This window comes from Schistocerca cancellata, chromosome 6 (assembly GCF_023864275.1).
Source record: "Schistocerca cancellata isolate TAMUIC-IGC-003103 chromosome 6, iqSchCanc2.1, whole genome shotgun sequence".
NCBI classification, from domain to species: Eukaryota; Metazoa; Arthropoda; class Insecta; order Orthoptera; family Acrididae; genus Schistocerca; species Schistocerca cancellata.
In genome coordinates this window covers 297,381,932-297,454,020 of record NC_064631.1, presented here as the reverse complement: position 1 = coordinate 297,454,020, position 72,089 = coordinate 297,381,932, and positions in this window count along the sequence as shown.

Below are 72,089 nucleotides of genomic sequence, written 5' to 3'. Positions count from 1 at the left end.
TGTCATCGATAATCCAGCTGCGAGGCGGATTATGGAATGCGCTCCAAAGAAAATTAGAAAAATATTGCCTATATTTAGGGTTCCTGACGATCGCACAATGTCGTTCGTTGAGGTAATACCAAAAATCGGGTACTGTCTTTTCGCCATTACCGAAGAGGTAGTGAACAGCGTGGCCGCTGATCCACGTCACAGAGTTCGTTTTTGCTCTGGGGAAATAAGTCTCATCGGGGAAAAGTAGTGATCGGGTAGTTATCCTGTCGGGAGTCGTGCGTGTGAGAAAAGCCAATATCTGACGCACCAAATACCAAACGTCCTTTGCCGACCCGCATTCGAAACGATGTTCATCCGTGTCAATCACTTGGCATGTGGCACACAAGGGTGAATCAGCTAGGTGGATGTGATGTAGGCGGGACTGGCACAACTGTTTCCCATTAACAGTTACGTACCATGCAGATTGCACGTCAGTATCAAGGGCGGTGGCATTCACTGCCTGCCACACAGTGCGCCACTTAGTAGTGGGGTGTTTGCTTTCAATCACATTCGGCGTCCTGTTCATTTGCATGGCAGCATATATCGCCCTCGTCATCATCAAGCGTGTGGGTAGTAGTGCGGTGCGGATGTAGCTTAATTCAAGGAAGAACTGGCTAATGTAGAAGAAAGGTGCTGGGATGTCCGATATCATCACAGGGGGTGCGAGTGAGATTGGTCGTAAGGCCTCCAATAAGAGACTTGTGAGGCACGTCGGACTTCGTCGCCACAGTTGCAGGTGACAGCTGACGAACAGGGCCTTCGCTCTGTTCTGAACATGACAAAGGCCTAAACCCCCTCTGCTCCTCGGGAGGGTTAGGGACTCGTAACGAATCTTAAATAACATGCCCGTATTAACAAAGGATCCCAAAACCGCCAACATGCGGTGAGCCAGGGTAGGTGGTACGGGGAGTATCTGTGCAAAATGGGGGATACGTGACGCCAAATAGACGTTAGCATATCGTGTCCGTTGCAGGAGGTCTAGATGTCGCCTGTAGTTAATGGCTGTTGAACGCTTCATATCAGATGTGAAATCAATGCCAAGACAGCGGATTGTGTCACTGATTCTTAGCGGTGCGACACTCTCGTCGGGTAGGCCTCTGCCTATAGACAGGGCGTGTGATTTGTGGAGACTGAGATGGCTCCCCGATGCCGCGCCGTAGGCCGCCACCCACGCCAGTGCTGCACGAACTTCGTCATTATTGCGAAGAAGGAGTACCAGATCATCCGCATAGGCAGTGCAGCAAAAAGTGTGTCCACCAAGGGATATTCCAGTCAGGCGTTGTCGGAGGCCGCAGAGGAGTGGTTCCAAGACGAGGGCGTACAATATCGCCGAAAGAGGGCAGCCTTGTCGCACCGATCGCTGGATCTGTACCGGCGGCGTAAGACGGCCATTATATAACACCTTGGACGTCGCGCCGCGGAGGAGACGCATCAGCACATTAACTATGACGTCCGGATACCCCATGTGTCGCAGTACCTCCATCAAAAATGTGTGGTCGACTCTGTCAAAGGCCTGGCTAAAGTCGAGTGAGGCCAAAACTCCTGGCAGTTGGCGAGCTTTGGCTAGCGCGATCATATCTCTATATCGGCACAATGCAGTGCGAATATTATGGTCACCACCTAACGATGCCTGGTCCTGCGACACAACACATCGTACAGATCGCTTTAGGCGTGCCGCCAGAAGCCGGGTGAAAATCTTCAAGTCACTGTTGAGTAAGGTCAAGGGCCGATAGTCACTGATCCTGGATCCGCCTCGTGGTTTGTGTATAGGCACAATCAGTCCTTCTAGGAAGGCCCCAGGTATCTGCGTCGTGGGAGACATAAGATCGCGGCAAATATCAGTCCATGCTGGTGCCAGCAATTGTCGATACGTCCGGTAAAATTCCAGAGGAAGGCCATCAGGTCCCGGGGACTTATGAGCAGCCCCAGCCTGTATTGCTTCAATGATTTCCTCTTCCGTTACATCTGCTGTCAAATCCGCCGCCGCTGTCGGAGAGATCGAGCCATAAGTGAGTTGAGAGACTTCGTCGATCACCTCTGGGGGATGTCGACGTTCCGAGTATAGCCTAGTGTAGTGAGCATGAAGGGCGTTTCCTATGTCGCGCTGGGTATCAAGCCGTCGTCCGTCTTCCGTCGTGATAGCTTGGAGCAGTGTCCTGCGTCGGCGTCGTCGTTCTGCAATGACGTGGTACATAGACGGTTCCTCCTGGGCCACTCTGTCTTGAGTGCGCGCTCTGACGATCGCACCCTCAAGGTGGCAACGTGTTAATCTGATGATCTGTGCCTTGGCACGGTTCACCGTCACCTGCCGTGCAGATGAGTACGGCAGTGTTGTACATTCCCTTAAGATGCTGTAGTAAAAGTCCATGGTATGTCTCTTCCATACTGCAACATCTCGGCCGTAGCCTATCAAGGTCTTCCGGAGGGCTGGTTTGGCGCAGAGTAACCACCACGACAGTGTAGACCGGTAGGTACCACGCCGGCGGCTACATGAGTCCCACGTGTTCTCTATAAGGCGGCGGCATTCCTGAGAAGCGAGGTGGGCGACGTTCAACTTCCAAAGACCACGGCTGTGCCATACCTTCTGGCGGCCGAGGGTAATAGCGCAGATGTAGGCCTCGTGGTCAGAAAAAGCTGTGGGCCAAACTTCGGCAGCTCTTGTCCCCACAGCTATGGAGCGCGAGATGTAAATCCGGTCGATGCGGCTGGAGGAATGGCTGGTGTAGTGAGTAAATCCGGGCCGATCGCCACAAACATGTTCCCACGAGTCAACCAATTGAAGATTATTTATAATTGTCGTAAGTGCTGCGCAGGGAGAATGGTGTGGTAACTGATCCTTAGGTGCTTGGCTACAGTTAAAGTCCCCTCCCATTATCAAGGCGTCCTGACGGCCCATAAAGAGGGGCGTGATTGTATGAGCGAAAAAGGTGGATCGTTCGCGACGCCGACCTGATCCTGACGGTGCATAGATGTTAATAAGTTTGACTCCTTGGATAGTAAGAGCCATGCCTCTGGCGTCAGGGAGATACTCTACGTCTTCTGCGGATATACCTTCGCGGAGGAGGATCGCCACACCACTGCCATTGGCAGACGCATGTGAGACCCAAGTCTTGTAGCCATAGGGTCCCTTGAATTCTGTGACATACACCGCTTGAAGGAGCGCAATGTCGATGTCTGCTGCGTTGAGCAGGTCCTGTAGCATCTTTAGTTTATGTCGGGCACGTATGTTGTTGATATCGTCGCTAGACGGTACGTTTGGTCAGCCAGGTCGGCAACTGGGTTGTGTAGGAGGCCAGGTGTGGGCGGCAGGGGCGGCCCCACAGAGGCTGACGATACAGCCATAGTCAGTGTTGTTGGTCGGTGCCGGGTACAGCCGCGGGAGCATCTCTGCCTCCGGCATCCTCCTGTTGCTGTGGCTCATCCTCGACATCATCCGCCCAAGAATCAGATGCAGCAATTGGTAACTGTTGATGAGTGCTGTCAGTAGAGCGCTCGCGCGCATGTTCAGTAGCAGAAGTGATGTTGTCAGACTGAGGCTCAGAAATTGTATCCACCGTAGTATCGTGACGGGAAGGGTGAGTTGTGGTGGTAGAGTCCTGATTGTCGTCCGAGGCCGATTGTTCGTCCGGGTCACACATCCGAAGCAGGCAATCATCGGATGGCGTATGGCGCCGTTTCTTGCGTTTGCGAGGGGACCGTTGTTTCCGGACATGTTGTTCTGTGTCAGAGTGCGGGCGACAATCATCTGATGCGGTCTCCATTGGTAGGAAGGCAGAGGTCGGGACAATTTCAGTTTCTACTTCCATCTTCTCTTTAGGCTCGTCTTGGTGGCACAATTGATCACTGTCTTGAGGCAAGGCTGCCGATGACGTCGTAGAGGGGGATATGCTGTCCGCCACACTGTCATCGACCACAGACTGCAATAAGGTGTTACGATCCTGGGCAGGAACAGCTGTTGCGGTTGCAGCCGCTGCATACGTGATGGGGAGTGAAGTAGGCGTCGCCGGGGATGGAACTTCACCAACCGGTGTCTGAAGCAGTCGGCGTTGAATGCAGGCCGATCGGACATGTCCTTCCTGGCCATAGCCGGCGCAAGTACGCGGTTGTCCGTCGTACATGACAATGGCTCTGCAGCCGCCAGTTACTAAATAGGATGGCACATGCTTCGTCAGTTCAATCTTAATTTGTCGCACTCCATTTAAGACGGGATACGTTTCAAACGTTTGCCATTTTTCAGCCAAGTGGCTTAGCACGTTGCCGTATGGTTTGAAAGCTGTCATCACAACATCTGGCGGGACTTCGAATGGCAGCTCGAAGACCCTCAGAGTGCGAAGGCCTAATCCAGCGTGGTCGATCGTGACAGTTCCTACGTGACCATCAGAATGCTTGAATTTAAGTCCATGAGCGTGTCGGCACACAACATCAGTGCACGCCTTGTCATTGATCATTTTTATGTAGACGACACTTTGTGTTATAGAAAAGTGGATCCCAATGATGTCTTGAGGTGCAATATGTAGTTCTTCCCGGATGAAACGTTCAATGTCAAGTGCTCGAGGTCTTGCATAGTCCGCTTGAAATGTGATCTTAATGGTGGACTTGCGATACGAGTGCGCCATGGCACTACCGAGACACGGACGCGTGACACTCGCCGCAGCGGAAGGTAAACTGTAAACACTCGCGCGCGCGGTGCGCTAACAGGGGGACACAGGCACGACGACCTTGCCCCACCGCTGCTAACAGCGGACTGACACTTCGGCCGGCAGGACATGTGATTAAAGTGTATAAGAGAGGGGAATTTTCTACAGACAAAAGAAATTACGTTGCAGGTGCACAAAATTATAAATTTTAAAGGTGGTATTACCTCATTGCGAAGAACACTTAAGAACTGTGCCGCGAGTTTTAATTAGTGCAATGCCTTGTTTCTTGCCGCGCCCAGTCAGCCGCGTTGTCATATTTGTGTCTCGTGGAGAGAAACGTGGCCAATGAGACGCGACAAAGTTTTACGTTAAAAACAGAACAAAAGGAGCCGCTATATTCTATGGCGTGAAACATCGTATCTGGTAGGCTTTCTTCCTCACAGAGTATGTGGTATTTATTATAATAAAATGACAAGAAACGACATATCAGTAGGTAAAGACTTCGTATAGTTGATGGTTTTATTGTTACAACTTATGTGCTACAAAAGTATACCGTTTCAATACTGCGGAACAATGACGATCGATCAAAAGCACGCAGTTTTGGTTGGGCTTGCAAATTAAACATAAAATAGTGACATTTTCAGATCAGTCGTTACGCAGTGTATACTATATACGGACTAATGACTCCTACGTGGAAGCTGTAGCGTAGTTAATAGCGTTATGAGCAGCTGCGTCCTGCAATAAAAGGTAGCTGTTTCGCGTCCACCTCCTTAGAAACACTTTTTTTCACGATTTATTTGCTAAAAGATTCTGGATCTTTCTTATTCATTTAATAGAAGTGTTATCTCAAAAGTCTGTATTATTTACAATAAACACGTTATTTGCTGCAATTCTTGTTGCAAAGGTCAATGACTGTAATGTTTCCCCAGTGGCCAGAAATCTTAACTTGACTGCCAGTCTATGCTAGAAGATAAACACACACATTTTAATATTGTGAGACTGTGTGTAAAATATATATACCTATCTCTTGGTTTTGTGGGCTGCCTCATGTTTATATCTTGCTGGTAAAAACGTTCACTTATGGGGAGCAGTTTCGAAAAAAATCTCTTCTCGAATGAAATCACGAAACGAATCTCCATCTTGAAACCTATCTCATGAAGTACGTTATTTCAGAGTGTAACAAAATTTATTCTGAAAATGCCTGTTGGTTGCTGACAAATCTCAACTTTTTGGAGATTTTTTTTATTTCCACATTCACAACATGTTTCACGCCCACCCCATCGTCTGGCGACCTGTAAGCAATTATAATTTGCGATTACATATTCTTCCCATAATAGAAATGAAAGTACACACAATTGAAAGGTTCACGAACGTCCAAAAGTAATAAAAAATGTAAGGTTTCAAAATAGGCATAACCTAAAACTCACTCCATCCAAATCCTACACTACAAAATATAGGATTGAAATATGTACATACAAAAGATGGAAGAAAATTTTTAATGTACCATTAGTGGTATCACTGCTTCAAGCGCACAGCTTTCACAAAGTGTTCTTAAAATACGAAAATCTGAGAAAGACAATTTTTTACTTCAACGAAACATGGAAAAACCAGAATCATACGAGGAAAGCGGTTGTAAAATGAGTAATGATTCAGGTGGCACAATAATTATGTTTCATGCTGGTTCTGTTTCCGGATTCATTCCAGAAAGCAAATTAATATTCTGGTCAAAAAAAGAGCAAATTAGAGAAGTATCATACTGAAACGAACTCAAAGGCATTCAAATTATCGTTTAGGAAACAGTTTAACCCTTTCTTGCCCGCAAACTCAGATATTGTTACGGACAATGCTAATTATCACTTATTGTCAGTTATTGACAAAGCATCCCCAACAAGTATAAAAACTGTTATCTCTTGCGTCATTGAAATCATTTCCACGCGGTCAATGTCCAGATGCTAATCCTTCCTTTCGCTCCTTCCACTTTCCTTCAACTGTCTTTTCCTCCGACCTTAACAATGGCATTTTCTCACCAGGTATCCTACAATAGAAAATATACATGTACAATACTTACATAAATAATATTTATATTATAAATTCACGTATTTCAGATAACACAGGAAATATTACTTTAAGAAAAAAGAGAAAAAAGAGTAAGCAAAGATGTCATGAAAAATTCCGTCTCAACTTCAGCCCCAGATGACTTACGGTAATCCTCTTACACGTACGAGAGCAATTCGCTGACACTTCGATTCTGCAAGCTCCGAGCAACGTCAATAACTGTTTAAACACTGAAGCAATTCAACGAATCAGCCACAATTCCATTGTATTGCCTTTTGAATCAGATGCGGAATCTCTCACTGGTTATCCGCTCTCTCCCGCTGTCAATGATCCTCTGGCAAGAGGTGGCTCTTCAAAAAACTTCTCTCATTATTAGTTCCAACTTAATGATAACGGAAGAACACGTGACGTTATCGAAAAGCCTCCGACTGTTAAGCTAGCTACCTGTAAGTAGGAAAGCTAGCTAGGTTCGGGCCGCAACAATCAGCAATGTGAAAATGTGGATGGGTCCCTCCTACGGCTCGCTTTATGAGGATTATGAAAAATCAACCCACTAGATCGAGGTTGGCATGCAGAGCGAAAGTGAAACCCATTGCCCTTGGGGCCTACGAAAACATGGCCAAATTCGTCCTCAACTGGACTTGTGCGGGATCACCTCGGACGTCAGTTCAGTACCAGTGTCAATATCTGTAAGATAGGGGACCATTTAGAACAATTATGAGCCAAGTTGTCACAGAGGAGGGTACAAGCATTGCATTGTATCTCACCTAACTAGTGCGTGCATTTAGGCCCAATGGGGCGAAACATCTAATTGACAAGAGACCAGCAAAGTGCTAACTGCTGGTTTTGTTTTTCGTTGAACTGGATCTTGTGATCACTAAATTAAAGCCATGGCGTTTCAACTAACGCAGTTTGGTTTCACTTTTTCTTATCCTTCTAGAATCTTAACTTTGTCAATGAGAGTAGACTGTGAAAGTCTTACAGGTATGTATCGTATCGCCAATGTTATTTAACCCGTACGTTGTCAATCAGTAAACGAAACCGAAAAACATTTGGAAAGGGACCTGAAGTTCGGAGAGAAAAAAGAAAAACTTTAATCTTTGCAAGTGACATTGTGTTTCTCTCAGAGATGGCAAAGAACTTGAAAGATTAATAGAACGGAAGGAATATTATCTTGAAAAGAAGTTATTTGACGGACGTCAACAAAAGTAAAACAAGGATAAAGGAATGTAGTCGAAATGAATCAGCTGATGCCGACAGAATTAGGTTAGGAAATGAGGTACTAAAAGCAGTCGTGCTTTGCTGTTTATTCTGCAAAATAACTGACATGGCAGATGTAAAGAAGATATGATACGGTAAACAGGCAATAGCAAGAAAAAATTTTCTGGAGAACACTCGTATATTAACTTGTATTATAGAGGTAATTGTTAGAAAGTATTCTTTAAAACAATTTGTCTGGGGTGTTCTCTTGTTTGGGCCTGACAGCTGGACAGTAAACAGTTCACAGAATAGGAGGATGGTTTGAAAAGTCTGGTAAAAAAACCAAGAAAAATCTTTGTTACGTAAACAACTCACCTTACTCCTAGATATAGTCTCCATGGAGGCAGTGGCGGATACACATGGGGGGGGGGGGGGCGCGTGCCCCCCCCCCCCACCCGCCCACCTGCGGGGCCACCCGTATTGCCATCCGCGTTGCGCCAACCAGTTAGCTCGCACGCCTACGTAGCACGCACTACCGCGTCATCGTATTTTATACGTCTCTGTCTGGCACATGGATGGCTAACATATACCTACGAGAAAAGTTGCGGCCATTCTAGTCATCTCGATACGTTATTCTGTCTAGCATTTGTTCGAGAAAAGTCGCAAATATTCTACTGTTTTCTTGTATAGAGAACCTTCGATACGCAGCGTTATAAATACGGACTATTCGCCGAAATGGAAGCTAGTTTACATTCAGAAGCAGACATATTAAGACTGAAAAATGAATAAATAAAAATTCCTAGTTGTAGTAAGTGCAAGTGTGAGAGTGCATGAGAAAGAGTGACCAGTTGCTTGTGAAGTATCAATAACAGCAATTCGTAGTAATTTCTCAGTAAAATATTTTTACGAGACTCGCAACAATATTTTTACTAATAACGTAACAATACTATTGATGCTTATATCACCGGTTAAACTTTTCATGTGACTTGATTATTTTTCATTACGGCAATAGTAAAGGTTTCTCAAAATATCTTTAGCGCCCGCTCCTTGAGCTTTTTCTGTATCCGCCATTTCGTGGAGGGATAGACACTTGGTCGAGCGATCCTCCAGCTTTTTCATTCCATCGGAAAAATAGGTTTAATTCTGCAAAATACGTACTCGTTGACAGCAACTGTCACTTGCTCATTTGATGAAAATCTCTTCCCAGCAAAAAAACAGTTTCGAGTTAGGGAACAGGAAGAAATCACTTGAGCCTAAGTCTGGTGAACAGAGTGAACGAGGAACCTACCAAAGCCCAATTCATGCACCTTCGCCATCGTTATCGCTGATGCGTGGAATGGTGCATTATCCTAGTGAAAGAGCACTTTTTTGGGTGCCAACCTTGTTCTTTTTTCTGCCAGCATGGATCCAACAATGAAGCATAAGAGGGCCCAGTTATGGTTCAGCCATTTTCCAAGTGATGTGCGAGTATTATTCTTTGAGAATCCCAAAAAAACAGTGGCCATCACCTTAACAGCTGACAAAATGCTATTTGCTTCCTCTGGTGCACTTTCAGTAGCTTTTGTCTATTTTTTTCGCTGCCGATTTGACCCTGGTGTGTGGTGATGGACCTAGATTTCTTCGAAAGTCAGAAGAAGACTTGCGGATTGCGATTGAACATAGCCATTATGTTGAAATGTTGTGCCGGATGCGCTTTCAGTCGACTGTGAGTAATCGCTGCACCAACATCGCACACGACTTCTTCAAAGCCGGTTTTCCGTGCAGGATATTGTGCACTTACTCAGTGAGATGACTACAATCTCAGCAACCTCACGAATTTTTATTCGACGGTCTTGCACTGCCATATCACGAAGTTTGTCAATGGTTTCCTTTGTGGTGATACCAATTGGACGGCCGGAGCTCTCTTCGTTTTCGGTGCTTTCCGAGCACGTTTAAATTCTTTAATCCAAAAGGAAATGGTCTCCATTAATCGTGCAGGTTCCGTGTTAATTTCATCCAGTTCTGTTTTCATTTGTGTAGCAGTCCAACCCTTCATATGGAAAGGTTTTAATAACAGCAAGGAACTCGGTTTTGTCCATTGCAGTCGACACACTGGCTAATTCAGACGGCTGTAACAATGATCTGTATACAAAATTGTTAAGGCTTTCGTGGCCACTTGTTGACAAACTGCCTATTAGATGAACGTCGGCCGAAGAACCCGAGACAGAAGCCAATAGGCAGTTTGTCAATGATCTGTATGCTGTACATTGTTGAAATTGATACGATTCTTAGAATAATCAAGCTTGCCAACCATGAAGGCGCAACAAAAATTTTCCGACCTTTCATGGAAATTTACCAGTCTTATCAGACCACCTTCGTAGATGTTTTTGAAACATGGCCCCACAGGAGAATGCTGAAGATTTGATGGACAGATAGAATAACTAATGAGAAGATACTGAATCGAAGTGAGAAAAAATGAAATGTTAGGTGCAACTTGGATAATAGTCGGGATTGGTTGATAGGATACATCCTGAAGCATCAAAGAGTCGTCAGTTTATTAATGGAAGTGTGTGTGTGGGGGGGGGGGAGGCAGCCTAAAATATTGGAGGGAGAACACTAAAATAGTGGAGGGAACACTAATATTTATGTCGGTTGTAGCCGTTACACAGATATGAAGAGGCCTGCTCCAATAGAACAGCGTGGAGAGTTCCATGGACCGGCCTTCGGACTGAGGACTGAAACAACACAAATACAGTGTGGTTTGATAATTCTAGTAAATTTCCATGAAGGAATGGAACACTTTTGTTGCGCCTCTGTAAGCTTGATTATTCCAACATTCATTTACAGAATTTCAACAACGCACTGCGTACAGTTCATTGTTGACAGCCGTCTGAATTCGTCAGTGTGTCGACTTCGACTGAATATAGAGAAATGTGCTGTTATTACGCATTTTCATTTGAAGGGTTGGACTGCTGTACAAATAAAAACAGAACTGAACGAAGTTCACGCGGACTCTGCAGCATCATAGCATTTACTTTTGGATTAATGAATTTAAATGCGGTCCGACAAGCACCGAAGACGAAGCGCGATCCGGCCGTACACCTGAGGCCACCACAAAGAAAACCGTTGACAGAATCCGTGATATGGTAATGCAAGACCGCTGTATAAAAATTCGAGAGATTGCTGAGACTGTAGGCATCTCAATAGAGAAGTTTACGGAGAACTGACTATAAAGAATCTCTGTGCGAGGTTGGTGCAGCAATTACTCACAGTCGACCAAAAGCGCATCCAGCTCAACACCTCAGCAAAATGGCAATGTTTAATGGCAAGCTGCAAGTTTTTTCGCGCTGATTTGTGACTGTTGATGATACCTGTCTTCATACGTATACACCTGAGTCAATGCTGCAGTCAAAACAATTGACAAAACCTGATGAAACTGCACCAAAGAAGGAAAAGACCATTTTGTCAGTTGGCAAGGTGTTGGCCAGGTTTGTTGGGATTCCCAAGGAATGATGCTGATAGATTACTTGGAAAAAGGCAGAACCGTAACTGGTTCCTATTATACTTCAACGTCAGATCGTTTGAAACTCGGTTTGGTTCAAGAAGACAATGGTTGGCACGTAAATTAATGCTTCTTTACCACGAAAATGCACCATCGACCACACCAGCTATAAAAATGGCAAAATTGCGTTAACTGCGCTTTGAATCGGTTTCTTAGCCACCATACTTACCAGTCATAGCCCCAAGGCAAGAATTCCTGTTCCCTAACTTGAAACTTTGGCTTGCTGGTAAGAAATTTTCATCAATTGAGTAAGTGATTCCTGTCGTCAACGAGTATATTGCAGAGCTTGACAGAACTATTTTTCCGATGGTATGAAAAGCTGGAGTATCGCTGGACCAAGTGTATAGCCCTCGACAGAGGCTCAATCGAGAAATAAGAAGAGTTTTTTTACGAAACAAACTTTTTTCCTTGCTTCCTTTTACTGGACTTATCAAACCACCCACATATTCAATTTGTTGAACTAGGTCTCACACTCGGTGCACGCCATGATGATTTCTTTGAGAAGTCCACAGCCAATTCCTTCGGCATTCTTCTCAAAGTGAGACCTCGATGTTCGCAAGAGTTGAAACATTTCATTCTGTCATTGCCTCCTGCCTGCAATAAATAAGTTATTTTTATTACGCTTTTAAGTGCGCTATGTTCTACTGCAAATAATGCGCGGCCTTACCCCAGAGCGAACGAATGTGACGACTCTTATGGAAGTATGCTGTTTCCAGCAAACACGAAGACTGCCGCCTTATTTATGTCCGCGTGGCGGTAGTTCCCTCCAATTGAAGTATTGCCGCACAGTTTTGTAGAGTACTCCTGCAGCGCACTCTGGTAGCCGGTGAATGGACTGCAACAGTGCCGGATTTAGTACTCGCGCAGCGCCCAGCCGTCTCCGGGTCGGCAACTTGTTTACGTAGTGAGGGCACTACGTCACCGCGGGACGCGTTTACGACCTCCAGAGCGCCGGCGACACAGGACACGGCGGCATCAGTTGTGCCGCTGTGGTACTGGCGCAGGGCAGTGGGGAGAGAGATTGGCGAAAAGGTGTGTATCACATGGTGCGCCAGCCAATAGCGTCATACCGTCGATTCTACATAATCGTCGTTACAGAAACAGTGCCTCACTAAAACTAATAACCGGCCGAATACTGTCCTTCACATGTACAAATCCCTGATCCCCTGCTATGCAAACGTTACGTGGATATCCGCCCCTCCTAAGTTCTATAAGATCCTCCATATCCTAGAACACCATGATCTACGCCCCGCTTTCCGTATCTGCTTACTTCCCCCACAAGGATCGTTTTTCAACTCATCTAATTCCCACCTCTCCTCACTCACATTGAACACCTCCGAATAATCTACACCATCCGTAAACTCTAGCGATACTATTGTGTCCGTTTCCTTTCTAATCCTAGTGCGCTGCCACTCCTCTACCTACACATCCCACCAACCTTCCACCTACCCACGCTCCATGTCCTCTTCCAAAGAAATTCCAACAGTCTTCCTCTGCCGGACCACGAACACTGCCCAGACATATACTCATCCCACAAACTCTGAATCCACCCCACCATATCTCCCCCCCCCCCCCCTGCAAGGGCTCCCTCATCCTCCTCTCCCCATGCTACACCTCCTCCTCTTCTCCTTTCTTGTGCCCCCCCCCCCCACCCCCCAGCAGTGTTATAACTTGTGTACTATGAAAAGTATGAAAAGTATACCGTTTCAATGCTACGGCACAATGATTATCTATCAAAAGCGCATCTTCCTGGTACAGTTTTCATATTAAACAATGATATTTGTAGATACAGTCTTTTAGACAGTGTATGCCACATCAGGAGGCCCGGCACTTACAAAGTGTGTGAGAAATGTAATGAGACAGATAACACTGAGAGCGATCTGGCAACATTGTGTTATTCTACTTGTGCAGACCGGTGTGTTCATCCATTTCAGATTCTCAGTTCGAGTTTCAGCTCCGTACAGCCAACAAGTGATTTTTGAGAGCGCCATCAGTGCAGATTTTTGTTGCGCGTTACGAAAATAAACAACGGAATCTAGAACAACGTTATCCAATCATATTTTGTGCTAAATTTGGGGAATCCGTGAGTTGCCCTTTGAAAAGTTTAAACAGGCCTATATTGAGCATTCTTTATCAGGAGCACAAATTTTTTGCCGGCGCTAATCGTTTACGGGAGACCGGGAACACGTTGAAGGTGAATCTCGCTCACGAATATCTTCAACTTCAAAAATCGACGAAAAAATCGAACGTGTGAGTGCTCTTGTGAGATCAGACCGACGTTTAATAATAAAGATGACGGATGACCTGTTAAATTTAAACTTTCACCGTACATCAAATTCTGACCTAATATTTGTACTGTACATGCGAAAGGTTTGTGCCACAATGCTGCCGAAAAACCTCACAACCGAGCAGGAGGACAATCGAAGAAACGTGTGCGTTAATATTCTTGAGAGAAATGCCAATGACCAGGAAAAGTTAAGTCACGAGATCTCAGGTGATGAATCCTGGATTTTTAAGTACAATCCTGATACAAAGCGGCAAACTAAGGAATGGCACACTGAGACATCTCCTCGACCGAAGAAAGCTCGAATGAGCGAATCAAAGATCAAAATAATGCTGATTTGCATTTTTCACTGTAGGGGTATCGTGCCTAAAGAATTTGTTCCTCCAGAACAAAGTGTCAACCAAGTGTTTTGCAAAGTTGTCCTTGAAGCGATCAGGAAAAGCATGAATCGAGTGGGACTGGGCATTGCAGACAAGTGGATACTGCATCGTGACAACGCCCCATGTCACACACATCACAGAATTTTGGACCTCAGGAGGCATTACTATTGTTCCAAAGCCCCATACCCTCCTGTTTACCTGATCTGAGTCCCTGTGATTTTTTCTTTTCCCGAAACTGAAAAATATATTAAAAGGACTTCATTTTGGGTCCCTGAAGAACATTCAAAAGAATACGACCGACATGTTACAGGTCCTTCGAGTTGGAGCATTTCAGCGCTGCTACCAGGACTGGGAACAACGACGCCGCCGGTGTTTAGCTACCGAAGGGAATTATTTTCACGGGGACAATATTGTTCAGTGAAAAAATTAAAAACTTTGGTAGATAAGACAATCAGGCTCATCACTTTTCTCACACACCTCGTATGTCGAAACTGTACAGCAACTGACAGCGTCATGAGTTGTGTAGACAAAGGTGGCAGGAACCCGTCCACTTCCTTCCAAAATTTTTCCATTATTTATTGTCCAAGAGATTCTGGGTCCTTTTTATTAATTTAGTAAAAGTATTATCTTAAACGTTGATGTCGTTTATTATAAATAATGTATTTTCTGCAATTCCTGTTGCAAAGGCCAACGATTGAAATGTTTCCCTAGTGGCCAGAAATGTTAACGTGACTGCCAGAGTATGTCAGATAGCAAACACAAGTTACACACTGGAAGTTTTTGTTATTATGAAACTGTATGTAAAATACATATATCTTTGGAAATTGGAAATCTACATAAGGTCTTATGGGACCAAACTGCTGAGGTCATCGGTCCTTAACCTTACACACTACTTAATCTAACTTCCACTAAGGACAACACACACACACACACACACACACACACACACACACACACACACACACACACACACGCCCGAGGGAGTACTCGAACCTCCGACGAGGGGATTCATTTATCTATCTCGGGATTTATGGAGTGGCTCATGTTTGTATTTTGCCGGTAAATATCTTTTTCAATGGTGTGAGCAGTTTCGGGAAAAGTTTCTCCGCCGTTCGAATAAAACTACGAAACAACTCTCGATATTGAAATCTGTGTGAAGAAGTCCGTTATCTTAAATTTGAAATTTGTGGTAAGTTCCTATGGGACCAAACTGCTGAGGTCATCAGTCCCTAGGCTTACACACTACTTAATCCAACTTAAACTAACCTACGCTAAGGACAACACACGCACCCATTCCCGAGGGAGGACTCGAACCTTCGACGGGGGAAGCCGCCCGAACTGTGGCAAGGCGCCAAAGACCGCGCGGTTACCCAGCGCGGCAGTCAGTTATTTAAGTGTGTTGGCAGTCACAGTAACATCGACAGTATAGATGAATATTATGCATGCGCAAACTGACATTAGACACTATAGCTTAACTATATTCAATTTAAAGCGAAAATGGTATGAAATGCTATCGAGTTAAGGAATAACTTCTACTTGTATATAACTCAGATCGATGTACAGCATTATGAAATGTTCTTCTACAACAAATTTGCAGTTCAACCCATGAGGAAGCCAGAATTATCTTCGCGATTTTCTCCGCTCTTCTTCGACAATCGCTAACAGAACTGACGCAGCTACTTTAACCGCGTCGACTTTCGAGAAGAAACTGTGTAGTTTGCGATCGAAATAAAGGCAACAATGGCCGCTGGAGAATGCTGATAGTGTAAACCATGTTAACCAATTCGTCCCATGTGCTGACGGCGCTGTCTCCTGTGAGGTCGGATGTCCCGTTCACGTCCACGTCAACGTTAGCTACCTCGTCCCGTGGGACGAGGGATTGATACTTGTTACGTATCTGTCCGTGCTGGAAAGCACTTTTGATTTGAGCACCGCTTGGTGGAAATGGACAGGGTTTCACAAGACGATGTCTTCATTGAGAAAGAAATCGTTTCTCACCTTAAAGTAGCTTGTTTAAGGTGGGGAGTTCTTTTTGAGATAGCTGCCAGCCATTGCATCAGTCATCGATCATCTGCAGGCCTTCCTGCGCTTGGCTACATTCTTCTGGAGTTGCAATCTGCTTTACTGCCTAATTACTACATTCCTCTTAGTGCACTAGAATCCACGGAGGTGTGCATACTGCTGAAACTCACAGTCCCTCCGTGCTGCTGTATGTTACACGGAAATGAAAGGCAATTCTCGTAAAGCCGTGCGTTGCGTGAAAGCGCATACGATGTTATAAACTAGAGTTGTGGCGATTCGTGAATGAGACGTTCATTTGAACGACTCTAAATAAAGAATCGTAAGAATCGAATCGTGATACTGACGAATCGTCGTTCAAAAGAATCGTAAGAACGATTGTATGTTTCCGAGTCGTGACGATTCCAAGTTCCAACGATTCATCTATTCTTCGTACGCTATGCTTCGAAGGCAACTTCCGAATCATGCCGAGTCGCGCCGAATGATTACGGCCGCCAGATGGCAGTCAAGTGGAGGACGCGTGTCAACAAAGGAAGCTCGAAACGAACAAACGAAGTTCGTGGGCCGTAATATTACGCGTGAAAACCAAGCTGACACTTGGCAGTGTCGTCTTCTCATGTAAATAGTTGTGCCAGTGGCAAGTTCTCAGACAAATTAAAAGCAAAATACCTATGCTTCGTATTTAGACGAAATGAAAGTTAAGCTAAATTTGCCTTGTGGAAGGGCTGTCAGCTGCGTTATGAATTGCAAGAGTGATGTGGACTTGGAAAGACATCTTAGCACAGAAAAACATAGGATGATATGAGCCAAATCACGTCTGCCTCACTGCTAGATTTTGTTACTATAAAACAGACGTCCGTAGTTAGATACGTTCAAGCCACACAACCAAACTGGCATACCACGTAATTTTGCACCACTTTTCGCACAAATCGACTCCTCTTTCCTGGCATACTGAAATAAAACAATAGATGCAATCAAATCAAACGTGACGTATAAATCGAGAATCACACTTGTAACGTCATTTGCATGTTTACTCATAAATAAACTATTTATGGCATATATTATCATGACACAGTTCTATTCTAACCCCATTGACAATTTCAGACATGTCCTGCCATCTGTGAGTAAGATGTAGAACTTTTTGCATTCCGTAAGAATCGTGCCATCGCAGACTAGAATGAATCGTGAACGAATCGTAGGAATCGATTCGCAATGTGAGATTGAATCGTAGGAATCGAATCGGAAAAAAGAATCGTGTTGCCCAACTCTATTATAAACGAATGCTGCCGACAGCTGCCGAAGCGTTCAGTCACGTGTTCATTGGTGCAGTGAGGACGCCTGCAGCTGTACACTCCACAGCTCCCGCGGCGCGATGCAATGTGATTTCAAGAGGAGAGAACTTGGTACAAAAACACGTGTTTTTTTTAACAATGTGTGTCAGGTTTTTGTAATGTGCAGCTACCCACGGAGGTCCACTGTGGGCGGGAATTACCGTATGGCAACAAAACTTGGTACATATTCTAATAAGATAGTGCAGAACCGATTTACGCTGGGTAAACGTTACTACCAGTTTTGGCCACCAGGTGCAGAGTTGACGCTGTGAATACAGGAAAGACATCTAGAAATTGTCTCGAATGGAAAACAGCCCACAGTTGCACTAAATTATGTTTATTTTAAACCTTGACCATGGTTTCAGCTATAATAATATAGCCTTCTTCAGAAGTCATACACACTAATAAATGAAAAATGTTTTATGCCAGCGGCTGCATCAAGACCAATAAAATAACTTCAACAGACCTAAGCCGCTGGCATAAGTCATTTTTTTTATTTATTAGTGTGTATGACTTCTGAAGAAGGCGATATTACTATAGCTGAAACCATGGCCAAGGTTTAAAACAAACTTAATTTAGTGCAACTGTGGGCTGCTTTTCATTCGAGACAATTTCGTAACGGTTGCTGTTGTCGCTGCCATGATGAAAACAATGACATATAGAAATGTTTATGTAATGAATAAGGTAAGGGACGTGGGCAGAAAAGGTCAAACAAGTGAGAAAGGCATAATGTTGATTTTATTATCAAGCCACGATTCAGCAATTTGTTCAGTATGGACAGCGGAAAAGCCGACGAGATGCTGCATCCGTGAGCAAAAGTTGCTCGCAGTATATTCGGTGGAATCTGAGCAACGTGTTCCCGTATCCTTCAGATTCCTGGTAAAAGGGTTCTTTTAGATATCACAAGAGCCAAATGCCACATAGATTCATACCAGGTGATGTTATAGGCCATGCATCTGGAAAGACTCTGGTGATAGCACGATCGTGAAAGTTTGCACAGAGCAGATCTTCTACTTGGTGAGCGACAGGAGGTATTGCCCCATCTAGCTTGAAAACAGTGGTTTCCACACCGCTGCCCTCTTCAAGGCTGGACTAGCATGCTGTATAAGGAGTGCTCGATAACGAGCAGACCTCACAGGCCCTCTGGGTGCATTCTCTTCAAAGAACAACGAATCAAGAAAAAAACTGCTTCTGAATCCCCACTATAGTCACATACGGCGATTACAGTGGCCGTTCGTGCACAACACGTGGGTTAACAGCAGCCTCAGTTCGACAGTTCTGTGTATTCACTGCACCCTGTAGTGTAAAATGTGCGACGTCACTCCACAGAATACTGACCAGCCACACGTCATCAACATCGACCCTTGCCAGAAACCGAAGAGCAAATTTAGAACGTTGCTGCGAATCACCAGGTTTCAGTTGCCGCACCGTCTGGATCTTGCACGGGTACAGTGTAATATACACCGCAAAGCTTGTCGCGCTTGTGACCTTGGGATGGACAGTTCTCGTGACACAGCACGAACTCTAGCACTACCCGGGCCACATGCTGCTTGGTCGGTTACAACAACACAGCAACATTTTCAATAACTTCGACCGGGATAGGACGCCTTCCTATTACTAGTGCCACACCAAGCTCACGCGTGTTTTACAATTTCATTGTCATCTTCTTTTGAATCATTTAATGACGCCGGACCTCTCTTCAGAGCTTCGAGTCGGCGATACTCTCTCAGTGCAGCGTTGTAGTTGCTCTCGTTCGCTTAGTGTCATTAGCAGCGCACGGTCTCTCTTCTCGATAGCCATACTGTTAATTGAAGTTATGGTTTACCAAATGACTGCATGGATGTGATACCGTCATACAAACAGCGTACAGCGCCAGATTTGCACCTGGTGGCCAAACCTGGAACTAATTTGTTTCTGCCTAAATCGGTTCGGCGTAAACGCATTAGTCCGCAGCTCGTGGTCGTGCGGTAGCGTTCTCGCTTCCCACGCCCGGGTTCCCGGGTTCGATTCCCGGCGGGGTCAGGGATTTTCTCTGCCTCGTGATGACTGGGTGTTGTGTGACGTCCTTAGGTTAGTTAGGTTTAAGTAGTTGTAAGTTCTAGGGGACTGATGAGCATAGATGTTGAGTCCCATAGTGCTCAGAGCCATTTGAACCAGTAACGCATTAGCATAACTATCACGTTTCGCTACCATACAATAATTACAGACCTCCGTGAGAAGCTGTACTTTAATTATAACCACCCTGTAGTCAAGCCGCGCCTTTTGACATCAGAACTAAAGATTATCACAACTGGGTCAAACGTGATACACTGATGAGTCAAAAGACAATGAACCACCAACGCGAGACTGAATGTCGCCTGATGGTGTTAAAGCCACGTGACGCGGTAAGGATAACTTACAAGCTGAGCAAAGACCAATGTGCCACAAATGGGGCAATCCACTGACAAGCGACTTTGGCAAAGAGCACATTCTTACGCTCTAGCACCTGGGAACGGGCATCTCGTAAGCGGTGAAGTTGGTCTGCTGTTCGCATGATACGGTGTATTGAAAAAGTCTCTCCGCAGTGCCGTACGATTGTTAGCCGCGCGTGACGTATGCCACAGTAAATATACCGAAATGAAACTCAGTGAAATACAAGTTATTAATTCATTGAATATTCATTTTTACTTACAAATTTTCACATTAAATGTTGAAAGGGTCCCCCCTGTTGTTGAATACACAATTCAATTCGTCTAATCATACTTCCAAACACTGAAACCGTACTTCGAAATTTGTTAATCAAATCTCACACAGTATCGCGATGTGGGAGTGTTGTCCCCGGAAAAAACTGAATTAAATGTTTGACGAACTGAAACTGTGTACTTACCGCCAGCTTTGAACACTTGTTCGACTAGAAACACACGTTCTTCAATGGTTAGCATTTTAACAGAGGAACTAAACTTAAACGTTCACTTCAACATGTAACGACACACACCAACGATACTACTGACGCTGGCTGAGATAAACAGTGGAATGTTGGGAGAGTCCACTTCAAGGGAAGTAAACAAGGCAGGCGAACAATCATACGGCACGCGCAGCTAACAATCATACGGCACTGCGGAGAGACTTTTTGAACACCCCGTACTATCGTGAGCATCTAGGGAAAAATATTGAAGGACGGTGAAATCACGTGTAGGCGACAAGGTGATGGACGTCCACGCCCCATCACAGACTGTGGAGGTCTGAGGTTCCATCGCTGTGCAAAGTAGGATAGGTGGCGATGTGGTGCAGGCACAGCTGTTTCGGGGAACACCATTTGGCACTCATTGCTGAACATGTAGCTCCGCAGTAGATGACACCTACGTGTTCTCATGTTGACCCAGCGACATCGTCAATTACGAGTGCGGTGTGCACAGAAACTGGGCCATGCATCAGTGGAAGTGTGTCATCTGGTCGAATGAATCACCAGGAATGCCGTCATCCAAGTCAACAGCTGCTCAATACTCGATCCACATCACAGACGCTGATAGGCTGGGGCAGTATAATGCTATGGGCGACTATCACCTGCGCTGCCATGGGACTTGGACCAGCAATCGAAGGCCCCTTGACAGATGTGGACTATGTAAATATTACTGTGAATCATCTGCATCCCTTCATACATGATGTCTTCCCTGGCGATGTCGGTATCTTATAGCAAGGCAACTGTCTGTGTCACAAGGCTATAATGGTGGTAAAATGGTTCGAATCCTTGCTGCGCAAATCACATTCGTCAGCGGTCCATGCTTCCCAGTCACGGCACCTCTCCAAACACAGCTGTTTGTGTTCTGGTACATACGAGCGGCGTTTGAAAAGTCGGTGCAAAAATAAAAACTACTTACGTGTTTGGGGTAAACCTTTTTTATTTTTCGACACAGTCTCCTTTTAGACTGATACACCTCGTGTCCAACGCTGTTCTAATTTCTTGATCTCTTCCGAATAATAGGAGTTGTCCATGTCTGCAAAATAGCTATTAGTTGCTGCAATCACCTCCTCATTTGAATAAAATCTTCGTCCCGCCAGCCATTTCTTCAAATTGGGGAACAAATAGTAGCCGAGGGAGCCTCGTCTGGAGAATTGGGGGGATGTGAAACGAGTTGGAATCCTATTTCCATTAATTTTGCGACCACAACAGCTGAGGTGTGTGCTGGTGCATTGTCGTGATGGAAAAGGACTTTTTTGCGGTCCAATCGCCGGCGTTATTTTTGCAGATCGGTTTGCAAACTGTCCAATAACGATGAATAATATGCACCTATAATAGTCTTACCCTTTTTTTCCATGTAGTCGATGACGATTATCCCTTGCGGATCCCAAATGACAATTGCCATAAACTTTCCTGCCGAAGGAATGGTCTTCGCCTCTTTTGGTGGAGATTCTCCCTTGGTAACCCATTGTTTAGATTGTTCTTTGGCCTCAGTAGTAATGTATCCATGTTTCATCCACAACGACGAAACGACGCTTAAAGTCCCGCGGATTCTTCCTGAACAGCTGCAAACCATTCTTGCAACACTTCACACGATTCCATTTTTGGTCAAGCGCGAGCAATCGCGAAACCCATCTTGCGGATAGCTTTCTCATGTCCAAATTTTTATGCAAAATATTATGTACTCGTTCATTCGAGATACCCACAGAACTAGCAATCTCACGCACCTTAACTCTTCTGTCAATCATTACCATATCATGTATTTTATCAATGATTTATGGAGTCGTAACCTCCACCTCGCGTCCAGAACGTTCAGCATCACTTGTGCCCATATGGCCACTCCGAAAATTTTGAAACCACTTATAAACTGTTCTAATCGAAGGTGCACAGTTGCTGTCATGTTTATCAAGCTTCTCTTTAGTCTCCTGAGGCGTTTTGCCTTTCACAAAGTAATGTTTAATCACCACACGAAATTCTTTTTTGTCCATATTTTGACAATTACTGGACTTCTTTGATTCACACGAATGCCAAACACAAATAAATAGACCAATATGGCTGAAACTTGGTGTGCGTTCTTTCCAAAGATGCTACTAACTAAACATGACCTCGATACGCGCCAGTGGTGCCATCTCTCGGTCTTGGCACGGACTTTTCAAACGCCCCTCGTAGGATAGTAATTCCCTAGTCCGGCTGCTGCTTGTCTCTGGCCAATGGCGCCGGGTGTCACAAAATGTTGCAGGGAGTCCATTACTTGTTCTCGGATGCTAGGCGCTGATTGAAGAGCTTACGATGTGTTTTGTTCATTATGACAATCCTTCTTTGTTATTGTCATATATAGTCGACAGCAATCTTGATGACGAGTTTGCGTGCCCTCACGCTCCCATGCAGTCCAACATCGGGCCACTGTTACATCCGAATGTCTCACAAATTCGGACATCGGACGATTTTCCCACACTGAGGCCACTTTCAAACTCCGATAACGCTATCCCACATGAGTAGGCATGTCCGTCTTCTTCACAGTAGTTTGGTTTGACTTGATTCCTTTATTAACACTCTGCCGTCCGACGACACTACAGTGGTGTCGTGCGCTTAGCATCCCTCAGTGGCCGGCGACACCACAGTGATGTCACGAGCATAGTATCGCACAGTGGCCGGCGACAGCACTTTCGTATCTTTTGCTTTCTGTTGGTGTTTTGTTTAGGTAACAATAAGTTACTGTTGTGGATTGGCAAGAGAGCCAACCCACTAAGAGAGGAAGCCAAAGGCACGCGTTTTAGCTCACGCAGGCTGGCGTGAGGTCTGGAACAGGTCAAGGAAATTAGACTAGCAAAAAAAAAAAAAGGACGTAGCTGTGGAATACTTAACTTTAATCCATAAATGGTGAACATCGCTCTTGACGGTACATGTTTTACAGCATCAATAGTAACTGGTAATGGCGCCTTGCTAGGTCGTAGCAAATGACGTAGCTGAAGGCTATGCTAACTATCGTCTCGGCAAATGAGAGCGTAATTTGTCAGTGAACCATCGCTAGCAAAGTCGGCTGTACAACTGGGGCGAGTGCTAGGAAGTTTCTCTAGACCTGCCGTGTGGCGGCGCTCGGTCTGCAATCACTGATAGTGGCGACACGCGGGTCCGACGTATACTAACGGACCGCGGCCGATTTAAAGGCTACCACCTAGCAAGTGTGGTGTCTGGCGGTGACACCACAGTTACACTCGTCAACAAGTTTTTTGTTTTTATAAGTACTTGCGCCCTTTCATCATGGCAGACGAAAGGGACGATTCGATTAATTACTATGCATGCGCGGAGTAAAACTTGGAGGTTACCACTACATCGCGTACGTGTCATCATGATCCGGTTGACAGACTTTCCGGTCACATAAAGCAATACCAACTAATAGGCCTACGTATTTCCGAAACGAATAAACGAAAACGAAGAAACTGCCATGTATGTTCCAAAAACAAAAAAAGAACAACAAACTTAATGTGCAAGTCTTGTGGAGTTGCGTTACATCTTGGAGACTGTTTTGCTGCATATGATATGAAAGAGAAATACTAAATACCAAAGACAATGCAAATAAACAAATTTATGAAATAAAATTTATGAAACAAACAAATTTTGTATTTATTTACGTATGTATACCCTCGAAATTTCAAGAAAGTGAGGGAACAGGGTTGAGAACTTATGAGAACTAACTTTGAGATTAGTAAAACGTTACAATTTATAATCTCCTCATAATGTCAATAACGGCCGGCGCCAAGGGAATAAATGTGTACGAGACGTGCGGACGGCAAAGTATTAATAGATGAAACAATGTACACAGTGTGGATAATGTCATTCAAAAAATTGCCACATTAAGAGCTTAAAATTAATTTCATTCGATTAAATTAATATTAGTGCTGCAAAATTGCTGAACTGGTCGCTAAATGAGATGTCACACGTTAAAAAGCAATGACTTAATTTGACGCGTTTCGGGAGATATACAACATCAGATAGTCATGACTATCTAGGTATTCAGACGCGTAAATACACGTTATTACTGACAGAGGTATACACCTGCATCAGTTGCAACGTGTCTTTATGCATCTGAATACCTGGATTATTGTGACTTTCTCGTGCTGGGTATCTCCCGAAACGCGTCAAATAAAGTTATTGTTTCGTAACTAGTGGTATTTCATTTAGAGTCCAATTCAGCAATTTTGCAGCATTCACATTAATTTACAGTATGGTTGCATTCTTCCTGCGTGGCTTTATGTAACAATTACTACTCACGCAATATAATTGACAATGAATTTTCTTTTAATCTCTAACTACATTTACTTTTTAATCTCATGTAATTACCATTTCCACATATATGTTATAGTATAGAACGTCTTAAATGTAGTAACTTTTCCTAATTCAGATACTCCGATAGCATATAAAAATTTTTATTTTGTAAATATTTTTTTAATTTTATTTGAAAGAGCAATTCCGATCCCTTTTACACGTTGTGGCAATTTATTATACACTCAAGAGCCAAAGAAAGTGGCATACCTACCTAATACCGCGTAGGGCCCCCGCGGGCACGCAGAAATGCCGCAACACGACGTGGCATGGACTCTACCAATTAGTGCTGGAGGGAACTGATACCATGAATCCTGCAGGGCTATCCATAAATCCGAAAGTGTACGAAGGGACGGAGATTTCTTCTGAACAGCAAATCGCAAGGCATCCCAGATCCGCTCAATAATATTAATGCCTGAGGAGTTTGGTGGTCAGCGTAAGTGTTTAAACTCAGAAGAGTGTTTGTAGAGCCACTCTGTAGTAATTCTGGACATGTGGGGTGTCGTATTGTCCTGCTGGAATTGCCCAAGTCCGCTGGAATGCACAATGGACACGAGTGGATGCAAGTGATCAGACAGGATGCTTACGTACGTGTCACCTATCAGAGTCGTATCTATAAGTATCATGGGTCCCATATCACTCCAACTGCGCACGCCCAAAACCATTACAGAGCCTCCACCAGCTTGAACAGTTCCCATCCACTCGATACAATTTGAAACGAAACTCGTCCGACCAGCCAACATATTTCCAGTCATAAACAGTTCAATGTCGGTGTTGACGGACACTGGTGAGGCGTAAAACTTTGTGTCGTGCAGTCATCAAGGGGCACACGGGTGGGCCTTCGTCTCCGAAAGCCCACATCGGTAATGTTTCGTTGATGGCCCAGTACTGAAATCTGCAGCAATTTGCGGAAGGCTTGCACTTCTGTCACGTTGAACGATTCTCTTCAGTCATAGATGGTCCCGTTCTTGTGGGATCTTTTCCCGGCCGCAGCGATGTTGTGATTTGATGTTTTACCGGATTCCTGATATTCACGGTACACTCGTGAAATCGTCGTACAGGAAATCCCCATTTCATCGCTACCTCAGAAATGGTGTGTCCCATAGCTGGTGCGCCGACTAAAACACCTCTTTCAAACCCACTTAAATCTTGATAACCTACTCTTGATAACCTACCGTTGTAGCAGCTGTAACCGATCTAACAACTGCACCAGACACTTGTCTTATAAAGGCGTTGTCGACAGCAGTGCCATATTCTGCCTGTTTAGATATCTCTGTATTTGAAAACGCATGCCTATACCAGTTTCTGTGGCGCTTCAGTGTATAATTTGATGGCATTATGCAATAAACTCTGCTGAGTTTTAACTATATTTTTGCGGTCCAGTTGTAAAATATAGTTGTTTATAGTTTATAATCATGAATTACACAGTTTTTAACATGGTAGTGAATATTTGTTTTACGTTCATAAGACCTCAAAAATATGTTGAAAGGAAGACTTTCGATTTTCAGGATCTTAAAAATTTTAAGGCAGTGAGCCGGGCTGCCACTCTTGTTTATTAGAAGTACAGCTCTTTTCTGAAGTCTAAATATGGCTTGGGCATTTTTCCTATTCACTTCCGAAAAAAAAATCCATAACTAACGAGAGAATGAATATAAGCATAATGTACTGATCCGAAATATGAAACATTGCATACTCATGTAGGAGTTCTAAGGGCAACGTATGCTGTAGGTGTTCTGTTACTATTCTTACATGTTCGTCCCACGTTAAGTGACAGTCAACATGCATTCCAAAGGCTTTTGTGATTTTCGCACATGGTATTCATTATTGTTTATTTTAAGGTGATTATAATCTGGTTATTGGATTTCCGGACTGCTGTCGGTAAAAACGAAACCCTTATAGGATTATTTTGTTGTCGTCTTGAGTGTCTGCCTATTAAGACCCCTTTTACCCAGGAATGGACAGAGGTATCGAGCTGTAGTTTATGTCAAACACTGCGGTGTACTGTCCCTTGTCGGTGTAAAAAGAAATAAAGCTTCCGAATCACTGCAATCAAAAGATACGTCCGTTTATATATTATAGTTTCTTACTCGCAACGTCACTCATCAAAAGCTACAGATGAACTGTCTATATAAAGAATTAAGTTTGTACAGAACGCTCAGGGTGCGAGATCACTTGCACTTGCTCGTGTTTTTTTTTTTTTTTCATTTTTGTTTATTTATTCATTTATTTGACACGTTAATAGTGTTCATTTTCTTTGTATTACGTGTTCAAATGGTTCAAATGGCTCTGAGCCCTATGGGACTTAACATCTGAGGTCATCAGTCCCCTAGAACTTAGAACTACTTAAACCTAACTAACCTAAGGACATCACACACATTCATGCTCGAGGCAGGATTCGAACCTGCGACCGTAGCGCCTAGAACCGCTCGGCCACCCCGGCCGGCTATTACATGTAGCGCCGGCTATTACATGTGATGGCCCAACAGCTGTCCAGACTAAATAAGTTGAGCCGTGGCTGGCTCGCGTCATGCCTTGTTTTTTTATCATTGGTTGCAGTCAAGTGGTGTCTTATGTCTTCTTCATTTACCGCCATAACGTTGCTGCCTTCTCTCTGTGAGTGGCAGCAGGAGTGTGTATCAATACTAGTACTGCTGTACTATCTTTGGCCGGCCTGAGTGGCCGAGCGGTTCTAGGCGCTACAGTCTGGAACCGCGCGACCGTTACGGTCGCAGGTTCGAATCCTGCCTCGGGCATGGATGTGTGTGATGTCCTTAGGTTAGTTAGGTTTAAGTAGTTCTAAGTTCTAGGGGACTGATGACCTCAGAAGTTATGTCCCATAGTGCTCAGAGCCATTTTTTTTTGTACTATCTTTGGTGTGGCGGATATATTTTCCGGGTGTGCTGTGTGTGGCGGTCGGTCGGTTGGGGGCAGAGCAGGGAGGAAGTCTCCGTGGCGCGTGGTCAGGCCGGAGCCGCTGGCGGCGTGCACGCACGGTTGGAGTCGGGAGGCGCTTCTTGCGAGGGTTACGAAGTTCGGCGCCCACCGATCCTGGACTCTTTAAGTTGAGTGCTCGCTTGATCTACTATCAAGCCTCACCTGCTATCACATCTCTTCGTTCGATCCTGGTTGTCGCTTTCTTTGAGATTTCCACAAGCAACAATGTGTGTGCATTGAAGTCGGCTAGAACTGCAGCCGTCTTCCTGTGTGGTGTTTAACTTAATTCATTCCTTTATTAATGAAGTGTACCAGCGGTTTCTTCTGCCTTGTGGCCGTTGACGATCCAGTGACCTGCCCTGGTCGTTGACGTAATTTTTGGCAGTGTATTTTCCTCGTCGTGTTGATGCTGTCCAGCACGGCGTGTAGTTCGACAGCTGAGATGTTGCTGGTAGTTTGGGCGTTTATTCTGACTTAGCTGGATTGGGCACCAGTATCCAGAACGTTGTGCTATTGACATCTTGTTGTCGTTTTGCTGGTCAGGTGGAGCAGTACTGATCTATCCAGAATGAGATTTTCACTCTGCAGCGGAGTGTGAGCTGATATGAAACTTCCTGGCAGATTAAAACTGTGTGCCGGACCGAGACTCGAACTCGGGACCTTTGCCTTTCGCGGGCAAGTGCTCTACCAACTGAGCTACCCAAGCACGACTCACGCCCCGTCCTCAGAGCTTTACTTCTGCCAGTACCTCGTCTCCTACCTTCCAAACTTTACAGAAGCTCTTCTGCGAACCTTGCAGAAACTAGCACTCCTGAAAGAAAGGATAGTGTGGAGACATGGCTTAGCCACAGCCTAGGGGATGTTTCCAGAATGAGATTTTCACTCTGCAGCGGAGTGTGCGCTGATATGAAACTTCCTGGCAGATTAAAACTGTGTGCTGGACCGAGACTCGAACTCGGGACCTTTGCCTTTCGCGGGCAAGTGCTCTACCAACTGAGCTACCCAAGCACGACTCACACCCCGTCCTCACAGCTTTACTTCTGCCAGTAGAAGGACCGGGCGTAAGTCGTGCTTGGGTAGCTCAGTTGGTAGAGCACTTGCCCGCGAAAGGCAAAGGTCCCGAGTTCGAGTCTCGGTGCAGCACACAGTTTTAATCTGCCAGGAAGTTTCAGAACTGATCTTGTTGGTTGGTTCGTCGCCTGGCTTTCGGTTGGGTTGCCTTCCGATTAAGAGGTTGTCAGTCTGGCTGCCTGTCTCACTTTAATGTGCATTAGTGTTACTTTCCCATGCTGAACCTTGGAACCTTCTGAGCGCCGCTCCTTGTATTTTACATAGTCATTTCCTCTTTAGTCTTAAGTACTCTGTGTGGCCTTAAGCCGAGTTTTAGCTTATTAAAATTGCAAGGCTTTTCTTCTTAGTCCTTAAGCCGCAAAAAAAAATTGTTTCTTGTTTGGTATGTGGCCTTCAGCCAAGTTTCAGCCTTTCAAAGTTAAAACTGAAAATTCCTTGTGCGTAGGCCTTAAGCCGTAAATTGGTTTCAAGTTGGTATGTGGCCTTCAGCCGCGTTTTCATCCTTTTCAGATCAAAAGTTGAAAAATTTTGTCTAGGCCTTAAGCTGTAAGAAAAATTTTCTGATTCTTATGTCAGCCAAGTTTTCCAGCTTAAATTTAAAATTGGAAATTTCTTTATTTGGGCTTTAAGCCGTGAGATTGTTTGTGTTTTGTATGTGGCCTTCAGCTGAGAGTTATGTGAAGCATTTTAGGATAAAGCCTTTAGCCTATTCTAGTTGAAATTTAGAAGCTCTTCCCTTTGGGCCTTAAGCCGTAAAATTGTTACCTTCATGATGTGTGGCCTTCAGCCGAGTTTTAATCTCTCTTAAATTAAAAATTCAATATCCTTGTCTTGCCCTTAAGTCATAAGATTGTTATTCTTTATTATGAGGTCTTCAGCCGAGTTTTACACGGAATATTTTAAGATAAGGCCTTCAGCCTTTTCAGGTTGAACGCTCTTCTTCCTAGGCCTTAAGCCGTTAAACTGCTTTGTTGGTATGCGACCTTTAGCCGAGTTTTCAGCCTATTTAGATTACACTTTGAAAATCTTTGTCCCGGCCTTAAGCTGTAGCACTGTTCTTGATTAATGTGAGGCCTTCAGCTAAGATCTATGGGAAAAATTTAACCTAAGGCTTTCAGCCTATTTATATTGAAGGTACGAAAATTTTTTTCAGTGTGGCGAAATAAATAAAAAAACATTTGATTTAATTGTGTTTTTTAACTTTAGAATTTTTGAAAGGCTTTTTGACGGATCGTATTGACTGGCTTGAATGCGGACAAATACAGTGCTGCGTGAAATATGCCTGTAATATAATTTACCATTTCGATTAATTACATTTTGAATTCTACGTCATTGTTGATTTAATCAGAGTTCTCACCTTAGACGTAGAATTAGTCCTTCTGCCACAATATTAATTCATCAGTCGCCATCGAAGTTCTTCTCTTTGTTGACCGTGTGTATCTTCCTAAGTCGGCATCGGTTCACTTCACGAAGACGGTGGAAACCAGGGAATACAATGCTACGTTGCTTTAAATAATTTTCGTAACACTTCGATACTTCTCACTATTTTTTATTCACAAGACAATAAGACTTGCTCTGCTCGTCGCACAAACCACAATTACTAACTACATGGCTGCCTTTCTCACAGTCCAAAAATCACGTCCATCCTCCACGAGGCAACAATCGAAAGTGTCCCTTAGCTCCTTGGAGTATGAAACAAAAGAGAATCCAATGTGAACTTTACAAAGATTATAATATACATGCCTCTCAATTTATCTTTGGCGCAGCTTTTAAGATATTGTATGTCTCTGCATAGGAATGTGTCATTACAACTGCCCCCCTACTGTATACTGTCACTAGAAAATTTTATTTGATTGACAGGATACAGTAGTCAACTTTGCAATTGATAGGTTTGGGGGTCTTTTATTTACAACCTTCATTTTTATTGTCTCATTTTCATGGCACTGTGAATTCTTTGGTATTACTGAGTGTGTGTCAGTTTTTGGTATACTTATGCTAATATTTACAAACCTTAATCCTAATATACAAAGTTCTGGTTAATACTGAGAAATCAACATCATGTGGTAAAGTTTGTACAATAAAATATACAATGAATACAGCGTTATTTACAAATGTTTCCTTCCTCATCAGAGGTGAAAATTAAGTCCTTGTATTGCTTTCTGTATTTATTCTGGGGCGACGAGCTTTGTTCGCTAGCCCGTGTTGAATATGGGCGGGTGATACTCGCGCCTGATTGTTTGGTCGTCCGTTAGCGGGCGACGTTGGTTGAATGCGCGCGCCAGTGCACTGAATGTACACCGACGTGCGGGTACCGTCGAGACTTCCGAACCTCAGTATGCGTGTGCTTTTTGTAGTTCCTTCCAGTACTTAGACTGGATACGACGAGGTACATTGGGTTATGTGCCCCGAAGAACACACCACACTATGTGCGAGGTGGAGGACGATCCCGTCGATGCCGCTCCAGGTAAGAAGCGTACTATGTCAAACTTGTTTGGCATTGTCCTTTCCTATTGTGACGCCATGGGTCGTTTGACGATACTAGCTTCAATTTTTCGATGTCCCTTGTTTAGGCTCGCTGACACTTGCAACGTAGCACTACTTTGCACAATTTCAATTTCTACACACACCACTTTAACCGCGAGTATTGCGATCGAAACTTTCTTTTCACTACACTTTTTTCTTCGTATTAACCCCTTTTACCTATTGTACCGAGATTCATTCCCCTCAATATTTCTGGTCAATGTACATAAATATTCACAAATTTGTAAGTCACGGGACTTGGCATGAAATACAAAGTACATCACATACAATGGAATAACATAAAACACATACAATACATTGGTTACATTAATTACAGGAAAAAACTATCGACTAAAATTGAAAAAAAATTTTTGACCACTCATAGTGGCTTCTTCGTCTTGGATTTTACTGACACACACACACCTTTTTCCATTAATCAGTTAGAAGGAACAAGTCCTTTGTTTTCTTTCTTGAACTCGAGTGTAAGTTAAGGTTTACCTCCGTTACGTATTCGTCATATGCAACGACATGCCTCAGCATGCAGAGAACACACCTGTAGCCGCTCCACTGAAGCTTGGGAAGGGAATTTTCTACCTTCTACTTAGGGTAATGGCAACGACTACGTGTATGCTACGGTTTTTACCTATAAAATCTGAAAATGCACGAAATAATAATTTATATGCAGCGTAACCCTAATATGTACAGTGTTTTGTGCTTAAGCACGTCTGGTGTGCTTGTAAATCATTACCTCTAATAAAATTTCCTACATTAACATAGACATATTAACATAAAATTTTGAAGTTCAGGGTGTAGCTACTATTAATATGTACAGTGTTTCATAATAGCGGCACGCCCTTGTGTGCGTGTATCATTTTCAATTTAAGTACGCTTATAGGCGTCCTGTGTTATCATGGGAGAAAAAATAGACATTTTAATGCATCGGTTGTCATGAAAATCTATGTACACGAATAATCCGACTTTCATAGCTTCAGTGCAGCATGAAATTCTGTATGACGTTCTTTTTTTTTTCAGTTTATTTTATAGACGATTCCTTTGCTTACAGGTCGTCGATCACACTACTTACCTGTTTCTCGTACAGCGGCGATATCATTTTCATTCTTTGTGACTGTAAATCGTGATATGTATGTAAGATATAGTTTTGACATGATTTATCATTTCATGTTTCAAGTGTGTAAAGTAATTCATATCTTCCTTCTGCATACATGAGTGAAGCATCGCTAATGTTGCACTTTGTATCAGGTTTTTCGCATTTTCTCGTAAACTCGTAGAGTCTTACGTTTTAATTAAGTTGTTTCTTGACGTTAGGTATACCTGTTTATACAAGGTTGTCTTAGAGTTTAATTGTCCTTAAACACTTCTACGTTGTTTAAGTTCAGTAAATGTACAGAGCTTCTTTCGCCTTTCACACATTCATACATACATTTATACACACAAAAAATATCTACCACTTAATATACACATTGCTGGTGGGGCCCTTTTTCGGTACCCTGCACCATTCCTTCAATATTCAAAAATAATTCAGGGCGTGCTGATCATCGTCCCTTATACTAATAATACTTACAACTAAATATTTCTTCTTACATACATAACTGCCTTACGGTCCATTAATGCGCAATCATTCCATATTTTCCTCCTTTACACTTTAGCCTTCGTACATGTAACCTCGTGTATAGCTTATATATTCTACAAAGTTGTTTGCTGAGTGCTTTAGGTGTTTCCTAACGTTAATGTGTGTCTCTCTCTCTCTATAAACCCTAGGTAATTGTTTTGAGAGCGATTCAGTTCATTACTCACGCTGCATAGATCTGTTTATTATTATCCTATTTTAAAGCTTGTGTCATTCTTTTCCTTAGTCACAAAAATTCACACGTTTACCTTGTTGTTCATTCTGAAAATCGCTAGCTACTGTGTAATCTAAATGTATGCGTTATCTCTTTGCTTTCCTCTTTGCTGCTTTCTCCCTATATGTAATGGTGTGTTTTTCTCGTGTACATAGCCTTTCTTCCGGTTATCTATCTGCATTATTTTTTTTTTTCCTATTTTCTTTCTCCTTCCGTACAAGCTAAGATTTTTTTACTCAGTATGATATAATATTACAATACCGTCCATGACCAGTATGTACTTGTATGTTCACTTTTATTACGTAGTACCAGGTTATAATCAAATTTTCTAAGCTACTATTTACAAGACTTGTGTACCCTTTTCCTTCTTGTTTTTGAATGGCTCTCGTCACTGTGTCTCATAGTAAGCGTGGTCTCAAAACTTTTAAACGTTTCGCGCATGCGCGCTTGTGTACCATGACTGGACTGCAGGCGCGGAGAAAACTCTGCATTGTTGGTGAACATTATTCGTGATAGCCGCCATCGTGTAAGATGAGTCACGTGTCGTCTGGACTCGACCGCGCATGCGCCTTCGCGCTTTGTATACACTCAGCTGATCGGACAGGGAAGGGGGAAGATTTCTCCCCGGCTCGCTGCCTACAGCGTGGCCAATGACCTCGTCTTGACATGCAGCTATCGCGTGCTCATCAGCTGAGCGTTGAATTGCAACTTCGACGCGTGGCTTGTTGCTCGTCTCAAGCGAACAAACCCTGGCCTTCGCGTTAATTTGTCTTCGTTCCTCTCTCTTAAATAACTGAGTTAGACTACAAAGGTACCGTATGGTTTATTTTATAGCGTTAAGACTCACTGTAACACATGTTTCATTAGGTGTAGTTGACTATGCGTTTTTTTAGCTGGCATATGCCCCCAGTTGGTTACTAGTTTCGATGTTTACTTTATGCTGCCGGAAAACTTCCATACCTAAAATACAATTGACGATTAACTTGTCAACGATTAAGAATGTACAGTTTATCGTGACATCGCTAATGGTAACAGGTATTTGCGTCTGCCACTTAATACTTTTTGACTTGTTACCTACAGCTGTCAAGATTTTACAATTTTCCGTTGGCAACACTGGTACTTGTAATGCTGTCGAAACTTCTTTAAATAAACTGTTAGAAATAATATTCGTAGATGCGCCTGTATCTAAAATTACGTTGGTAATTATAGTTCCTATCTTTGCTGTTATTACAGCCTGCACGAGGTCACTTACCTTGTCTGGTGCTTTCATCTCTTCTTCACATAGATCATCTTCTACGGTCGCATCCTGATCATATCTTAAAAATAATTGTCTAAGATGTAATGTGTGCTTGTTTGTGCCCCCTGTTGTCAAATCGGTCGGCCGGTGGGGGCTCATTACGACCGATTGTTGTTTACCGGGGGAGACAACGGCTTTGCTTCAGTAATGTCCGTTACATCTACAAAGTGTACTGAGTGGTTATTCTGTCGCCAATTAGTTTCCGGACCGCTGCGTGCAACATTTTCTTGCGACCGGCCGTCGCTATTCCTCCTTGGTCTGTCATTCCTATTACTGTAACTATTGTAATTTTCATTTGTGTGCCGCCTTTCATCACGCGGGCCTGACCAATCATTCACGTGATTTCTATCATTTCCATACCGGCGTGGACCGTGATCTGTACGATACCTTCGGTCTTCACGTCTCTGTGGCCCCGAATTCCTCCGATTCCCGTAATTCCAGGTTCCATTATTTGGCCTTGTCGCATACGGATGCCAACTGTGTTGGTTTTGTCCATTGCCATTAAAATGATTCCCGTTACCGTTGTTTTGATTGGTTACGGAGTGTTCATTCCGATTACTTGTGCTCGGCTCTTCGTATATTAGATCAATTGAGTCAAGCACGGAAAGAAAGTATTCAAGGTCGTTCTCCGGTATGGTTACCAATTTTTCGCGTAAGTTCGCGGGTAGTCTGTTTTTCAGAATTTTGAGAACATCTACGTGCAGTATTGGATTGTTCCAATAGCGCGTCTTATTCAAGTACTTTTCGAAATACTTTCTCAACCCGCCGTTTTTTTAGGTTGAACGGTTGTGGGTTGAATACCTCACGTCGCAGTCTTTCTTGGACCCCAGCAGACCAATATTTCTCCAAGAAAGCCCGTTCAAATTGTTCGTAGGTGACGCACTGTTCAGCCATGTCTGTGGCCCACAAAAGTGCGTCGCCTTGTGTGAAGCCTACTACATATCTAATCTTCTGTGCCTCAGTCCAGTTTCTTGGTAAGACATTTTTAAATGCTCTTACGAATACGACTGGATGAGTTTTTCTGGATTCTGTGGAGAAAACTGGAAACTGTCTATGTTTCAACAGGCTCTCATCGACTAGAATCGTCGAGATGCAAGGCGACACGCCTACTGCCTGTTGCAGCACCGCGTTTGGCGAATAGCCATTGTTTGCCTGCGCCGGTGCGTGCATATACGCCGGACTGGGCGCGTGATGTTCTGCGTTATTGACATCGTAATCTGGCACGGGCGAATAAGTGTCGCGCTGCCTGCTGCTTGACGTAGGCAAATCATTTGAAACATTCAGTCTACCAGCAATTTCCTTGCGTATTCTATCCTCGGCTACTTTGATTTCATTACCTAATTTTTCAAAAAGTTTTGCTTCCCGGTCAGTTATTGATTCATTTACATTACCGTTTTCTAAAGTTTCATTTATTTTGATAATGTCCGCCTTGATACGTCGAGTCTCCTGTTTCAGAAAACCGACTTCTTCGTTAACTTTATTAACTTGGTCAGGTATTTCTTCACATGCGGACTGTACTCTTGTTAAATTTAATTGAATAGCCTGTACGTTTTCATGTATTTCTTTTTGTACGGTTTGTGTTTGATTGTGTGTTTCTACTATTTCTGACAGTTCCTGTTCCTGTTTGTTTGTAAGATCTGACAATTTCTTTTCTAAGTCATTTGCTAATACATTGTATACACTGTTGACGGTTTTGATGACTTTGTCTTCGATCTTTTGATCGATTTCATTGGTGAGTTTATTTAAGCGTTGATCAAAATGTTTGTGCATATTTTCAAATTGCGTGTTTACACTTGAAAACTGCTGTTGGAACCCAATTTCCATGTTTGACAATTTTGTGTTTGTCATGTTGTGGCTGATTTCTAGATTCGCCAGTTTTGTGTTCGTTGTGTTGTGGCTGATTTCTAGATTCGACAGTTTTGTGTTCGTTGTGTTGTGGCTGATTTCTAGATTCGACAGTTTTGTGTTCGTTGTGTTGTGACTGATCTTTAAATCAGATAATTGCTCGCTCACGTTTGACATCAGACTATACAATGCCTCAAGCGTAACTGACGAAGCTTGTGTGTTTGTATTTATGCCATTATTTGTAGCCATTGTTTCTCTACCACGATCTGATTGAATCGAAACCGGGCTAGGTTCACTGGTTTCATGCGAAATATTTTCATCTGATCTGGTAATCGATGCTTCATCGACTGTGTACAAGGTTTCATTTGCAAGTGGTTCATTATTGTTAATGCCTGTGGAGTGCAATTGAATCGTATTTACTTCTACATTATGTTGTGCTGAGAAACTAATTGCGTCATCATTTACGTCACTATTGTCAGAATCGGTGACGTGTCCATGAACATTTGTCAAATTAAAGTTCTCCGATTCCATTGTGGAGATATTATTTTTATCTGTACTTTACTGTTAATCTAAATCTTTAAATTCTCTCGCAGTTTAATTAATAAAAATATCTCGCGATTGTTATTTGTTGCGCGTCGGAAATTTACAAGATGGCGCACTACGTCTTCTAATTCTGCGATTGTTGAACATAAAAAAGTAATTATCAAAGTGTAATTGTGTGTTGCCACAAACACTACCAGGATTTTAATATGGAAAGGAAAAGGTTCTGCTTTAAGTGGAGCTAAGCCAAGGTGCAGCCACTGCATGCGTTTGCGCTTTCCTACCTTAATTCCGGCTGAGCTGCGTCACTCACGATTACGTTAGTTTTGTAAATCCTTGTCCTTGTTCCTTCTGGTTATTGTGCCATCCGTTTATACAGTTAACATTGTTTCACTTTATTCGTCATTTTCCATGTGCGTCATGTAACAGAGAAACAGTAATTAGTACAAGTACATTTGTAGCACAACAATGAAGTACTTACTCTTTGTTCCACCAGCACTGTCCCTGTCAGCGGTCGCCAGTGTGGCGAAATAAATAAAAAAACATTTGCTTTTATTGTGTTTTTTAACTTTAGAATTTTTGAAAGGCTTTTTGACGGATCGTATTGACTGGCTTGAATGCGGACAAATACAGTGCTGCGTGAAATATGCCTGTAATATAATTTACCATTTCGATTAATTACATTTTGAATTCTACGTCATTGTTGATTTAATCAGAGTTCTCACCTTAGACGTAGAATTAGTCCTTCTGCCACAATATTAATTCATCAGTCGCCATCGAAGTTCTTCTCTTTGTTGACCGTGTGTATCTTCCTAAGTCGGCATCGGTTCACTTCACGAAGACGGTGGAAACCAGGGAATACAATGCTACGTTGCTTTAAATAATTTTCGTAACACTTCGATACTTCTCACTATTTTTTATTCACAAGACAATAAGACTTGCTCTGCTCGTCGCACAAACCACAATTACTAACTACATGGCTGCCTTTCTCACAGTCCAAAAATCACGTCCATCCTCCACGAGGCAACAATCGAAAGTGTCCCTTAGCTCCTTGGAGTATGAAACAAAAGAGAATCCAATGTGAACTTTACAAAGATTATAATATACATGCCTCTCAATTTATCTTTGGCGCAGCTTTTAAGATATTGTATGTCTCTGCATAGGAATGTGTCATTACAAGCTGTAGCACTGTTCTTGATTAATGTGAGGCCTTCAGCTAAGATCTATGGGAAAAATTTAACCTAAGGCTTTCAGCCTATTTATATTGAAGGTACGAAAATTTTTTTCTAAAGAAGTGAAACCTCCAGAAGAAGTCCTGTACCTCAGTTCCTTGCTTAGGCGTTGTGCCTTGGATTTTCGATGTGGCCTTCAGCCGATCTAAATTAAATCAAAGGAGGTCTTTCGTTAAAACCTTGAGAGTTTTGGTTCTTGCTTGAGCGATTGTGTGTTTTAAGAAATAATGTTTATCTGTTGAGTTCAACTGACAGTAACTTATTTTGGCCCCTTTCCACAAATGTAATCGCATCCGCTCTGTCCTGTTATCCCAGGGATTTCATAAGTAATAAATAAACATATATCCGACGCCGTTCACACCCTCTTTATACTCTTCCAGGTCTGGTAGGAACACTAAACATTAACAACACTAATGGATTCTGGGTGCCATTTTACCTGTCACAGAGAACTGCTGCTCTGTTCATTTACGTACCCGCCAAATATCTGTAGCTGTACAAAGCTAAAGTGACATGTAACCATGTCTTTGGGTGCTTCACTTTTTCTGTCAGTGTATTCAGGGTAAGCTACCTAAGGCCGGTATTACACTATCAAATTTCTTTGTCAAAGATTTGATCAAAGATGTGATCAAATACTCCGTCAAATATATTTGAGAATGATCTTTGACGTAGCGCTAGAAGGGGTATTACACTGTCATCATACTTTTCGTCAAAGTTCAAGATGGCTGACAACAACAACTTGTTATTGACCGCAGCAGTTGCATGTACCACAATTGCACTGTGTGCACATGCGGAAGAGAAGTGGGGAAAAAAAAGGAAACACGCCTGGGTGAAGCCGTGGGTTTTACAACGACACGATAAAAGCATTCAACAAAACTTGTTATGTGAGCTTATAGTGAAGGACGTCAAGTCGTACATCAATTACTTAAGAATAGATGAGCATACATTTCTGTATGTGCTCAGTGAAGTGTATCCTCATATCACAAAGCACAATATTCACTTAAGAACTGCTACATCTGCAGAAGACAGGCTCACTGTAACACTCCGATTCCTTGCTACAGGAGAGGGTTAGGTTAGGTTAAGTTAGGTTAGATCAGGTCTGGTCAGGTGTCCAATCTTCTTAATCTATTTTTGTACTCAGGGTGCCTCGCACTGTAAAGCGCCTCATCAGCTTCATACATCTCTATTAATTTTATAGTTGTTGGCACACACCAATTGTATTTACCGGCAATGTTTATAAAAACACTACAGACGACAGAATGCAGCGATGCTAGCGCTCCATGTGGTAACATGTCACATAGCAGTGAACATAAGACAGGCGACTTCTTTGACCAAATCTACAGCGAGGCCCTAGATTTGATCAAATATTTGACAAAACTCTACCATCTGGTGAGCAAGAAGTATGAGACAAGAGAAATTCCCTCAGACTTCAAGAAGAATATAATAATTCCAATCCCAAAGAAAACAGGTGTTGACAGATGTGAAAATTACCGAACTATCAGTTTAATAAGTCACATCTGCAAAATGCTAACGAGATTCTTTACAGACGAATGGAAAAACTGGTGGAAGCCAACCTCGGGAAGATCAGTTTGCATTCCGTAGGAATGTTGGAACACGTGAGGCAATACTGACCCTACGACTTATCTTAGAAGAAAGATTAAGGAAAGGCAAACCTACGTTTCTAGCATTTGAAGACTTAGAGAAAGCTTTTGACAATGTTGACTGGAATACTCTCTTTCAAATTCTGAAGGCGGCAGGGGTAAAATACAGGGAGCGAAAGGCTATTTACAATTTGTACAGAAATCAGATGGCAGTTATAAGAGTGGAGGAACATGAAAGGGAGGCAGTGGTTGGGAAGGGAGTGAGACAGGGTTGTAGCCTCTCCCCGATGCTATTCAATCTGTATATTGAGCAAGCACTAAAGGAAACGAAAGAAAAGTTCGGAGTAGGTATTAAAATCCATGGAGAAGAAATAAAAACTTTGAGGTTCGCCGATGACATTGTAATTCTATCAGAGACAGCAAAGGACTTGGAAGAGCAGTTGAACGGAATGGAAAGTATCTTGAAAGGAGGATATGAGATGAACATCAACAAAAGCAAAACGAAGATAATGGAATGTAGTCGAATTAAGTCGGGTGATGCTGCGGGAATTAGATTAGGAAATGAGACACTTAAAGTAGTAAAGGAGTTTTGCTATTTGGGGAGCAAAATAACTGATGATGGTCGAAGTAGAGAGGATACAAAATGTAGACTGGCAATGGCGAGGAAAGCGTTTCTGAAGAAGAGAAATTTGTTAACATCGAGTATAGATTTAAGTGTCAGGAAGCCGTTTCTGAAAGTATGTGTATGGAGTGTAGCCATGTATGGAAGTGAAATATGGACGATAAATACACTCCTGGAAATTGAAATAAGAACACCGTGAAGTCATTGTCCCAGGAAGGGGAAACTTTATTGACACATTCCTGGGGTCAGATACATCACATGATCACACTGACAGAACCACAGGCACATAGACAGAGGCAACAGAGCATGCACAATGTCGGCACTAGTACAGTGTATATCCACCTTTCGCAGCAATGCAGGCTGCTATTCTCCCATGGAGACGATCGTAGAGATGCTGGATGTAGTCCTGTGGAACGGCTTGCCATGCCATTTCCACCTGGCGCCTCAGTTGGACCAGCGTTCGTGCTGGACGTGCAGACCGCGTGAGACGACGTTTCATCCAGTCCCAAACATGCTCAATGGGGGACAGATCCGGAGATCTTGCTGGCCAGGGTAGTTGACTTACACCTTCTAGAGCACGTTGGGTGGCACGGGATACATGCGGACGTGCATTGTCCTGTTGGAACAGCAAGTTCACTTGCCGGTCTAGGAATGGTAGAACGATGGGTTCGATGACGGTTTGGATGTACCGTGCACTATTCAGTGTCCCCTCGACGATCACCAGTGGTGTACGGCCAGTGTAGGAGATCGCTCCCCACACCATGATGCCGGGTGTTGGCCCTGTGTGCCTCGGTCGTATGCAGTCCTGATTGTGGCGCTCACCTGCACGGCGCCAAACACGCATACGACCATCATTGGCACCAAGGCAGAAGCGACTCTCATCGCTGAAGACGACACGTCTCCATTCGTCCCTCCATTCACGCCTGTCGTGACACCACTGGAGGCGGGCTGCACAATGTTGGGGCGTGAGCGGAAGACGGCCTAACGGTGTGCGGGACCGTAGCCCAGCTTCATGGAGACGGTTGCGAATGGTCCTCGCCGATACCCCAGGAGCAACAGTGTCCCTAATTTGCTGGGAAGTGGCGGTGCGGTCCCCTACGGCACTGCGTAGGATCCTACGGTCTTGGCGTGCATCCGTGCGTCGCTGCGGTCTGGTCCCAGGTCGACGGGCACGTGCACCTTCCGCCGACCACTGGCGACAACATCGATGTACTGTGGAGACCTCACGCCCCACGTGTTGAGCAATTTGGCGGTATGTCCACCCGGCCTCCCGCATGCCCACTATATGCCCTCGCTCAAAGTCCGTCAACTGCACATACGGTTCACGTCCACGCTGTCGCGGCATGCTACCAGTGTTAAAGACTGCGATGGAGCTCCGTATGCCACGGCAAACTGGCTGACACTGACGGCGGCGGTGCACAAATGCTGCGCAGCTAGCGCCATTCGACGGCCAACACCGCGGTTCCTGGTGTGTCCGCTGTGCCGTGCGTGTGATCATTGCTTGTGCAGCCCTCTCGCAGTGTCCGGAGCAAGTATGGTGGGTCTGACACACCGGTGTCAATGTGTTCTTTTTTCCATTTCCAGGAGTGTAGTTTAGACAAGAAGAGAATGGAAGCTTTCGAAATGTGGTGCTACAGAAGAATGCTGAAGATTAGATGGGTAGATCACATAACTAATGAGGAGGTATTGAATAGAATTGGGGAGAAGAGGAGTTTGTGGCACAACTTGACTAGAAGAAGCGATCGGTTGGTAGGACATGTTCTGAGGCATAGAGGTATCACCTATTTAGTACTGGAGGGCAGCGTGGAGGGTAAAAATCGTAGAGGAGACCAAGAGACGAATACACTAAACAGATTCAGAAGGATGTAGGCTGCAGTAGGTACTGGGAGATGAAGAGGCTTGCACAGGATAGAGTAGCATGGAGAGCTGCATCAAACCAGTCTCAGGACTGAAGACCACAATAACAACAACATTAGACGACAATTGACGAAGTTCCCTATTACACCATCAAATATCTTTGACAAGATATTTGACAAAGAAATTTGACAGTGTAACAGCGGCCTTAGCTAGCACACGTACTTGAGTCAGTCATTAAGCAGCGCAGCCCAGGAGCGCCCTCAGTGAGTCGCTGTCCTGTGACAGCTGGCGTCCCTTCTTGGGCCGCTTCCCCCTCTCCTGCTCAAGCAGCACGTGGCCTCCCAGGGGAGCGCTGCAGCCGCAGTATCGCTCCCTAGCGGCCCCTGCCCCCCACCACAGCACGTGGGCCTGTCCGCCCCTATTAACCCGCTCACTCCTCCACTGTCCCCTAGCAGGCCCCTCGCGGGTGGGGACTCCCCTTCTGCTACAGGGCGCTAGGAGTTCAGTTCCATTTAGCGAGAGCAGCTCTTCATTCGCTTATGAGTCAGCGACCTGCACAGTGCGTGAGGTACGGAAGTCGCCCAGCAGCGTTCGTTAGTTGCACTGTGAAACTACCATATCACTCGCAGATACTTAAAGATCTTTTTACTTAAGACGTTTCAAAGCCTTGTGCTGTCATCAGGTGGCAGTTTTGGTGTTTAACTCACTTCCTTGCTCTTGGAACACTAAGAGCTTCTAAATATCCACAGCGACGGAGTGAAAAGTGTTGCACCATAAAAATCTTACCCTAACACTACCTGAGTCATTTTATTGACAAGTGAGGTGATAGGTAGCTCATGATTGTTTTCTGTATGATAACACACTCAGGCCAAATGAAATACACGGTGAGAGGATACGAGATTTTCCAAATATTTCGTATCCAAAGTTTGAAAATAAATAATTTCGTTGGGTGGAAGTGAAATCTCGAACTAATTTTGAATATAAATGAACAAGCTTTACTAGGAAAATTATATTCATTTTTTCGCTACCCAGAATAATCGTTGACAAATTAACGTTTTAAACATTATGTAAGAAAATTTGTTACGGGACAAGTCCTGATTTTGTGCATTTTGTGCGAGGCATTCCGCCTGGTCTCTGTTCCGTTCCAAGAGCTGAAGACATACTTGGCGTCTTGACGAGCAAAGTAGTCAAAGGCGGCAAAGAGACTTATGTGCCAGCCACGCTGCCAAGAAATAACAAAGACAAGAAGTTTATATCAATAATGTGCACTACTGGCCATTAAAATTGCTACACCACGAAGATGATGTGCTAGAGAAGCGAAATTTAACCGACAGGAAGAACATGCTGTGATATGCAAATGATTAGCTTTTCAGAGCATTCAGCCCGCATCTCGTGGTCGTGCGGTAGCGTTCTCGCTTCCCACGCCCGGGTTCCCGGGTTCGATTCCCGGCGGGGTCAGGGATTTTCTCTGCCTCGTGATGGCTGGGTGTTGTGTGCTGTCCTTAGGTTAGTTAGGTTTAAGTAGTTCTAAGTTCTAGGGGACTGATGACCATAGATGTTGAGTCCCATAATGCTCAGAGCCATTTTCAGAGCATTCACACAAGATTGGTGCCGGTAGCGACACCTACAACGTGCTCACATGAGGAAAGTTTCCAACCGATTTCTTATACACAAACAGCAGTTGACCGGCGTTGCCTGGTGAAACGTTGTTGTGATGCCTCGTGTAAGGAGGAGAAATGCGTACCATCACGTTGCCGACTTTGATAAAGTTCGGATTGTGGCCTATCGCGATTGCGGTTTATCACATCGCGACATTGCTGCTCGCATTGGTCGAGATCCAATGACTGTTAGCAGAATATGGAATCGGTGGGTTCAGGAGGGTAATACGGAACGCCGTGCAGGATCTCAACGGCCTCGCATCACTTGCAGTCGAGATGACAGGCATCTCATCCGCATGGCTGTAACGGATCGTACAGCCGCGTCTCGATCTCTGAGTCAACAGATGGAGACGAATGCAAGACAACAACCATATGCACGAACAGTTCGTCGACGTTTGCAGCAGCATGGGCTATCAGCTCGGAGACCATGGCTGCGGTTACCCTTGACGCTGCGTCAGAGGCAGAAGCGCCTGCGATGGAGTACTCAACGACGAACCTGGGTGCACGAAAGGCAGAACTTCATTTTTTTGGATGAATTTAGGTTCTGTTTACAGCATCATGATGGCCGCATAAGTCTTTGCAGACATCGCGGTGAACGCACATTGGAAGCGTGTATTCGTCATCGCCATACTGGCATATCACCCGGTGTGATGGTATGGGGTGCCATTGGTTACACGTCTCGGTCATCTCTTGTTCGCATTGACGGCACTTCGAACAGTGGACGTTACATTACAGGTGTGTTACGACCCGTGGCACTACCCTTCATTCGATCCCTGCGAAACCCTACATTTCAGCAGGATAAAGCACGACCGCATGTTGGAGGTCCTGTACGGGACTTTCTGGATACAGAAAATGTTGGACTGCTGCCCTGGCCAGCACATTCTACAGATCTCTCACCAATTGAAAACGTCAGGTCAATGGTGGCCGAGCAACTGGCTCGTCACAGTACGCCAGTCACTACCCTTGATGAACTGTGGTATCGTGTTGAAGCTGCATGGGCAGCTGTACCTGTACACGCTATCCAAGCTCTGTTTGACTCAATGCCCAGGCGTATCAAGGCCGTTAGTACGGCCAGAGGTGGTTGTTCTGCTTATTGATTTCTCAGGATCTGTGCACCCAAATTTCTAGTATAACATAATTGTCCAATGAATACCCGTTTATCATCTGCATTTCTTCTTGGTGTAGCAATTTTAATGGCCAGTAGTGTGTCATATCACTCCCACACACATACAGATCTTTTTACTCACGACACGTTTCGAAGCTTTGTGCTATCATCAGGTTTCAGTTCTGTTGTTTAACTCAGTTACTTGCACGTGGCACACTAACAACTCTGAAATATCGACAGCGACGGAGTAAAAAGTGTTGCATCATAAAAATCTTACCCTAACACTATCTGGGTCATTTTATTGACAAGTAAGGTAACAGATAGTTCATGATTGTTTTCTATACGATAACACATTCAGGCCAAATGAAATACACGGTGAGAGGGCACGAGATTTGCCACATATTTCGTAGCCAAAGATTGAAAATAAATAATTTCGTTGGGTGGAAGTGAAATCTCGAACTAATTTTGAATATAATAGAACAAGCTTTACTAGGAAAATTATATTCATTTTTTCGTTACCCAGAATAATCGTTGACAAATTAACGTTTTAATTATTATGTAAGAAGATTTGTTATGGTACAAGTCCTGATTTTGTGTATTTTGCGTGAGGCAAGAGTTGAAGACATACTTGGCGTCTTGATGAGCAAAGCAGTCAAAGGCGGCAAAGAGACTTATGCGCCAGCCACGCTGTCAAGGAATAACAATGGCAAGAAGTTTATATCAATAATTTATATATGTATGTACTGAAAAGAAGCGCTTGTAATTCGTTTACCAGTAGGTCTCCAGGGACAAGATGCTTATTGTCTATTATGTTTTGTATTTAAAGACACAATAAGTCTTAAACCATCGAACTGGCTGAGAAGAATAATTAACAAGTCAGTGTTCTCAGACTACGCCGAGGTGAAGATCACAACAAGGTAACTTAAAATACAGGACTATTACAAATGATTGAAGCGATTTCATAAATTCACTGTAGCTCCATTCATTGACATATGGTCACGACACACTACAGATACGTAGAAAAACTCATGAAGTTTTGTTCAGCTGAAGCCGCACTTCAGGTTTCTGCCGCCAGAGCGCTCGAGAGCGCAGTGAGACAAAATGGCGACAGGAGCCGAGAAAGCGTATGTCGTGCTTGATATGCACTCACATCAGTCAGTCATAACAGTGCAACGACACTTCAGGACGAAGTTCAACAAAGATCCACCAACTGCTAACTCCATTCGGCGATGGTATGCGTAGTTTAAAGCTTCTGGATGCCTCTGTAAGGGGAAATCAACGGGTCGGCCTGCAGTGAGCGAAGAAACGGTTGAACGCGTGCGGGCAAGTTTCATGCGTAGCCCGCGGAAGTCGACGAATAAAGCAAGCAGGGAGCTGAACGTACCACAGTCGACGGTTTGGAAAATCTTACGGAAAAGGCTAAAGCAGAAGCCTTACCGTTTACAATTGCTACAAGCCCTGACACCCGATGACAAAGTCAAACGCTTTGAATTTTCGGCGCGGTTGCAACAGCTCGTGGAAGAGGATGCGTTCAGTGCGAAACTTGTTTTCAGTGATGAAGCAACATTTTTTCTTAATGGTGAAGTGAACAGACACAATGTGCGAATCTGGGCGGTAGAGAATCCTCACGCATTCGTGCAGCAAATTCACAATTCACCAAAAATTAACGTGTTTTGTGCAATCTCACGGTTTAAAGTTTTCGGCCCCTTTTTCTTCTGCGAAAAAAACGTTACAGGACACGTGTATCTGGACATGCTGGAAAACTGGCTCATGCCACAACTGGAGACCGACAGTGCCGACTTCATCTTTCAACAGGATGGTGCTCCACCGCAATTCCATCATGATGTTCGGCATTTCTTAAACAGGAGATTGGAATACCGATGGGTCGGTCGTGATGGAGATCATGATCAGCAATTCATGTCATGGCCTCCACGCTCTCCCGACTTAACCCCATGCGATTTCTTTCTGTGGGGTTATGTGAAAGATTCAGTGTTTAAACCTCCTCTACCAAGAAACGTGCCAGAACTGCGAGCTCGCATCAACGATGCTTTCGAACTCATTGATGGGGACATGCTGCGCCGAATGTGGGAGGAACTTGATTATCGGCTTGATGTCTGCCGAATCACTAAAGGGGTACATATCGAACATTTGTGAATGCCTAAAAAAACTTTTTGAGTTTTTGTATGTGTGTGCAAAGCATTGTTAAAATATCTCAAATAATAAAGTTATTGTAGAGCTGTGAAATCGCTTCAATCATTTGTAATAACCCTGTAATGGCAGTAGCATGGGCATAACAGAGCCTGTGGAATGTATTGGGCACTTGTTACTTTACTCTGCAGAAACACAAGATGTGACGGCGAGTTGTAACTGATGGCCCCTACACCATGAAGCGTGGAGTGGGACCTGTGTATTGTATTGCGAATGCGCTCTGGAATAGGTGCAATGGTTCAAATGGCTCTGAACACTATGGGAATTAACATCTGAGGTCATCAGTCTCCTAGAACTTAGAACTACTTAAACCTAACTAACCTAAAGACATCACACACATCCATGCCCGAGGTAGGATTCGAACAGGCGACCGTAATGGTCGGGCGGTTCCAGAGTGAAGCGCCTAGAACCGCTCTGGCACAGTGGCCGGCTGGAATAGGTGACTCGCCAGGTCTACGCCATATGTCAATCACTCGTAAAAGATAGAACATACTCTCATCACTGAAGACAAGGGGGCACCATTCCAAACTACAGTCTTCCGCGATACCAGAGTAGACATGCTAGGCAGTGTCGTGGTGTCAGTGATAGCCTGGTCAGAGGTCATGTAATCTTAATCTTGTTGCAGTCAGACGGTCCGCAAAGGTCCCTGATGAAGTAGCAGGTACAACATTTGCCCGGATTCCGTCTGTGGATTAGATCTCCCGTTTATGATGTCGGCAGTAACTGCTCTCACAATGTGTCGATCTTGCAGTGCGTTTATACTACGGCAACGTCAAGAACCTGATCTACAGCTTCGCGAATGTTCCGTAGACCACTGTTAAAGGAAGTGACATACTACTGATACGTTGTGCCCAACATGTACAACAGTCCGTCGGTGCGTCTATGCAGCTTCCTGCAGGCCTACAATGCGATCCCGTTCAAAGGACTGGATCTGTTCAACAGGAGTAGGTATGCATGTACATTTGTGCGGCATGGTTGAACTCTAGGATTAATGGTGCAAAGACTGCACATCCCTAAACTCAGCACAGATACTGCCTGCATAGTCAAAACATATAAGATATTTAGTAAACTTTTAGCCTCCAGACTTGAAGGTATGATAGAAGGGATATTGAGGGACTATCAGGCTGGATTTAGGAGGAACAGATCCGCGATGGATCAGATTTTTTATTCAGACAAGTGTCACGTATTACTATCTTTACGACGTTTCTCATCGAGCCATATACGTTATCTCGCATTTCTAGCCGCTTCTCTCACACAAATAATGATCAAAATTCAGAAATTCAGGGTCGCCACTAGCCCAAGCCCTTCCTAACCATTTAGAAAAAAACAGAGGTGGAAAATTATTAGTTTGATTACTTTAATAATTTAATTATAAGTATGCAAATTTCCTTAAGTAGCCAGATAAATAGCACTCCGTGTCGTGAATGAAGCAACTTGATTAATTCAGAATTGGAAATCGGAGTAAGTGGGGAAGATCAACACCACAGAATTTATCTTTCACATAGATTATTTATTGTACCTAAGTATTTGATTGTACATCCTAACGACACATAACTGGTGCCTGACTAGAAATATTTAAGTAAGATTTACGTGAGAATGTAACAGAGCACAATTTAACTACAGCAATAAGAAACACAGAAAACGGGGGTGGGAGACAATGATACTTTCATCTCCTTTGCATTCATACCATAAAAATATCTCAGTGAGATTCGCATTACGATTCTACGCATGCACTATTCTGGACAGAGGTTTAACCAATGCACAAGGTTGTGCGATAATTATTCAACATACTAACTGCGTCTGCTACTTGCAGACGGCCGAACTAGAGCACTTGGTGCATTCCGAATCAAACTGTTGTGCTGATTTGTAGAAAGCGCACGAAAGACCGAATATTCTTGCAGAAATTATAGCACATTAAACAAGCAAACTGTTAAAATAAAGCCTATTGCGGTGTTGCTGTGCCGTGGTGGACCAGAAGGGTCATTGATTACCAAACACGTGGCACAAAATCGACACACAAAGACAAAAGCAACTTCCACAAAATGTAAGGTTAAAAATCATATTCGCTTCGGCACAGTATTACACTCACGTACGGTTGAAGTGATCCTAACCAGCTTTTCCTAATCAGATTTACCGTTTGAAATTCTACTTCATCGTTGTTCAAAATGAACAAAGTAACTTGCACACTTTTAACTCAAACACCCAAAAATCGCCTATTTAAAGCAATATAATTATGGCACATTCGGAAAAATAACTCGCTTCACACGCTTCAGTTAAGCTGAAGTTCTTAAGTATTTCAACAGTTAAACATAACGAAGTCCTAACTCAACCTTCTTCCTATCACCGGAAACCCCCCTTAAGAGCTACGATCCGTACTCACCAAGCGCTCACCGAAGAGTGCCGCTTTCTCTTTCGAGATACCTAGCTCCCCGTGCAGCGCAAGCTACCAGAGGGGTAGCCCTCCGTCAGCAACCTTGCACACAAAAACAGCCTTTGACACAGCCTTCGGCTAAGATGGGTAAACCTCTCTGTTCAGGTATTGGAAACCTAAGTTGGTCATCCTGTGCGCTCCTCCGAACGAGAAGCAGCATCGTCTGCTCCCAGCACACCAACTTAGCGTTTCCCACAAAACAAAACCGAAAACCCACATAAAACACACATATAATATTCAATGGGACTTATTTGAGTGCTCAGTCTTTCTGGAAGAGTTCATGAATTGAGCTAAAATCAGGTAGTAAAGTAATAAGTTGTACCGCATTCGACAAGCTTCTTATGAAACGACTTCACAGAGACGTTTCACAAGTGTTAGAGAAGTTTTATGAGTATGACAAGCAACTACATTAGTTGGACATTGATTTTATGCAAGCATACGACAGCCTACACAGGATGAAAATTATACAGATCATGAAAGAATTTAGAATCCCACTAAAATTGGTCAATTTAACGGAAATGACAAGGAAAGCAACAGTGTGTAAAGTAAGAATAGAGCAAGAACTTTCTGGTGAATTCCAAGTACAGAAGGGGCTGCGACGGGAAGATGTGATTTCTACAATGTTATTTAATTTAGTTTTAGAAAAGGTGATGCGGCAAATGCCGATAAACCCAGGATGAACAATACTTAATCGGCAAGTTCAAGTGGTAGTATATGCGGATGACTTAGCATTAATGGCAAGGAATGTAAGGGCACTAATGGGGAACTACGTTACGTCACAGGAAGCAGCAAGAGGAGTAGGTTTAGAAGTAAACATAAACAAAACAAAGTGATGGAGGAGCCCAATATAAAAGGACAAAAGAATTCAGTAGTAATGAATGGGAAAGAATACGAAAGAGTGAAAACATTTAAATATTTGGGTTCTGTAATAACGGAGGACAAAAAAGTAGTAGTAGAAATTCAAGAAAGGATAGCGAGTGGAAATCGTTGCTATTTTGCCTTGCAGAACGTATTTAATTCCAGGAATGTTAGTAGGAATACAAAAATTAAAGTATACACCACCATATTAAGACCTGTAGTAATATATGGACCAGAAGGCTGGGTATTGACATGAAAGGAGGAGAACTGGTTATTGAGATGGGAAAGAAAGATACTGAGAAGGATTTTTCGAGCAGTGAGAGAGGAAGATGGCTGGAGAGTAAGAACAAATGTAGAACTACAAACACTTTTTGGACAGATGGATATTGTTGTTAAAATTAAGCAGGCAATAAGCTGGCCGGAGTGGCCGTGCGGTTCTGGGCGCTACAGTCTGGAACCGCGTGACCGCTACGGTCGCAGGTTCGAATCCTGCTTCGGGCATGGATGTGTGTGATGTCCTTAGGTTAGTTAGGTTTAAGTACTTCTAAGTTCTAGGGGACTTATGACCTCAGCAGTTGAGTCCCATAGTGCTCAGAGCCATTTGAACCATTTTTTTTTAAGCAGGCAATAATAAGATGGGCAGGACATGTACAGAGAATGCTAGAAACTCTGAGTGTCAAGAAAGTGTTTATGGGAAAACCTGATGGGAGAAGGAGAGGAGGTAGATCCAAGAAAAGGTGGCTGGACGATTTGGAAGAAGATCTAAAGGCGATAGGAATAAGAAATCGGAGAAGGAAGGCGACGGACAGAGAAGAATGGAGGCAGGTGATACTGGAGGCCAAGGTTCTTCAAGGACTGTAGAGCCAACCAAGAAGAAGAAGAAGAAGAAGAAGAGTCAAAACAGAAGATGCACAGACAGGCTTCCTGGGCACCATCTGGTGGCTGATGACCATGACAAATGAATCACTAACACTTCCTTGAGGTGTTGCATTCCTTTCCGGCGAAACTCTGATTTCGAGCTTATTTTCAGTATAAGAGTCTCATCTACATATGATTGCTCGGTTTGTAACCATTCTTTCTCATATAATTACAATAAATATAATGATTACGTGTGTTGTGAGTACACAATGTCTATTGAGTATGTCTAATCACACTAGAATTTTCAGATAGAGATTTCAACGTGGCATGCCCTGAGAAAGTACACGTATAGCTTATTTGCATGATTTGGACTTTGCGAAAGATCGAATCACTGGTATGAGCGACAGGGGAGCATCACACCGACAAATCGCCCAAGCAGTTGCCTGTAGTGCAAAGATTATAGAACGACTGGTGACGGAATGGACTCAGGACTACAGTCTGGCGAGAAGAGCAGGCATACGGCTGTTCAGAAGGACTACGTCCGACACTGGCTCTGACACATAGTCGGAGAAAAACAGATGAAATACAGACAGAGATTAAGCGCAAAATGTCATTACCAAATGTCGGGAACAGACTACTGGAAGCAGGGTTGAAGACTCTGGTTCTCATGCGTCGTTCATTACTGACACCTACCACAGACAATAGAGACGTGCAGCCACAGTCAACTGGGACACTGAGTGGCATTCTGAGGTTTTCAGCGGTGAGTCATACTTTCGTTTGTGACGGTCAGACAGACGTCAACTTGCCCGTAGACAGCCTGGTGTAGGCTCACGGGAAGCAAATTCAGGAAACATAGGGTGGGGAACTACCAGATATGACAACAATTCTGATTTGGTAATGCTTGAAAGAAGGCTAAATGCTCAGCAGTACATGACGAGAACGGCAAACCCTAATGCCATATATCTCAGACCAGGGTACCAAATGGCGTGTTCCATCACGATAATAGAATGCCTGACACTGCAGTTAACGCCACAAATCCCCTGATAAATGTCCGTACCCTTCACTTGGCTGCTGCGTCCCGTGATTTGTCACCCATAAAGCTTGGTCTGGAATGCGACGGTAAAAAAGTATTTCATAATAGCCTTCAGTCAGAAATCTTCATAAACAGACAGCTTGACAAATTCTTCAAGATGACATTCGGAGCTGTTTGCTTCCATACTATAACGAATGCAAGACTGTATTCGTGATTTCCCTAAATCGTTTCAGGCAAGTGGCGGGATGATTCCTTCAAAAGGGAACGGCCGGTTTCCTTCCTAATCTTTCACGAGCTTGAGCTCCGTCTCTAATGACCTCGTTGTCGACGGGACGTTAAACACTAATCTCCTCCAAGACTGTATTCGTACTTGTGGAGGTGACACATGATATTGGGTTGAGTAAGGACATCAGTTCCATAAGAAATATAGCTTTAATATCTGTACAGTGATAGGTGCCGTACCGATACATCATGATGTAACAGTATAACTTACAGTACTATTGTTATTGCATCTAGACGAAACCGATATTAATATAATGTTGAGTCAGACACAAAAATATATTAAAGTTACTGTAAGATTTACCCAATTAATAGTGAAGGCAGTTTCTGCCCAAAAACTGACATCCCGTCCCTTTATTAAATACAAAACGTGACATTACAATGTCGTTACACGCTATGATAACCCAATGTGGATAACTAAGTCGACTGTACAGTGTTTCAAGGTGCTGAGACCTCCGTGCCAGTTTTCACATTCCTGTTAGGGCACAAGAAGCTTCCACGGAGGTCACTGTTTCTATCTGCTTCCGCTTGTAGCACGGAACTGAAAGACGTCTATTATCAGTGCGTGAAAGCGTATCCGATAATACACGAATGTTGCCAACGGAAGCCCAAGTGTTCGCTCAGACGTATTCTGTAAGGCTGCGCTCACGGTGGCACCGAAAACGGTCGTCAGACGTCGTTGCCAGAGGTCGTCCGATAAAATCGGATAACAGTTTGGCTTTAGGAAAAGTAAAGGGACGAGAGAGGCAATTCTGACGTTACGGCTAATAAGGGAAGCAAGGCTAAAGAAAAATAAGACACTTTCATAGGATTTTTCGACCTGGAAAAAGCGTTCGACAATATAAAATGGTGCAAGCTGTTCGAGATTCTGAAAAAAGTAGGGGGGAGAGATGGGCATATACAATATGTACAACAACCAAGAGGGAATAATAAGAGTGGACGATCAAGAACGAAGTGCTCGTATTAAGAAGGGTGTAAGACAAGGCTGTAGCCTTTCGCCCCTACTCTTCAATCTGTACATCGAGGAAGCAATGATGGAAATAAAAGAAAGGTTCAGGAGTGGAATTAAAATACAAGGTGAAAGGATATCAATGATACGATTCGCTGATGACATTGCTATCCTGAGTGAAAGTGAAGAAGAATTAAATGATCTGCTGAACGGAATGAACAGTCTAATGAGTACACAGTATGGTTTGAGAGTAAATCGGAGAAAGCCGAAGGTAATGAGAAGTAGTAGAAATGAGAACAGCGAGAAACTTAACATCAGGATTCATGGTCACGAAGTCAATGAAGTTAAGGAATTCTGCTACCTTGGCAGTAAAATAACCAATGACGGACGGAGCAAGGAGGACATCAAAAGCAGACTCGCTATGGCAAAAAAGGCATTTCTGGCCAAGAGAAGTCTACTAATATCAAATACCGGCCTTAATTTGAGGAAGAAATTTCTGAGGATGTACGTCTGGAGTACAGCATTGTATGGTAGTGAAACATGGACTGTGGGAAAACCGGAACAGAAGAGAAACGAAGCATTTGAGATGTGGTGCTATAGACGAATGTTGAAAATTGGGTGGACTGATAAGGTAAGGAATAAGGATGTTCTACTCAGAATCGGAGAGGAAAGGAATATGTGGAAAACACTGATAAGGAGAAGGGACAGGATGATAGGACATCTGCTAAGACATGAGGGAATGACTTCCATGGTACTAGAGGGAGCTGTAGAGGGCAAAAACTGTAGAGGAAGACAGAGATTGGAATACGTCAAGCAAATAATTGACGACGTAGGTTGCAAGTGCTACTCTGAGATGAAGAGGTTAGCACAGGAAAGGAATTCGTGGGGGGCCGCATCAAACCAGTCGGTAGACTGATGACAAAAAAAAAAAAAAAAAAAAAAAAAACAGTTTGGGCACAGTGCATCCGTCTTTAGTTTTGGGCGGGTCAAGGAGGTATGGTTAGTTTAGAGTCGATTCTGTGTATGAAGCAAGTTAGATTTTAACCTTCTAAGGTTGAGTTGATACCACAACGCCTCTGTGCTTGGAGATCAGCGCTGCATTGCGGTGTTTGCTCTTAAGAAGACGGAAATGCATGTGAATGAGCTTTATCTGCCTCGAGAAGAACGAGGCGAGTACTGTACTCTCTGCCCTCAGTTTCCATTATAATCAGACAAATTTTACGAATATGTGAGACGAAGGGAGATGCCTCGTGGTGACCTCACAAAGCAAAGTTACAAACACTCTGTTTTTGTGCATTTATTCGATGTTGTGCCGACATATATCAATTAACCTTCAATGATTGTCAGTCAGCATATGTGTGAAAGACAAGCATAAACTTTAAAATAAGGTACTCTGAACCACTGAAAAATAGGCGAAAACGTGATGCATTTACAAACCACTTCACGTAACAGAGTAACCATCCTAATGGCATCGAAACGCCAATAAGCAGTTATAATAATTTGTGACAGCTAATGCCAGCCTGTCACAACCCAAAATAGAACCATTACAGTGACTTTAAGGGACCGTACACCTCTCTTCTCATTTGAACAAATTACTTTTGACGTTATAATTTACGCCTAAAAATTTTGCCACCTCGTGGTTTTCAATAAGCCTCAGTCCAATAAAACGAAATACACTGAAGAGCCAAAGGAACTGGTACACCTATCCAATATCGTGTAGAACCCCCACGAGTAAGCAGAAGTGCCGCAGCACGACGTGGCATAGACTCGACGTCTGAAATAAAGCTGGAGGGAATTGACACCATGAATCTTGCAGGGCTGTCCATAATTCCGTAAGAGTAAGAGGGGGTGAAGATCCCTTCTGAACAGCACGGTGCAAAGCATTCCAGATATGCTCAGTAATGTTCATGTCTTGGGAGTTTGGTGGCCAGCGGAGGTGTTAAACTCAGAAGAGTGTTCCTGGAACCAATCTGTAGCAATTTTGAACGTGTGGGGGGTTGCATTATCCTTCTGGAATTGCCCAAGTCCATCGGAATGCACAGTGGACACGAATCTATGCAGGTGATCAGACAGGATGCTTACAAACGTGTCACCTGTCAGAGTCGTATCTAGACGTATCAGGTTGCGAGGTGCCGGGGCTAGCAGTGTATTTAACACTAAATTCTTCTAGAATCTACATATGTAAATGATGCTCCAAGTCCCCCCTATTCTAACTCCGACTTTTGCTGTTGCACATGGTTTAAAAATATACGCGAACTGACTGTAATCAACCCTGCAAGTGGAGTAGAAAAGAGTTTGGCACCTGCAATAATTTAATTTGATAAATAAGTTAAATAAAGGAAGGTTTCATTAACATAGTGAGAAATGATAGGCTTGCTCTACCGATTAACAGAATGAAAGTTCTGTCCAAAATAACAATATAATTTATTAAGACTAAACACAAAATAATAAACAAAAACACATGAAACATTTATAATACATCAAATTGGCTCAAATTGGATACTCAAACAAACGCTGTGAAGGTGAAGTTGTCCCTAAACTAGATTTGAGGTTTATGACGAAGTGGTATGTGGAGCCAATTACTTGCCACTCAAATCTTAAGAGAGACACACAGCTAACACAACATTAATTGCTGCTACCCAGGACAGAACAAAGTTAGAAAAAGACGAACAGGCGCGCTCTGCTGAGCTCTGATTATCACCTAGGAAAATCCCTATCTGCCGGTGCTGCGGACATACATTACGAAACTGTCTTCTTAACTGCCAGAACACGATCTGGCGTACTGGAGGCGATGGCTGGTTGCTTCGACGTCCTGTCGTGGTGATGATAATGTCGCGAGTATAGCCCGAAACGAATTATCCTGGTTTGGTTGTTCCAGACTAAAGACTTCCTAGCAATACAAATGCGCCTCTGAGGGAGACGAAGAAGGCGCGCCACACAATCACTGACGATACAGTGATTGATTTTAACAAGCGAAGTCACACAGTAACTCCGATACAGTCAACTTTAGCCAAAACTGCTCATGACAGACAACATAGGCCGCTTGTACGCAGAACGCTCAATTGCCAACTGTACTCAGAAAGTTACGTTGAAGTCGAAACTTCAGCAACTTCGTCAAACAGTTACAATTAAACAAAAGTATATTAGACAGCCAACGGAAAGCAGGCTGTCCAGAGCAGCGAGAGCTCAGTCTTGTAACCTACTCCAAACCGACAGGCGAGAGCCGACTCTTCACAAGAGCACCCGTACAAAACCGAACACAGAACATTCCCGCCCCCACGACAGTGGCCGTGATTAACCGTTCCAATCAGCAACTCGAAAACCGGCGGAAAATTCCACTCTATTGCCGGAACACTACCATTCCACCAATGGAGATTCTCGGCACCAATTTCTTCGCTGATTTTGCTACGTCACGGAGCTATGCCCTGTGCAAGTCAAACACAGTTACTATTTTGCAGAAAGCGCGGGAATTTTCCCGCCACAACTGCCTGGGTACACAAGTCATTCCCACGCCTCGCTGGTAGCCCGCCATAAAGTGTTTTCGCCAAGTTTCTGCAAAGTAACGGAACCTCTAGCCCAGCCACTACTTCAGGCCCCTGCGGGCGTGTCTCTTGACAATGTCGGCGTCTGGAAAGCATTCACTCGACTCCCTCACACCCGTCGGCTTACTCTTTCAAAATCAGCATAGCTCGCCTGTCACCGGACCACCCGGGTGACGAGAGACGCTGCGTGGGAAGTCCGTGTGTGAAGGAATAGCAAATTTCCACCGCATGCAATTAGAGAGGAGAATCGTAAGATAGAAATATGAGAGGGGGCTCATGCCACCTCTCAAGGTGTTCTATATCACTCAAACTGCACACGCCCAAACCATTACAGAGCCTCCAGCAGCTTGAAGAGTCCCCTGCTGACATACAGGTTCCATGGATTCACGAGGTTGTCTCCTTACCTGTGCACGTCCATCCACTCGATACAATTTGAAACGAGACTCCTCTGACCAGGCAACATGTTTTCAGTCATCAACAGTCCAATGTCGGTGTTGACGGGCCCAGGCCTAGCATAAAGTTAAGCTTTGTGTGGTGCAGTCATCAAGAGTACACGAATGGGCCTTCGGCTCCGAAAGCCAGTATCGATTATGTTCGCTGAATGGTTCGCACGCTGATTCCTGTTCATAGCCCTGCAGCCATTTGCGGAAGGGCAGCACTTCTGTCACATTGAACGACTTTCTTCAGTCGTCGTTGGTCCCGTTCTTACAGGATAACTTTCCGGCCGCAGCGATGTCAGAGATTTGATGTTTTACCGGATTCCTGATATGGACAGTATACTCGTAAAATGGTCGTATGTGAAAATCCCAACTTCATCTCTACCTCAGAGATGCTGTGTTCTATCGCTCGTCCACCGACTATAGCACCACGTTCAAACGCACATAAATCCTGATAACCTGCCATTGTAGGAGCAGTAACAGATGTAACTGCGCCAGACACTTGTTGTCTTACATAGGCGTTGGCGACGACAGCGCCGTATTCTGATCTCTGTATTTGAATCGCATGCCTATACCAGTTTCTTGGCACTTCAGTGTATTATGATTTTTTCATCCTCAAGACGCCACAAACTCATTCGTGTCGTCCGCAGTGTGTAGGTTCGGGCGGTTGGATCGGCTACAGTGTGACCGCGCACGTAGTGGCGTACTGATTTGAAAAGATCGGCCGTCTTCGGCCGTTGCCGGTCGTCGTCGGAATGCACCGATATCGGTGCCATTGTGACCGGAGCTTTAAAGCAGTGGGACCGACTGTGGCTGTGCGCTTCGCGTACAGACGAAGTGATTTCGAGAACAAAAGGACACGCGCGTGTTTTATTTGAACATCATGTACTGAAGCCACCTTTTCGACATCAGAAATAAAGATTATCACAAAAGGAACAAACGTGGTACAGAATTAAATGGAATATGCTGTACGTTAAAAAGCGCATTCCACAAACAGCAGTGAAGAAATTCTCTGGTTTGGTAGTGCTGCAGAGAACGACATGTCGTTGAGACCCGGAACAGAAGTGGTGCTGTCACTGAGGAAGTTTATATTTAAAACTTAACAGTTTTCTGACAGACGTCGCCTCACCAGTGGCATGGATTCTTATATGATCTGAGATATTCTCGAAAGCAATCAGTATTAAGCAGTACGTGCAGTGGTGTGTAGAGTCCCACCACCAGCCAGCGGATGACTCGAGACGAGTGAATGGAGTGAAGCATTTTGGTTTGACGAATACGTGGCGCACATTATGTGCCATAATGTACAGTGCCATCAGCGAATTACAAAGGAGATGGTGATAGGGTATGAAGTGTTTTTCGTGGTTACAGTGGAGGTCCTCTAATTGCTCTTAAGAAAACGCTAGATACCGAAGGATTTGAACACATTTTACAGTCTTATGTTCTGCATGTTATTTATCATTGATATCCTGCATAGCACTGGTTCGTTGGATGTTGACCGATGCGAGCAGCGTCATCGTGAAACGACAAATTGCAGTCTCAATAGGGCACGATTCTACTACTACCAAATTTCGAAATGTGCTTGTAGGGTGAAAAGACAGTAGTAAGCCGAAAAAGGGAAGAGCCAGATACGAGGAGCCAACGGTTTTCGCTCCTTTCGGCGCATTACTATACCCGTGTCTGGAGAAGCCGCAACAGCTTTTAGACAAGTCAGGTGGCCCCGACGTTGTAGCCTGGAATACAATGAGACTTGGCAACTTGTGCATGGGCTTAGACTACTTTCTTCTACTGAGCCCTCTTAATGGTGGACATCTCGCGGCCTAGCAGGACTCGCATTCGGGAGGACGACGGTTCAAACTCGCGTCCAGCCATCCTGATTTAGGTTTTCAGTGATTTCTCTAAATCGCTTCAGGCTATTGTCGGGATGATTCCATTGAAAGGGCACGGCCGACTTCCTTCCCCATCCTCCCCTAATCCGATGGAATCGATGAACTCGCTGTTTGGTCCCTTTTCCCCATATCAGCCAACCAACCAACCATCTCATGGCACAACGTGGGTGGATGAGGAACATTGGTGAGGTGGGACGGCAAAATAGCTGCACGTTGTTCTAGACTTAAATCGTTTTAGTATGGAAAGTTTGTATTAACAGTCATTACATTCGCCCGCTGAGGCTCTCTTTGCTTCTTCGAATGTGACACTTATAATATTGCGGTTGGCAGCATCACGCAATACAGCAAAGTTCAGGAACGTTTTTTGCAGTGTACTGGAACTTTTTACCACACCTTTTGTGTCATACTCATTAATAAATAGATGTTATTTAATCAAATTAGCCTAGTTTCACCAATTTTTCAATACGCTAACAGTATTTCAATAAGAAAAAGTTAAAGATACACCATCTAATGAAAAGTATCTGGACACTTATTTTTGGACATTAATGCAGGGCGCGTCCACGCTTCGCTTTTATGCCGGCTCGGACTCTGCTGGAGATACTTTCGATGAGATGTCTGAAGAGTTCGGAGCAAGATGTCCGTCTGTATCAGCAACACGTCATGAAGTAACATCTTAAGAGGAGGAGATTAGTGTTTAACGTCCCGTCCACAATGAGGTAATTAGAGACGGAGCATGAACTCGGGTTAGGGAAGGATGGGGACGGGAATCAGCCGTACTCTTCCAAAGGAACCATCCCGGCATTTACCCGAAACGATTTAGAAAAATCACAGAAAACCTAAATCAGGATGACCGGACGCAGCTTTGAACCGTCGCCCTCCCGAATGCGTGTGCAGTGTGCTGACCATTGCGCCACCTCCCTCGTAACAGCATCTGTGAGGCAATCTTTTGTGGACAATAACATTCCTGACTTGGACTGGCCCGCCTAGAGTTCCGACCTGAATTAGGAATGACTGAGACTGTCGACTATACTCCAGATCGCTGCGTCACGACCTTCTCTGGTTTCGAATCTTGAGGAAAAATGAACTGACATTCCTCCACAGTGATTCAGGCACCTCGCTGAAAGTGTCCCCATCATAGTTCAAACCATCATAAAAGGGTATAGTGGACACGCCCTATTTTAATGTCCACTAATAGATGTCAAGATACTTTTGATAAGACAGTACGAGTGCTGCCCAGAAAGTAATGTACCGCACTTTTTCCTTCAACAATTCTTTATAGAACATAATGAGAATTACACACATGAAAGAATGCTATTTTATCTACACACCCTATTTTTCCACGTAATCTCCATCCCGCTTTACGACCTTCCTCCAGAGCGAAACAAGGACGTGTATGCCCTGTCTGTACCAATCCTTGTCCTGGTTCAAAAATGGTTCAAATGGCTCTGAGCACTATGGGACTTAAAATCTATGGTCATCAGTCCCCTAGAACTTAGAACTACTTAAACTTAACTAACCTAAGGACATCACACAACACCCAGTCATCACGAGGCAGAGAAAATCCCTGACCCCGCCGGGAATCGAACCTGGGAACCCGGGCGTGGGAAGCGAGAACGCTACCGCACGACCACGAGCTGCGGACCCCTTGTCCTGGTGGCGGAGCCAGTGCTTCCCTGTGTGAATCATCTCCTGATTATCCTCGATATGCCTTCCACGAATGGCATTCTTTAATTGCATGACAATGGCATGACAACATCAACTCGGTGCAGCATGTCAGGTGTGACAACCGTGGATGGTCTCCCGACCGCTGCAAATCGTGGAACTCCGCCGAACCGCCTTCTGATGACATCTTCGTGCCCAGCGATTAATTGTACGTCTGTCGACAGCAGATGTTCCATACACTTTGCACAAGCCTTTGTGAATATTCCCATTATCTTTATCTGCAGGGAGAAATTTAATGACGGCACATTGCTTGTAACGTACATCACCTACAGACGCCGTTTTGAAACTGTACTGCATCTACGCTATCTGTCGAAAGTGACAGAAACTTGGCGCGCTCGCTCAGGAGACTTCAAATAACAAATACGCAACGTTTCGCATTCGCAGCATTGTTTTCGGCTGAGAAAAAGTGAGGTGCATTACTTTCTGGGCAATCCTCGTACATTTATCTCAACAGGACATTAAATGTTTTATCTTCAGGACTGTAATTTGCACTTAAGGGTACTGCATATTGTTTAAAATACGAGGCAAGCACTGCGTCTAGTGTTGCATGTTAACCAATAGTTGAGGAACGAATTTTCTCGTATTGAGAACTTACAAGGAGCGATCTATTTTTTCCTTGGGAAAAAATATTCAATAGCCAATATCGCAAAATTAGTCTTTATTATTGACAACCGGTTTCGAAACTTGTAAATGTCTTCTTCTGGTCTTCAAAAACTGTTTTTTATAAAACGTGTTCCATTGTCAGTTAGTACCTCATACCATGTTCTGATTATGAATTAATGGATAAATGTAAATGTATATATAAATGTAAATGGTTTTACTGTCGACAAACCTTAGCGTAATGCACTGCGTTTTATCCACCATAATGACAACATGGTATGACGTACTAACTCGCAATGGAACACGTTTCATAACAACAGTTTTTTAAAGACCAGTAGACCACAGTTACAACTGTCGAAACCGGTTGTTAACAATAGACACGAATTTATGCGATCGTGGCTATTGAAAGTTTTTTCCTAAGTAATACTGGGGGTCAGACTCCTGTCACTGCATACATGCTGGCCCGTTCGTCGGACTTTGGTAGGTGTCATATTGCCTTTAACCAAACTAGACAAGTTAGGCTCGGCTCTGAAAAGAATTCTGAGAAAACACTTGCTCCCTTTATCACTGCAGACCAGCCTGTTAACAGCATCGTATCACAGATCTGTCCACAAACTCAAACCGAAACCATAAAAAGTAATGCTAATGCAGCGCTTGACCAGTTCAGTGGTTGTCTAGAAGATCCAGCAGAGGGCCTGGAAGAGTCCTTCCGAAGCAGATAAATTTTAGTTAACACTTGTTATCTGAGTGAGTCCCAAGCCGGTCGCCGCAGAGTGTGATAGGAACCACGGCGCGGCGGTAGCAGCGGTGGCGTTGTGGTGACGTCACAACACCGGCCGCTAGGTGCGTGGCGTACGCCGCAGAGCAACGCGCCGCGCCGCAGCGGGTCCGCCGCGACCGCCGAGCGCCGGGGCTCATCAAAGATTAAAACCCGTTTCGCCAGCGGGCCGCGCGGCGAATTATTCATGGCCCAGGGCCGGGGGCCGCAGCGACCTGTTCCGGCCGTTGGACGCGACGAGCGGCGACGCGCCACTGCACGATCGGCCCTTTCCGGCGGCGGCGGCAGCAGAGCTCTGACGGCGGGCGGCCAGCTAAATCCGCCTCAAAGGACCGGCCAGTGGGGCACTAGCTGCCCGCTTTGTCAAATGGGGACGAGCCCCCTTGAGCTTGGGCCGCGTCCGGGCACGCAGGCGCGAAGATAGACCATCAGGACCACGATCAGCCAGACATTCGCTTGCCAGTTTCTATTTATTTAAGACACCATCTAAATAGTTTTGCTTCATACAAACACAAACATTTTTCAACATTTTATCTGCCACCTCAGTGGTTTTTGATCTGTTTTCTTTCTGGAAATTACTGGTACATGATAACGTCTTGTGGAGGCTTTATGAATGGAGGTGTAATTAGGCGCCAAATTTTACGGTAGTTTTCAGAAACAGCTGAAGATACAGAGTTGTGGTATTAAATGACAAGAGGAACAATTCGGGGACGATGATTTTTTTTGTATCAGCATGACAATGCACACTGTCGTGGAGCAGCTTCTGTGAGGCAATGGTTTGTGGACAATAATCCTTCTGATTTGAACTGGCCTGCGAGAGTCCCGTCCTGAACCCCATGGAACGCCTTTGGAAAGAGTTAGGACGTGGACTACGCTCCATACTAGAGCGATCTCATCTGGTTTCGGCTCTTGAGGAACAATGGGCCGCCATTCCTTCACAGGCATTCAGACACATCATTGAAAGCGTCCTGAGCAGAGTTCAGACAATCATAAAGGTGAAGAGAGGACATTCACAAGATTAATGTCCGCTAACAGGTGTCCTGCTACTCCAGATGGGATAGTGTATATCTCTCAACAGGCTGCTGAGAATTAGGCCTACGACAGTAGTTTGGAACAAAAAGACAGTTATACAACTGCTCATATACCTCGCATGACGTTGCCCAGTTATACACGTTGATAGTTTTGTATCTTCCACTCATTTCAACGCTTGTCATCCGCAAAAACACTGAAACATTTTCTGTTTTTCTTCCATTTCAGTCAGAAAATCGCTTTATTATGCCCCATTATTTAGTGTTTTGCTTTCAATTTTTTGGTGCTACCTTATTTCCCAAATTAATATTGTAGGCCGAATGTTCACCATAGCATAAGCGTACAATGTCTAATGCATCTGCTCTATGACATATCCTTAGCTGCTTATATAAAGTGAGTATAATTTGACGACTAATAAGCACATCTTTGTACATGTAGATAGCTTTAAGCTGTAATTTATATAATCTCTATAAGATGTTAACATGTAATAATAGTTCTCAGAAAAAAAACAAAAAGAACCCGCTGACGATACCACAGAAAGCAATGAAACATTTTTCTCTGATACAAAATTAATCAAAGGGTTTTTTGCATCAGAATGAAAAGGAAACAGTTAACTGCTACATTTTCACTGCTCATGCAGTAATATTTCAGCATAAGTCATGATGTTTTAATTGATTAATTTCTTTGTACTAACTCTATTTGCAACACTTTTTGCAGACAGTATCTGCATTTACGCTGAAGAGCCAAAGAAACTGGTACACCTGCCTAATATCGTGTAGGGCCCCTGCGAGCACGCAGAAGTGCCGCAACACGACGTGGCAGAGACTCGACTGATGTCTGGACTAGTGCTTGAGGAAAATGACACCGTGAATCCTGCAAGGCTGTCCATAAATCCGTAAGAGTACGAGGGGTTGGAGATCTCTTCTGAACAGCACATTGCAAGGCAATCCAAATATGCTCAATGTTGTTCTTGTCTGGGGAGTTTGCTGGCCAGTGGAAGTATTTAAACTCGGAAGAGTGTTCCTGGAGCCACTTTGTAGCAATGCTGGACGTGTGGGGTGTCGCATTGTCCTGGTGGAATTGCCCAAGTCCGTCCGAATGCTCAATGGACATCAATGAATGCAGGTGATCAGACAGGATGTTTACATACGTGCAACCTCTCAGACTCGTATCTAGACGTATCAGGGGTCCCATATCATTCCAACTACACACGCTCCATACCATCACAGAGCCTCCAACAGGTGACATGTAGGGTCCATGGATTCATGAAGTTGTCTCCATAATCGTACACGTTGAACCACTGGATACAATTTGAAACGATACTCGTCCGAACAGGCAACACGTTTCCAGTCATCAAAAGTCCAATGTCGGTGTTGACGGGCCCAGGTGAGGTGTAAAGCTTTGTGTCGTGCAGTCATCAAGGGTACACGAGTGGGCCTTCGCCTCCGAAAGCCCACATCCGTGATGTTTAGTTGAATGGTTCGTACGCTGACACTTGTTGATAGCCCAGCATTGAAATCTGTAGAAATTTGCGGAAGGGTTGTACTTCTGTCACATTGGACGATTCTCTTCAATCGCCGTTGCTCCCGTTCTTACAGGATCTTTTTCCAGCTGCACCGATGTCGGAGATTTGATGTTTTACTGGATTCCTGATATTCACACTCTTTAAATGGCCGTACAGGAAAATCCCACTTCATCGCTACCACGGAGATGTTGTGTCCCATCGCTCGTGCTCCGACTATAACACCACGTTCAAACTCAAATCTTGATAACCTGCCATTGTAGCACCTACTAAGCCATCTAACAACTGCGCCAGACACTTGTCTTATATAGGCGTTGTCAACTGCAGTGCCATATTCTGCCTGTTTACATATCTCTGTGTTTGAATACGCATGCATACACCAGTTCCTTCAGTGTACCAATGAATTTGTCTGAAAGATTATATCATCGTATGAGACATAGTTAAGCAGATATAACGTCATAAACACTGAGATAAGTGGAAAACTGGATGAGTATAGTCTGGGTAATATGCGCTCTGTTGCAAGAAAAGTAATTTTTTAAAAAGTTGATCGTTTATAGACTACAATCAGAGAGAGGACAAGTTATTCTCTCACTTATTTCCATATTCAAGGCTATTCTTTAATGTTATTATTGCACATCATTTTTTTTGAGATAACAGGAAGTTACCAGCATGTACTTTGTTATCAGCATGTACTTTGTTAAGGCATGTGGGATCTTTATGGTAACTCTCCTTCGAATGGTACCTTCTGGAGTTGAGAACAAGCAGGTGGTTTGCTTATTTAACAGTAAATCTGGTAGTGGACATTTGGATCTTTGAAGCCACATGCACCGGCCGGGGTGGCCGAGCGGTTCTAGGCGCTTCAGTCCGGAACTGCGCTGCTGCTGCGGTCGCAGGTTCGAATCCTGCCTCGGGCATGGATGTGTGTGACGTCCTTAGGCTAGTTAGGTTTAAGTAGTTCTAAGTTCTAGAGGACTGATGACCTCAGATGTTGAGTCCCATAGTGCTCAGAGCCATTTGGACCATTTGAAGCCACATGCAGCTGTTAGAGAGAGGGATATCTCAAACCACGTATCAGGACCAGAAGGCTGGTCCCAAGAATATTTCGCATTGATGTGGAGACAATTCTTTCGGTCAAAGAGGCGAAAAACTGCCTATCTGGATCTGCCTGTTAGGCTTTTCTGCCGGCCGGAGTGGCCGAGCGGTTCTAGGCGCTACAGTCCGGAACCGCGCGACCGCTGCGGTCGCAGGTTCGAATCCTGCCTCGGGCATGGATGTGTGTGATGTCCTTAGGTTAGTTAGGTTTAAGTAGTTCTAAGTTCTAGGGGACTGATGACCTCTGAATTTAAGTCCCATAGTGCTCAGAGCCATTTGAACCATGTAGGCTTTTCTGGCCACAGTAGGGACAGGGCACAAGAGAGAAAGAGGGTCATTTGATCAAGGCGTTTCGACAGTGTGAGAGATTGCAGAGCACTCTCACTTGTGATTCGGTGTTATGCAGCATCATGTTCTTAGGGAAAACGATCTTTATTGCAAATTTTGACTTCATACGTCATGATCACGGTAGGCAGTAGTTAGTGCTCTTGCTTAACGCTAATGTTTGCCTGTGTTCAAGGGAATAGCATACCGATTTAAGCGACTGCAGTAAGGGCGCACGGCTACGATGGACCGAGGAAGGATTTTTCCTGTGGAACCTGGGGGAGGCATTTCCGGAAGGCCAAGTCCCGCGGTCTCCGCTTTGGTCGGCGCTGGGCGGGGGGCAGCCGTGTCCAGGTAGATCGACTAGCACCGAGAAATCACCGCTGCAATGGCCAGCACATTGTAGACCGGCAATAAAGCCCTTATTAGGGAGGAAGCCGACAAAACAACTGCGAAAGTTCTGCGAATTTCCTTGGGACAGGGCCACTGGCGCCCAGACATCCAGACTCTGTTACAAAACATATTTGTGAAAGCATGAGGTTTTTAGCTAGTTTATGGCCGTTCTTTGGAAACTTTGAATTGGACGCAACAGGGGAGATAACAAGCTTTTATGGAGGGATGTAGTTCCATCCTGGTCATGTTGTTAGCAAAAGACATGGCAAATGCGTGGGAGAGAGGCCGCAAGGCTGAATCTTTTCTCCCAATTAACTTTAAAGTCTCGGATTGGTCAGATCGGTGTATGCAAAGCAAAGGCCGCTCTCCCAGCTTCGAATGCCGCGCTCCAGCTCGTGATTGGCTTGTGCTAAAGTGGGGAAAGTCTGAAGATGTAAATATGCTTTGCTACCGAGCTGAGGAGGAAGCGGACGGAAAGAGAAGGGAACACACTCTTGTACTAGGACTCCACTAGTAAAGAACTACAGGTCTAAAAATGGTTCAAATGGCTCTGAGCACTATGCGACTTAACTTCTGAGGACATCAGTCGCCTAGAACTTAGAACTAATTAAACCTAACTAACCTAAGGACATCACACACATCCATGCCCGAGGCAGGATTCGAACCTGCGACCGTAGCGGTCACGCGGTTCCAGACTGGAGCTCCTTCAACCGCACGGCCACACTGGCCGGCTGAACTACAGGTCTCTACCAAAACAGTGAGGCTCGTGTCCTTTCCTAGTGTGCCACTTAGAGCCTGTGCCAGTCACCTTCTGAAGCGTCAGAGGTACTGCTTCTAGCATCACGCACACAACGAGTGATGCATGGGTTACTTATTTGAGTCGCCTGCCGTTGGTGACCGAGCGGTTCTAGGCGCTTCAGTCTGGAACCGCGCGACCGCTACGGTCGCAGGTTCGAATCCTGCCACGGGCATGGATGTGTGTGATGTCCTTAGGATAGTTAGGTTTAAGTAATTCTAAGTTCTAGGGGACTGATGACCTGAGATGTTAAGTCCCATAGTGCTCAGAGCCATTTGAACCATTTTTTTTTTTTTGGACTTGTGTCGTCCGTCTAAACATTTGACATATTCTGTCATGCATAGTCGTGGCACGGAGTCAAATTGGTTTGGCAGACCAGCAAACGGGTCCACCTGCACACTGGAATCCACTGGGGTTCCAGAGGCTCATAGGAAAGCACCCGCGTTCCGAATTAACCGCACGCGAGACCGCGTACTTGCATTTTCTGGGTGCGCGCCATTAACAACAGATTGCGGTCGTCCATGACTTCAGTCGCCGAACGTATCGTGGTGCGCCGTCCTGGCCAGCAGGAGGGTAGGGTATTTGCTGCTACGGCATAGGGCTCCAATATATGTTTCTCAGCACCCTGTTCTTTCGAACCATATTTTTCTTTTTGGAATGGTAGAATATAGATGCTTGATGGTGGCGTAGTTTTTGTGCCAAATTCCTGATTTACGTGTATGAAGTCAGATAAAGCGATTAGTGTTCCTGTTAGTGTCGTGTGTCGATCCCCAGCTGTCACTTGGTCCACCATGGAGCCCATGTTAGTGAAAGCGTTTGCCAAATAAAGATGTTTTGTTGTGACGTTTCTTTTAATATTTTTTGGTCTTGTTATGTTAAGATTGAATAAATCGATTGTCATTTAGATCACCACTTATCCCTGAGTTCTGGTTAACAGTACCTTCCCATTTTATTATTAAAGTCTAGATTTGATACGAAAGTAGAACCTTTTCAATTGGCGTTGTAACAACAACGACGTTGTACTATTGTAAATATAAGTAAATTTTTTTTCCATCTGATCATTCGATAAATTAGTGTAATCGATGTTCGGATTTCATTTCTTTTTTTGTTTCATGCCATTGTGTTAAGAAAACTGTAAACAATTTTCAATGTGAATATTAATGTTTATGTCAAATGTCAAGCAATATTGTAATAGAATTGAAATGTAACAAATGTTGAAACTATTGTAAGATGTTGAAAATTGTAACTGTGCGTCTAGTCCATACGTAGGCATTGTGTTAGGATATGTAGAATGCAAAACCTCGGGTGAATACCCGGCCTGTCAGGGAGCGGTAAAAGGTGGATGGCAGGCGAGCGCGGGAAAATGCGCACGGGCACTGTACGGCACAAAGGGCTCAGCAGTTGTAGTTGGAGTTTGGCATTGGTCTGAGCAACACCTTCTGGAGCGAGGAGGCTCTCCTGGAAGAAGTAGTTTCACTGAGCCTCGGGTATGCTGTTCCAACGCCCACACAGCATGGCAATATTCCATAGGAACTAAATGGAAAAGTATTGCGACGCTAAGAAGAATTAAAGTGCCGATACGTCAAGAGCCATAGCTGTGGTTGTATGTGTGCTCTGTGCCTCGCCATCTCGCCGCTCGCCGACCGCCGACCGCCGCATCGATAAAAGCAGGTTGAAACTTTTAGTACTGTATTCGTATGGACCATAGAGTGAACTGTTCAATAATAACCTAAATTTTACCAGAACTTTCCCCTCATTTAATTATCCTCACAACTAACCTACACAGGGTCCTTTCCAAATGTTGTGCAATCCGAGTGTCCCGAAATGAAAAATTAAATTTTGTGTTAAAAATAATTACTTGCAGACCTAGTTATGTTAGAATGGTGTTTAAAGAACTGTTTTGTTAATGAACCAGTAAATGAACAACGAAGGTCTAACGAAGTTGAAAGATAACTTTAATATTGATATAGTAATGAAGTTTAATTATTTCGAGACAGATATAAAGCTATTTAAATGAGAAGTAAATAAGATAAAAAGAGTAGTAACTCATATACTGGAAATCTTGAACGCATGATAATTTCAGTAATCAATTTTTTTAATATAGTGATCATAACAGTTTCAGTGTTCCCCCTCCCCCCCCCCCCCCCCCCTTCATTCATTTGAATTCTGAAGTGTTCTAAATTGGTTTGACCAGCAAAAGTTAAAGTCAATATATAAGTCAAAATTTATTAGTGTTTTATCTTTATCAAAATTGATATTTTGTGTGTGGCTCGAAAGTGCTATTTCTAGAGTAACCAATGCCCGATTTTAATCAGATCTATAGACAGTTCGAAGCTTTGTAGTATACATTATAGTGTAGTGTTATGTATTCATGGTTTTTCCATATCAGTACAGAACGTGAAACTATCAGTTCAATAGATTTTCTCGTTCTAAAATTTTACTATATTACGCAGTGTTACTACGTGTTGTTTTGCATGAATATACATCAACTTGTACAGGGAAGAAACTCAGTTAATGCCTAATTAGGCTGGCGATCGTATTATTATCAAATTGGTAGCATCTTCAGTGTTGCTTTTGGTACATACTGACGTGTAATTGCATTTTGAACTTACTTGACGGATCATTGTTATTACAGAGTGGGTGTAAGTCTGATTTGCCACCATTCAGGTACACGCGGTCAATATCTATACGAAAATCCTGTCTCGTAAGGTGAACCCCGCTCACTTACCATAGTACAGGCTTTAATGAGTATTGTGTGCCCCACGCGCACGTTACAGCGTCCCCTGCCAGGATCTCTTACTTTATTAACGTTATCTACCAAGTGCTGTAAACGCCCATTGTGTGAAGAACTAGCATCCATAAAAATCCGGAAGTTTCTGTGTTTACCTTAGACCGGACAGTATAGACGGAGCCATCAGGTGGTGGCTCTCTACCCCCCCCCCCCACCCCCCCACCCCACCTGCCGAATTTTTTGGGAAACCTTGTGCCTTCGGGAGAATCTTATAATGGAACGCAACATTTATGACAGCTCTGAAATGGTCAATGTTGCGACACAAAAACACCTCTCTTTGTTTAGCTGAGGCCCCTGGTCAGGGATGTTGTAACCTTCGGCCCTTCCTGGTAATGATCTCTGTGATAACCGTGTCGTTCACTTTAGGCCTAAACAAAAACTCTCAGAACTTGCTGCCTAAAGTGGCCATGGTATACACAATTAAGGATTGTAATGTCTTTTTCTTCCAGTGCAGAAATTTACAAGTCAGGGACTGGCTGCTCTACCAGCAAGAAAAAGAATGTTATTAACTTCGGTTACTATTGGGCAGGAGGATGAGCAGACGAGAGCGAGGGGAGATTTGGTGCTCGTGTAGTCTTGTAGTTGGCATGAAACACATGTGGTGACGGTTGCATTGGTGCACTTTTGGAGTTTACCGAGTTTTGATGGAAGAGGACGAGCGAATTAACTGTGACTTCTGATTCAGACTCTGTGGCTTCTGATTCAGATTTCAGTCAGGAGAAGAGACTCCGCTCTTAACTCTTGTTATGAGTGGGTTGCACTTGGGACACTTGTCCTCAGCATAACTTCACTCTGGCACTGTCTTGACTGGGGATGCTGTGTTGAAGTCTAAGCTCTACCGATAGTTTAGACCTGTCATCCCAGACAATTCGCTGTGCCAAGGATTGTCTTATTTGTATCAGGTCTGCCGCACTGACGTTTGATTTCCTTGTGTGAACTGCCGTATAAGTGAGCCAGATTTGTACGTGGTGTGACCGGCAAACAGGTGTGCCACACATTGGAGTTTACCGAGATTGTAGTGCTGCGTAAGGCAGTAACTGCGATCTGCTTAACAGATCACCTGCCCATGACTTAGACACCATGTACTTTGTGCCTGCGACAACGAATTACATGCACCGCACATATATACTCTGTCTACGCTTGCGCCACGACCGTCAAATGAGACAACACTATGCATCCAGAAAGCGGTATAGTATTGCTGCTCTGTCTTGTTAGGGCAAATAGAATCACAGTCTCACAACCTGTTCTTAGCTGCACCAACGAACTGTAGCTTCTGTGTAGAATAAATCCATTAAAGTCTATTCAGCGCTAGATAATTTCAGTTTGCGTTATCCATGTTTTGAGCCAGGGTAAATAGATTAAACAGATAAACCTTAGTCTTTGCCAATCAAACGCCTCCCAGTTGTATGCTAATTATTTGTGGCTTGTAGTTATGATGCCACAGTTCATGATTTATTTGTCATCTCGCTTAACTTGTGTTGCTTGTTCTATTTTATAGTTAATAAACTCTTGTCACTTTTTATTAAAGATAAATCCCTTGTTGATATGTTAATCACCCATCAATAATTGACTACAGTAGCCGACCGGTGTGGCCGTGCGGTTCTAGGCGCTTCAGTCTGGAACCGCGTGACCGCTACGGTCGCAGGTTCGAATCCTGCCTCGGGCATGGATGCGTGTGATGT